General features: G+C 37.0%; 3 protein-coding genes, 1 long non-coding RNA gene and 1 other non-coding gene across 5 annotated transcripts in view; 4 read left to right on the forward strand and 1 right to left on the reverse strand.

The window, feature by feature from the left end:
• LOC110874561 overlaps nt 1-3580 on the forward strand; it is a 4816-nt gene extending 1236 nt beyond the window's left edge. The window contains exons 2-10 of the mRNA XM_022123137.2: nt 662-736; nt 817-1067; nt 1143-1341; nt 1420-1554; nt 2249-2338; nt 2420-2664; nt 2746-2850; nt 2940-3215; nt 3299-3580. Of these exons, the coding sequence (XP_021978829.2) occupies nt 667-736; nt 817-1067; nt 1143-1341; nt 1420-1554; nt 2249-2338; nt 2420-2664; nt 2746-2850; nt 2940-3215; nt 3299-3400 (1473 nt within the window). The 5' untranslated portion in view covers nt 662-666 and the 3' untranslated portion in view covers nt 3401-3580. The remainder of the gene's footprint in view (nt 1-661; nt 737-816; nt 1068-1142; nt 1342-1419; nt 1555-2248; nt 2339-2419; nt 2665-2745; nt 2851-2939; nt 3216-3298) is intronic.
• A 12626-nt stretch (nt 3581-16206) lies between these two features.
• LOC110878274 (ethylene-response factor C3) lies at nt 16207-17213 on the forward strand. The gene has a single exon (XM_022126552.2). The coding sequence runs from the start codon at nt 16264-16266 to the stop codon at nt 16948-16950; it is 687 nt and encodes a 228-aa protein (XP_021982244.1). The 5' UTR covers nt 16207-16263; the 3' UTR covers nt 16951-17213.
• A 10590-nt stretch (nt 17214-27803) lies between these two features.
• LOC110878273 (ethylene-response factor C3) lies at nt 27804-28668 on the reverse strand. The gene has a single exon (XM_022126551.2). The coding sequence runs from the start codon at nt 28585-28587 to the stop codon at nt 27919-27921; it is 669 nt and encodes a 222-aa protein (XP_021982243.1). The 5' UTR covers nt 28588-28668; the 3' UTR covers nt 27804-27918.
• Nucleotides 28669-36994: 8326 nt separating this feature from the next.
• Nucleotides 36995-40722, forward strand: LOC110878272. The gene is made up of 3 exons (XR_004889771.1): nt 36995-39305; nt 39377-39418; nt 39497-40722. It is a non-coding gene; the product is annotated as an uncharacterized LOC110878272 (long non-coding RNA).
• Nucleotides 40723-46578: 5856 nt separating this feature from the next.
• On the forward strand, nt 46579-46685 carry LOC118482940. Its single transcript, XR_004869278.1, has one exon. It is a non-coding gene; the product is annotated as a small nucleolar RNA R71 (small nucleolar RNA).
• Nucleotides 46686-64015: the final 17330 nt, after the last annotated feature.

Below are 64015 nucleotides of genomic sequence, written 5' to 3' on the forward strand. Positions count from 1 at the left end.
ATTTCTAATTAAACTCGAGCTTGACTCGAAGGTAATTTTTCAAGCTCGAATTCGGCTCGTGCTAGACTCGTTTAGTATTTATTAATTAATTTATATTAATTATAATTATAATTATTATTATACATATAATTTAGTTATTTTTTTCTATTTATATAAATTGTAATTATTATTATATAAATATATGTTTAATATAAAATATATAAATAGAAAGCTCGTTTAGGCTCGCGAGCCGGCTCGAGTTCGATAAGCAAAGCTCGGGCTCGGGCTCGTTTACTAAACGAGCTTTTTTTAGGCTCGGGCTCGGGCTCGTTTACTAAACGAGCTTTTTTTAGGCTCGGGTTCGAGCTCGAGCTCGTTTAAGCTCGGCTCGTTCGAGCTTTTTTTCAAGCCGAGCTCGAGTAGCTCGGCTCGTTTGCACCCCTACTCGGAATCACATTAGTGCAACCAATGTTACCGTCGCCTTAACTACTAGGGCCCAAAGTTGGGAGCCGAAGGCCTTGATATGCCACCACCAGTTGGAGATCAGACCCATATTCAGTTCCTTGATGTTGATACCTGATATGCGTAGCCCTCGTTTCTTCTTCGAACCCACTTTGTTTCTTGCATCTTATTATAATATTATATAGTAAATATTGTTATTGTATTGTATGTTTTTGAATAGATAGTATGGGGAGGCGCAAACAACTACATATCACTTCTACTGACATCAGTAAAATGCAAGATTATCCATCAAAAGGTACTAATGCAAATTATCCAAATTCTTTGATGTATTGTTTTTTTTCTTCTTCTCATTGGTTAGTTTTTGACTTTGACTAGGTAATGTGTACATGGAAGCTAGACTAGCGAGGATTCAGGAGAACCAAAAAAGACTACGAGAATTAGGAGTTAAAAACATTGTGGACTCTATGACAAGTTTGGTAGACATTAACAAAATGAAGAAAAAAACAGTGAAACGGAACATTCGTGCGGAGGATGTAGATTATATTCCAGACCCAGGTGAAGATCCAGGTGATGATTGTGAGGAAGATAACCAACAAGTTGGTAGAAGTATTGTAGTACCCAAAAAGGTAATATGATTATTCAAACTTTGTTTATTTTATTTTATATAGAGATGTGATCTAATGAAAATAAATCTGTTTTAGCGACATCATTCACAATATATTCCACCAATGTCCATGAGTAGAGCTGCTAATCTAACGAAACTACGTTGGGTGCTTGCTCCAAATGTCTCCCAAAAGGTTCCGTCTACTTCAAAGGCAACAAAACCGAATAAAGAAGGAGCAAAGAGACGGGTGATTCTTGTTGATGAGGATGATGACGAGGACGAGGAAATATTTCAAGGTATTATTTTGTTAATCTTAAAGTTTATTCAATTAAAGGTACCTTTTATATTGATTTACTCTTCTACGCTTTAAGAAGGTAATAAAGTGGATATGGAAGTAGATGGTGTTGATGAAGATGATGAGCATGGAGACATGGTAGATCACAACTATTCTGAAGATGAAAACAATGATCAAGAACAATTGCATGGCCCTGAAAAAGATAAAGCAACAGGTTGGTTCTGATTAAACTTACTATACATGTGTATCTATGTATTATATTTAGGATACTTTTATTTCTTATTTTTCACAGCCAAACATAACTTTTATTCCACACCACATCAAAAGAATTACAACAGTACCCATTAGCAAGATGCTAACAAGGCACCAACACCCAGCATGACCCATAAAACCACCCTTGACTCACCAGTACATTGATATTATACTACCCCATCCCATCTCCGTAGAGTAATGAGAAACGTAAGCTACTTTGTCTTTGACTGGTTGAAATAGGCACAAGAACCAGACCTTTAGCGCATCTCCCTAGGTCCAATTGTCATGCTAAAACAAGGCTGAATCGCCCTTTCCAATCACACTTGATGTATTTATTGAGATCCAAATTAACTTTCCCAAACTCCTTGTTAACTGTTGTGGTGTAGTCTAAACCCCGTCATTGCTGCTCGGAAATTCAGAGTCACATTAGTGCAGCCAATGTATGTTACCGTGGCCTTAACTACTAGGGCCCAAAGTTGGGAGCCGAAGGCCTTGATACGCCACCACCAGTTGGAGATAATACCCATATTTAGTTCCTTGATGTTAATACCTGATATGCGCAGCCCTCGTTTCTTCTTCGAACCTACTTTGTTTCTTGCATGTTATTATAATATTATATAGTAAATATTGTTATTGTATTGTATGTTTTTGAATAGACAATATGGGTAGGCGCAAACAACTACATATCACTTCTACCGACATCAGTAAAATGCAAGATTATCCATCAAATTCTCATGATGCACAAGGTACTAATGCAAATTATCCGTATTCTTTGATGTATTGTTTTTTTTTCTTCTTCTCATTGGTTAGTTTTTGACTTTGACTAGGTAATGTGTACATGGAAGCTAGACTAGCGAGGATTCAGGAGAACCAAAAAAGACTACGAGAATTAGGCGTTAAAAACATTGTCGACTCTATGACAATTTTGGTAGAGAGTAACAAAATGAAGAAAAAAACAGTGAAACGGAACACTCGTGCGGGGGATGTAGATTATATTCTAGATCCAGGTGAAGATCTAGGTGATGATTGTGAGGAAGATAACCAACAAGTTGGTAGACTTGCTTATGAAGTGGTATTATTCTAGTTATTTTGACATATTATTGTAAAATTTAGTTTTTCATTTCTTTTACTAATCATTAAGCATAAATTATAGGCAACGAAGAATGATGGTGTATACCCGACCCGAGGAGAAATGTATATAACAACTCGCACTCGTAAAGATGGAAGTTTTGTTGATGATAAAGCAGCTAACGTTGTGGTAATGTATTTTTATGCATTAAAATATTTTTACATATCATGTGTGTGTTCACTTTTTTTATAAGCTTACCTATATTATTATGTATTTAGGCTTCACTAAAAGCTATTGCAAGTGACTCTGCAAGCAAACCCATAGATTCGCATGATTTTACAAATGATGAATACTCAAAAGTTAAAGGCTTAGAGAAAAGAGGGTATGTTCGATTAGTTGGAAGAATGCCAGCCACAAAAAGTAAAGGTGATTCTTCAACTAATTCACATACTATTCATCAGCTTCAGAGTGTTGTGAACGTTATGATGAACATTATCCAAGAACGTATCCCCGATGCAAACTTGCCTATAGTTCTTAGCAATAAGAACATACAGGTACTTACATACATGCACTACTATGTGGTCTTTTACACATATATATCTTTGTATTAGCATTTATTCTCACTAAAATTTTTTAGGTCCCTCTCGTCGGTTCTTCGGCTCCTAGCAACTCTTTACCTAGTAACGAATTATCATCTTCAAGAAGTGACGATATTGATGACAGAGCTGAAAACATGTGAAGCCTTGGAGGAATAGAGATAACAAGATTAATGGATTTCTTGGCACTAAGTTTTTTTAGAGTATGATTCGTATCGAAAGAACGCTTTGACTTCTTTTATAGACATTCATTTGTTTTCTAACACTTATAGTATGTTTTGGATCGAACTTTTAGTTGAAGTTATGACATTATTATTTTGCTACATGTTTTCATTTTTATTTCTATATTATATCCTAAATAAATAACAGCTAAATTAATATGATAAATGATTGTAGTGGCATTTTATTTTTGTGGCAAAAATTATGTGTCACTAAAAGTAGTATAGATATATTACTAGGAATAGTTTTTACTGGCATAAAAATTGTGCCACAAAAAGTTTGTTATTTTTATATTGTGGCTAAAAGAAAAGTGTCACTAATAACTAAAAAAAATTATAGAGGCACACTAAAAAGTGCCACTAAAGCCTTTTAGTGGCACTGCTTCTAGTGACACTTTTTTTGTGTGCCACTCATTCCTTAAGGGGTCTTTGGTGGCATTTTTATGGATTTTTGTGGCACTTTTTGTGTGTCACTAAATGTCAGTTTTTTTGTAGTGCCAGTAAGAATACAAAGACTTAAAATCACTATAATATAAGTAACAATTGGAAAACATTTAGGGTTTTGCAAGCATTTGATAAAACTACGTTGTGAGAAAAAGAGAATGACTCACTATGTTGTGAGAAAAAAGAGGACGACTCACTCTGTAGATTTAGGGTTTCAGTAATAGCCTCCTAGTGCCGTTTAAAAAACAAGTAATAGCCTCCTAGTCTAAGTCCTGGGTTCCTAATTAGACATACAATTCAACATGTATTAATGTATTAAGCCAATTCAAACTTTAACGATAATCACGAGATCAAAACCACAACGTAGTTAACAAAGTATAGCCTTATACAGGCAGCACTTTGACATCCGTTGATTTGGTTTCAGATCGATGGGACAGGGTATCGTACCAGTTATTAGGGTTAGCACGCTGATTACGGAGCAGAGTTTTGGGGTTTAGGGGCTCCGGGTAGTAGAACAAAGTTTGGAAAGAGAAGCAATATCGATTTGTGATCGAAATGGTGCAACTGAACTTCTCCCAGACTGGCCTTTATATAGCCCAGGCAGGCTTCTCCCGCGTGTCGCGGAAGAAGACAGGGTGTCTTCCGCGTGTCGCCAGGAGGGTCGGCCTGGCCTAGACCTGCCACCTGTCCAGCATAAGTCTGACACGTGGCGCGACGTTCTGACACGTGTCCCTGGCCGCCTTTCTCGTCCAATCGCACGTTTTTCTTGATTTTCGTGCTGGTTCTTATCGCGTATGCTCGGGTCATGATCCTAAATAGTTTCGTTTTTAATTGCGAGTCTAACAAGAGTACTTTTGTGCAGGTTGGTTCATCAACCGTCAAGTTTTCTTAACCGCTAAGTTGGGTATACAAGTTTCGTCGCGCACACTTCTGGTTTTGATTACGGGTTGTTGTCGAGAATATTTTTCAGGGTTGTTACATGTATTTTTTTAATATCAACACAAATAAACTATTTATTTAAAAAAATACTTAATGATTGTCAGCTATAATGTAAATACAGAACTTGATTATTCAAAATACTCATTTAATAAAAACATTTCTTTTCAATTCGATTTTTTCATTTATAGTTATCGTGCTTCTCTCAATTGTTATTCCATACTAATAAAAGAAGTAAATTACGGCTTTGGCCCCTGTGGTTTAGCCAGTTTAACCATTTCAGCCAAAAAGAAATCTTTTAAAATATCAGACCCTGAGGTTGCATTTTATAACGGTTTTGGTCGCTGACAACAACTTTGTTACTTTTTTTTGCAGTTAAGTGTAAGGATAATTAGGTAATTATATACCTTAGGGGCTGTTTCTGATAATTACAAAGTTCTTTTAACATTTAAAAAGTTATTAATGCAATTACTCAAGTTTTTTTATTTCGTTATTTTAACGATTACTATTTAACAAAATATGTTTTATATATACAAATAAATATGTATTTTCATTAAACGTTTTTTTGATAAACGTCGTTTTTAAAATCATTTGTTTTTAAACTTTTTTTTAAACCGTCTATCGTTTTTAAAATTATTCATTTTTAAACCGCTTGTTTATTAAAATCATTCTTTTTAAAATTGTTTGTCTTTAAAAGTTTTTTTAAACGATTCATTTTATACCATTCTTTTTAAAATCACTTTTTTTTTTACTTTTTTAACAATTCGTTATTTTAAGTTGTTAATTTTTAAAAGCGTTTCTTGTTAAACCGTTCCTATTAGAACCGTTTTTTAAAACCATTCATTTCTGAAACTTTGTATTCAGTTTACTTATAGCCGTTAGGGAAAAAGAACTCAAGAAAATGAACGATTTCAAAAATCCAAGAAATTTAAAAAATCGATTTTAAACGAATGAGTGGTTTAAAAAAGAAGATTAAAAAAATGACGTTTATAAAAAAACAAAACCTTAAAAAATAAGTTAACAAGTGTAAGCAACTAGAAAATGCACGAATTTAATAAACGAAAAGTTAAAAAAAATAATGAATTTTATATAAACAAACGGTCCAAAGAAATGGAAGATTTGAAAAGGAGATAAACCATTCTAAAAAAATTTTAAAAATGAACGATCTTTTGCAAACTTTTTATTAGAATGTTTTTTTTTTTTCAAATCTTACATCTCTTTTGTTTTTTTATACACTTCGTTTTTTATAATTTAAAAAATGAACGTGTTAGAGCATGTGAGATCGTTGGTACTTGTACTGGATTAGTTTAGTTGTAGTTTGTATGCCTTTTGAATGTTTAGGGGGTTGTTTTGTAATTATCTAGAAGTAATATTCCTGACCTAGTGTAGTTAAGATTCCAGCAAATTTATAAATTTGCTGGTTAGTCAGGATGCTAGTATAAATACCCCAAGCATTGTAACACATTCAAGCTTTTGGCTCTTGGTGGAATCAAGTGTTGTTTACATTCTTATTGAGCTTTGATCTGATTTCCAAGGTTGTTTATTGTTATATCATTCTGTTTGGATTCAATACAACACTAGTTGTATTCCTCAATCCATTAGCTTCACCTTCATCTTCATTCTTGATATTTCTTGACTAGTCATAGTTCAAACACTTAATCAATAGGTGTTTTGGACTAAAACAACCAACCACTGTGATCCGGATACGTTTTGGGAACTACAGAACGCCTTAAAAAAGTGAGTAGTTTAAAATAAATGATTTTAAAAATAATGATATAAAATAAAGTGTTTAACAAAACTTTAAAAGACAACGATTTTAAAAAACAAATGGTTTAAAGAGGAACAATTTTAAAAACGATAGATGGTTTAAACAAAATGTAAAATACAAATTATTTTTTAAAACGATTTTTATAAAAATAAACGGTTAATGAAAATACATATTTATTTGTATATTTAAGACGTTTTTTGTTCAATAATAATCGTGAAAATAACGAAATAATAAAAAAAAAAACTTGAGTAATTACATTAATAATCTATTAAATATTAAAAGAGCTTTGTAGTTATCAAAAACAACCCCTAAGGTACATAATGACCTAATTACTCTTACACTTAACTGCAAAAAAGTAACAAAGTTAGTGTCAGGGGCCAAAACCGTTATAAAATGCGACCTCAGGGTCTGATATATAAAAAAATTCTTTTTAGACTGAAATGGTTAAACTGTCTAAACCACATGGGCCAAAACATTAATTTACTCCTAATAAAAGCCATTGCAATTATATAATTTGACAATATATTTAGTGACAATTTGCAAAAACAAAAGAAATGTAACCCACCAGGAGGCAACATAACGGTCCCCTCAGCCTAGCTGGTTAATCTTGTCCATGTAGGCTCGCGCCTCCGCTAAACGACAACACAACTCACCTAATTCTATCTTGTGCCTATAAAGTCCACTTTGATTAAGATTAAGAATAATAATAATTAGAGATAAAAAAATGGAACAAAAAGTATATTTAAAAAAAAACATCCGAAATTATTATATTGATGAGAGTTAGCTGTAAAGTTTATTTTTTCTATAAAGCGTAAAACACACCCAAAACTCAGAAATAACACAGTGAAGGTTATTAAAACACAATAATTGTGGTTTTAGTTTTGTGTTTTGAATGATAAGACTTTGATTATGAAATGATTAACATTAGTGTGCTTTATGTTGATTATCATGTCGTGTTTTATTCATAGTTATACAATTGTGTGTTTGAAGTTTTTATGGACTGTTAGACTTCTAATATAGTATTTTAGTACTAGTTACTCTGTTATTTGGGGGTTTTGGGTGTGTGTTATGGTTGAAATTGTGGTGTTTTATGACTTTGTATACTTTTTAGAAAAAATCAACTTTGTAGCCAAACCTCACCCTAGGGGGAGGTTCATTTGAGAAGAATCTTCTTACAAGAAGAAAAATAAATTAATCTAGGCCTTATATTTTTTTGATCAATGGTTGTGAATCAAGATATAATTTTTGTCTAGTTTTAACTAATGCTTTAATTAATAAGGGTATGATAGACATTTTGATGTAGAATACTAATAAATATACCCATGGCATTATAGCCTAGTGGTATCTTGGTGGTGGGATAAGGCTTATGACCATTAGGTCATGGGTTCGATTCTCACAAAGGGGGTTTTTCCTAGATTTATTGGGTTTCCTCCTGAATTGGTGTATAGGCATTATTGCCTAGTGGAGATGGATATGATCGGGTGGTTCTGCTGGTGGCACGATGATACTCCAGTGGTCCGTCAGTGATCCAAATTTGTCGTTCAAAAAAAAAAAGAATACTAATAAATATTATAAACTGTTACTCAAGTCTTATTAATGCCACCATAATTTCCTTCTCACCACCATTAATGTATTGGTCCTACACCAATTTTATTAGAAGTGACCAAATTATTTAAAAGTGTTGTGTCCTACACATATTTTATTATAAGTCGCAAAATTATTTAAAAGTGTTGGGGTCCTACACATTATGTAAATTACACAAAAACATTGGTTTTATGGTGTAGGAAAATTGTTTTTATGGTGTAGGAAACGTTGAATATGTAGGATCATATGCATGATTGTTTTTATTGTGTAAGATACAAAACTATTTTATAGGATGACTCATTTAATGATTAGGGTTCATTAATTTGAATAACAAAAATAAAGAGTAGACTCATTAAATGATTTATTCAAATTACCTTGGTACCCTTTATTATTTTTATTCTTAATTTATAATTTCTTCCCATTTGAACTTTCCACCCTCACCCTATATATATAATTGTACAAGTTGTTAGATACAGTAGATGATAAATTGACTTGTAGGTGACTTATAAACACAATCAAATCAAGCCATATGTAGTTCACATATGATGTATGAATGATATATATATATATATATATATATATATATATATATATATTTATTTAAAATACATTAAATATTGGATGTCATTCACATATTTTATCCGTTTATTTGTCTAATACCCCTATTATTATATTAAAAAAATAGAAATACATTATTATTTTTTATATTCCTACATTATTAAATTTGCATACAGTAGCGTTTTCTTTTGTTTTTATTTTCTTTAAATAGGTAAATAGAATCGATAAAAAAAAGGAGTTCTACTCAAAAGAGAGTATTTTTTTTGTATAGTTGTGACAAATCAAAGGAAGCAATTTTGGCTGAATAACAATCACTATCGTTATCGGTATTACCGGAACCGATACAAGAATATGACTATTTCCAAGTAAATTAAGGTTTTCGATCGATGTAAAGCACGTATCGATATTCATTTGGCCGAGTACCGTGCTGAAGCGAATTGATGGTGTGCGGACAACATCGGTACTGATTCATGTGGTTATTTATATCTCTTTCGGTTGCTATACCGAGTGCTGGTATCGTAACTGTATTGTAACTTATCGAACCGATATCGATCGAAAGTCCGCCACGAAGCACGGAATATCCCACTAGTTTATAAAAGAAGTAACGTAATAGGTAAAGTGCGATTTAAATGGTTAGATGTAATCGTTGCGCCGGATACTTTGTAACTTTTAACTTAAATGCGTGTTTAATTGTGGTGCAACTGTAAGTGGTGTATACTTTGGTGTATTTCGGCTTATAGCTTCTTGCTAGTCGATATTCATTTTTTTTTTCTAATGATGATTCGTCTTTCAAAAAAATATACATGTTAAATGAGTCATGAGCCAAACTCAAGCCTTTTTTTTTGAACGGCAAATTTGGATCACTGACGGACCACTGGAGTATCATCGTGCCACCAGTGGAACCACCCGATCATATCCATCTCCATTAGGCATAATGCCTATACACCAATTCAGGAGGAAACCCAATAAATATGGGAAAACCCCCTTGTGGGAAACGAACCCAAGACCTATTGGTCCCAAGGTCTTATCCCACCACCAAGATGCCACTAGGCTATAAAGCCATGGACGCCAAACTCAAGCCTTAATTTTCACTTTGTGTATATGAGCTTGGCTTAAAGTTAAGAGGGAGTTCGGTTTTCATAAGCTATTTGAAGGAAAGTAAATGTATTTCAATTCAATGATGAACCAACATGCTTATTAGTGATTGATACTTTAGTATCGATGTCAGTTAATCAGGGATTGATGTATCATTCGCAACTAAAACGTTAGGATTAATGTATCAGTCTCAAATAGATAATATATGAGTTTGATTTATTGGTTAATTACCGGTAATATTAAGGACTAACTTTTATACTACTTATGTCTAGTTTTGATAGCCAGTCGCTTATATATTTGCAGCTCATTTGAGACTAAATTTTAGCCACTCCAAATAAACATATCGGAATATGCAAAAAAATGTTTTAAAGAGTGATTTTAGACTATAAGAAACATAAAGGAGGCTAAAATAACGTGGTATGTCAAGCTATTTTTCAGTCCCTAAGACTATGAGTAATGGACATTATAGGAGAGTGAAGTGACTTAATAATGCCCCCAACACCATTTTCGTGAGTTTTATAAGCTCGTGAATAGGGAAGAGCATTTCTAGTATAATGCTCAATGAGGAAAAAAATGGAAAGTAATGATGAAATGAGGCATTAAGTGACGTTAACCATTACACAATTTTTTAAGTAGCGTTATAATTTTAATGTGGTTAAAAATATTCATTAGGAAACACTAACCATTACAGATGACCTAAGAAAACATATTAAAAGCTGGTGTGATACCAGAGAAGTATAGATTTATTTTCAGTCTCTTAAATGTAACCGTGAACCTAATGAAAAAAAATTAAAACCTAACTATTTACCAATACTTATTAATGGGGTGGTGGTTAATTGACAAAAACAAAACCTTTAAACACCTTAGAAGAAGGTCCTGTGTTCAAGTCCCATAGATGACAGAAATAAAAGAATTTTGCTATTAAAAAAAATTATTTACCAATACTTTAAATTATAAAATGCAGTAGAATTATTTAAATAGTAATATTTTGAATGGTAATACACTTAAATAGTAGAATTATTTAAATAGTAATATTTTGAATGGTAATACACTTAATTAATTTGCCTTTCAAAAAAAAAAATTAAATTATAATTTATTTAAATTATAGTCCAGGGGAGAAGAACTTGGCACAACATGGGGTTGATAAATAAATGCCGTCAAAATCTTGGTCTGACCGCCGCCATGCGTCATTTGACTCACGTGTTCTTTCCAATTTCTATTTCCATAGCCATGACTAATGACTATAACCATAACTCTTGTACATCATGCATCTCTATATATACATTTTTCTGGATCTATTAGTTATGTCTCTGGAAAATACTAACTTCTTTAACCTTCCACATCTACATTAAACAGAAAATTTATAATATGTTCAAACAAAACCATCTAATTTTATGATTCTAGAACTAGAATCTATTGCACTATTTGCTAATTTGACTAGCACATTGTTTATAAACAAACAACCATTTATCTTTCATCAACCATGAAGAAAACAAAATCTTCATTTTTTTCTTAATACCTGGATACATCGGCAAAAGGTCATTCATATTCGTGATTACAGACAACGTTGTTGACACGGCCCATTATCAGTTCTAGAGAAAACCGACCGCCTGAAGGCTCACTTTGATAAAGCCATGGCTGGCGCATAATATTTTGTCACGAACGAAACTCTAATCAGTATTTAACAACCCTAAACTACTTGTAAATAAACCCTTATCCAGACCTAAAAGTTTTCATTATTTGAATCGAACATGAAAAATCTGAAAGTCAATTTGATTAGAATTAAAATAACGAAGTTGTGATTCAAATATTTTTATGAGAAATTAAATAACAAAGTTGTGATTCAATTAGTTAAATCGGGTCCTTATCTATGAATCCAAATTCCCGACTCGACTTAGAGTTTATGACTTTCGATCAAGCCGACTCAATTATTTAAATTCGAATGATTTATTTTATTTTTTTATAAACAAATACATACATACATTATCACATTAACACCTCTATTCACATCATTCGTAAGCTGGAGTGTAGTCAAACTCAAGAGGGTAACTTTAAATTTTAATCACCAAAATTATTTATGATATCATATGCATTTAAGTTAAATTAAATTATAAATTACTGAATGATTATTTTAAGATCCTAGTATTCCGAGGATGGAATACTGTTAAATGCTATTTATATTCATGACTTAGCGTACTAAACGAAACTTTATCATGAAGTCCCCACTTACTATACCGATTAGTCGCCTGACCTGGCAAACAGGATATTAGTTGATAGCGCTATTATGTTTCGCTAACCTCACACCGTGCCTTAGAGGACGAGCGTGAACTACTATGCCTTGGCAAACCGTCAATGATGATAGACATTGAAAAAACGGGGCAAAACAATGCAACAATCGCAAGTGTTCGGTATTACGGAGTTTAGTAGCTTACAGATGGGGTAGCTCCCCATAACATGATTATAAATGAGTAATTTAACAACATAAGTTTTTGGAACTAAAACTGGATAACCGTGAACTCGCCAACTTTATGTTGACACCCTACTGCATACTTTGCAGTTAATTAGGAACAGCCCAGGAGCGCTTACAGCGGAGGAGTGTAGTGGTTGCGTTGAACCTATGTTTGGTTCTTAATAATATTTACGAACTTTTGAACAATTGCTTGAACTATTAAACTTTATGCTTCCGCTGTAAACTTTAATATTGCTTTTGGACTTTGAACATTAGTCATTAATCGTATTGTGGTGTTAAATTTACTTTATCTTAAATGATTGTTCAATATGATTGGTGGCATGATCCTAGTCGGTCAAAACTCACACGTCTCGCGGTAATACTCCGCATGTGAAAAATGAGGATGTGACAGATCATTAACACCTCTATTCACGTCATTCGTAAGCACTGGAGTGTAGTCAAACTCATGGAGTGTAGTAAAACTCAAGACGGTAACTTTAAATTTTAATCATCAAAATTATTTATGATATAATATGCACTTAAGTTAAAATTATAAATTACTGAATGATTATTTTAAGATGAAAACGATTCTTATAATCAACCAACAAAAATGATGATGAAGTCTTAACAGGGCTTTTCGTTGTTATTTCTTAAAAAAATATAAAATATAATATATTTTTTTGACAAGATTTGTTTTAGATCACGCCTATGTCATATTAATTATATTATATTATATTGAGGTTATATATTAATTGCACTCTAGTCTCTACATTTTGACTATTCGTTAGCATAAAAACAACACTTTAAATATTAGTCAAACACTCCACATTGTATCCTGAATTCCTAACCATAAGTTTGCCTAACCATAAGTTTGATTAGATGTTTTTTCCAAAGTAACTATTGACTCATTGACTAAATTAAAAGCATTACTCCGTGTGGGAGGATATAAGTCCTTGAAGGATGCCTCTTTACGTTAGCGTTACGTCAACATCCAAGGAGGATGTCCCTCTAAGGCAAGTGGGGGCGGTACGTGATAAACCGTCTATCACGCGTGGAAATACGAACAAGTCAAGTTTATAACGCGTGCAATATTCCACGCGTGGATTTTATCACGCCGTGGAAAATGGAAATTGTGAGGGAACATGGGGGTTTATTTTTTGGTGTTGTGAGTGATAGACAATGCCACTAAAAAAGTTTGTGAGTGATGGAAAAATGGTTGATGACATGGCGAAACTTGATTGGGTGCTTGTGAGTGATGGAATTCTATCACTAGTGACCACCCCCACCCCCTTAAGGATGAACCAAGAGAAATGAAGGATGAGCCTCCTCAACTTATTTATTTTTTTTTTTTATTTTGTCAAACTCAATATGCAATATATATATATAAAACTAAAACTAATTTAAACTCTAAAATAAATATTAATTCCTACATTACATTAAAAAAACAACCTAAACTTAAAAAAAATTAAAAAAACTACTAGTCTTCATCCGGCATGTCGTCATTGGGTTTATTTTGTGCATTGTTCCAAATGTATTCCACCAAATCCGCTTGAAGGTTTTGATGTGTACTCGTTACGTAGGGAAAATCTGTTTAAATCTTGTAGTTCTACACTAGCTGGAACAAAATTCTCGTTAGGCGCGTTTTCGTCGTACTCACAAATCATTCTACCTCTGTCTTCGATGATTATGTTATGCAGCAAGATACAAACATACATAACGTATCGCAACCTCTGTGGTGTAGAAGAACGTGCTGGATGTTCAATGATATGCCATTTTTTTGCAGAACCCCAAAACACTGTTCAATGTCTTTTCTCGTCCCCTCTTGAAACTTGGCAAATTTCTTTATTTTATCGTCCGTCGAGTGCGGAATGGATTTAACGATTGTAGAGTACGTTGGGTATATTCCATCGGCAAGGTAGTAACCGCGCTTGTATTCCACCCCCCCCCCCCAAACCGTAAAACTGGTGTCTGGACCAGCGCCTGCTATTACATCATTAAAGATCTCTGATTAGTAGATGATGTTAAGGTCGTTAAGTGAACCAGGCTAACCAAAAAAAGCATGCCAAATCCAGAGATTCTGTGACGCAACAACCTCTAGTATTATAGTTGGATGACCATGATCGCCCCGAGTATATTGACCCCGCACCCCTGGAAATGGTGTTGAGGGGCGGGGACGGTCCAGACGTCCCCCCACACCGAGTAGCCTTAGCATTACACAAGCGTTCATTCCAATATCATAAAGTGTATGTTACTTCACTGCTACGTAGTCATAAACTTTCATTTACAGTTTTTCATTTTTAGCATGTAATGGTTTTACAAGTTTTTACAATCCATCACCGATTAAAATGATATATATTTATAAAAGAAATAACAAAAAAGAAAAGAGTTAAATGCCATTTTAGTCCCGGTGGTTTGGGTCATTTTGCCAGTTTAGTCGAAATGTTTCAATTTTCGCCTGTGGGTCCAAAAAGATTTCACCGTTGCCATTTTAGTCCATTGGGTTAACTTCAATCATTTTTCTGTTAACGAGAAGGTCGAAGGTCAATTCAGTCATTTTATATGTAAACCTGTTAGCTAGAAGGGCAATTCTACCATATAAATTGCGAAGCTGAGTTATCTAGTTGCAAGAAAAAGAAAAGGTTAAATGGGATAGCTAAATCAGCCTAAACCTGAAGGAAGATGTGGGCCATTTACTAGAAAAAAAACGAGTATTAAATTTTATGTAACACTAAGACTTTTTACTCGTCACATGAATTTCTATTTCTATTTCTACACAATACAAATACCATAGAGGGGAATAGTGTTTGGCAGTCGTCTATCACTTACCCATTGGTCTAAGTCAAATTACGATTTTACCTCGTTTAAATTTATAGTTTTGCTATTGTTTTGTTTTTCCCTCTTAGCCAAATTACGATTTTGCCCTCGGTTCGAATTTACAGTTTTGCTATCGTTTTTGTTTTTTTTTTCCTGTAAATTACGATTTTTACTCCGAGTGTCCATGCCATCGTTTTAGTTTTTTTAGTTTTTTTTTTTTTTTTTTTTTTTTTGACAAAACTATGGTAGTGTTTTGTTTTGTTTTATAACTTTTTTACAAAACTATGGTAGTGTTTTGTTTTAATTAGTTGACTCGGTGTAATTTTTATTCGTGCTAGACGGCTACCTATCACACGCTCATTTGTCCTGAATAATTACAATTTTTCCCGCAGTTTAAAATTATAGTCTTTTCATCGTTTTAGTTTTTATTTAGCAAAAGTATGGTTGTGTTTGTTTTAATTGGTTGACTCGATTTAAGTTTTTTGAGATCGTATTATGAGTAAGTAGTATGTATAAGTAACCGAAATGCAGACGTACATGTTAGGGTGTAAGGGGCACTCCCCTAAGAGGGGAGTCCCCCTCTCTTACGCATAACCAATCCTCGTGTGCCACGTCAACTCCCCTCTTAAACTCCCCTCACACCCTAAATTGATGGCGGCACTCCCCTCTTAGGTGACTTGGTTTTTTATTAAAAAAAAAAAAGAAAATTTTTCATTGGTTGATTGAATGAGGCCCACCTTCTCTCTCCTCCCCTCTCTTCGGTGCCTCCTCACCGCTTTGGCTCCCCGCTGCACCAGCGGCACCTCACCGCTCGGTGAAATCGGTCCCCGCATGGGGTCACCGATTGTGCCCCGGACACCCTTATGAGAGAGATATATTCAGCTTAGTGTCTCACAACACGAACGAGACAAAAACTAGTTTCATACAATAATCAAGCTTTTGCCTTAAAGGTAAAAAGTGAAGTATATCACAACTTGAAATAAAAAAATCCATACAATAAACAAAACACATATTATTAAACAACCCACCAATCACTCCATTTCTAGTTAGAAATGTGTCTAGAACATCAAGATCTTCCTACAATATATAAAGGCACCAATACTCTCTTTTCTTTGATCCTTCACTCCACAATTCAAACAAATGGCAAACACTTCTTCCACTCAACAAAACCATCCCAATTTTGATCACTCACCAGAATCATCCTACTCGTGGGATGAAATCCTGTTTCAACATAATTCACTCCCATTCAATCTCAACGATTCCGAAGACATGCTTCTTTTCGATATGTTGGCAGCGAACCACGGCCCAACAATAGCTGATCAATCATCAGAATCCGATTCCTCAACCGTCAAAGAAGAAGAAGTAACCTCGGGTTCCAAATTGGAGAAACCCGAGAAGGAGAAGGCCTATAGGGGAGTAAGAAGGCGTCCGTGGGGGAAATTCGCAGCCGAGATAAGAGATTCTACTCGACATGGAATTCGGGTGTGGCTAGGAACGTTTGATAGCGCTGAGGCGGCTGCCATGGCTTATGATCAAGCCGCGTTTTCAATGAGAGGGACCGCGGCTGTTTTGAACTTTCCTGCGGATAGAGTGAAGGAGTCATTGCGCGAGATGAAATACGGGTTTGAAGAAGGGTGTTCGCCCGTTGTGGCGATGAAGAAACGCCACTCCATGAGGAAAAGACCGGTTGGCCGAAAAAATAAAAAAGTTGTTTGTTCTGCAGAAGAAAAGAATTTGGTGGTTTTTGAGGACTTGGGGGCCGATTATCTTGAACAATTGTTGACTTCTTCAGAAAGTAGTAGCAGTAGTACTATGATTTCTTGGTAATCTGTGCTGATTTGATATTTTCAAGGGTATGATGAAAATTTAGATAGTGGGGTACAGGGGCGGAGGTACTGTACAAGCAGGAGTAGCACGAGTTACTTCTTAACTCTGTTTTCGTAGAGTAAAAATATCCCTCAACTCTGTCTACGCAGTGTAATTTTATTTCGTTTTATACAAATGATACCCCGGATCTCAAAGCTTAATCCGTCATGAATACTGTACGATAGAAGTTTTTTGTCATCCCCATTTTTGGGTTAGATCCGTCACTGGTGGAGTATGTTTTGTCATCCCCATTTTTAGCTATATACTCTTACGGTTAAATACTACGATAGAAGTTTCATCTACAAAACTTAATCCCCGTACACGAAACCTTAAAATGTTGTATATTGGTTATGTTTTATGAACCTTTAAGCATGATCTAGACATACTTCATTATCATTATATTTCTTTGTAAATTCCAAGTTTAGTTCTCTTTGTTAGTTTTATGATCAAATTCTTGTGCCCGTTTAATGGACACATGTTTGATTCAAAGAGTAAAGAACTTAAGATGATGGAAGTATTGTTAGATTGTGTTTACATGTTTATTTCTAGCATATAATATGGTGGTGACGATATAACGTGGCATATCTAGTTGTGAAAAAACTCGTGTTCCATGATGTATAAACTAGCTTAATTTATTTTAAACGTGATAAAAGTGATAAAATCATGGTGGACCACTGTTCTCTTTTTAGGTGACAAATCGTTTAATGTTTACCAGTATCATCTAATATAACATCATATTTTTAGTTGGTACTCCTTAGGTCATAATCTTAAAATTGTCAAGAAGTATGTCTATTTTAACATTGTTTGGTGTTTAGGTTTGCAAATTGGTGTCCTTCCCTAAAAGGTAAAGGGTTCAAGTCTCGTGGTAGATAATAATGTAAAATTACAGTAGATTATTGTTCTTAAGAAAAGTTCATGATCGAACTTGGGTAGATGTATTGTGTGAGAGATAAAGATAAGTGATTATATACTCAAAACAATAAATATATATGTTTATGTGATTATTACAATTCTCTACTTAAGTTTAGTTTTCTATTACACAAACAAGCATGCGGGCACACACACATGTATAGGATGAAGTTTGGCTAAAAAATATTTTCTATAAAAAGCCTAAGAAGACATCTAGGGGTGTTCAAAAAAATCCGGATCCGAAACCGAATCCGAAATATCCGAAAATCTGTATCCGAAATATCCGAAATTTCGGATATCCTAAAATTCGGATATCCGAAAACCGGATAATCCGAATTTCGGATTCGGATTCGGATATGAATTTCAAAAATTTTGGATAATCTGATTATCCGATTATCCGATATCCGAAAACTAATTATTTTTTATAAATATATATAGTATATGAGCATTATATTTAGTTTGAAGTATTGTAAAAATTAGCAAAAAAAGTAGTAATTAATTGTATTCGTGTGAATTTATGATTGTTTTTAGTTTTCAATGTTGAAAATTTGGAAAATCGAATATAAATTTAATTTTAATCTATACACAAAACGGATTTTTTGATTTTTTTTAATAAATTCGGATATCCGTTTAGATATCCGAAATTTTCGGATATCCGCTTTTCAACTCCGAAAACCGGATAATCCGATCTTAAACACCCCTAACTATAACAATAAATACATATGTTTATGTGATTATTACAATTCCCTACTTAAATTTAGTTTTCTATTACACAAACAAGCATGCGAGCACATCCGATTTTGTTGATTTTCCCCCTCTTCCGATTTTCTTTTTCCTTTTTGTATTTTCTTTTTAGTTATTTTATTTTTTATTCTTTTCTGTTTGTTTTAATTTTAACTAGGTGACTTTCTCCGCGCTATGCGGCGGGAATTCGGTTGGTATCCAATACTATCCATTTGGTTCATTATGATAGAGAATTCGGTCGGTATCGATTCGATTCGTTACAGTATTGGCATGATACTGGCACTTGATTTAAACTTATGATATGTCCAAAAATTTGAATTTACATTGAAAACCATGAAAAATGAATACCGATGTCAGTTTTGATAATAATTATATTGGTATAGATTTTGGTATCAACTCGATTCGTCATGGTAATATTTTGAAAAATAAACTCTTTTTTTTAACAAAGTTTTTACGCGAGCAACGTGAAAAAGAAATATTAAACACAATTGGTATGGTCGTTGTTCGATCGGTATCACCGTATCGGTTTCGTGACACCAACCGCTATAACACCGACACTTGATATAGCCTACGATACAATATATAGACTCTATTTCGAAGTTCGAACATAACCCAATTTTTAATAAAATTTACATAGGAACATCGAGAAAAGCAGTCAAACATAGCTACTTATTTAGTTTTTAATTAAAGAGAATAAACACAAGTATAAAATCAAATTAATAAAACAATTAAACATATTAAATGTATATATCATATATAAAATGGTCTTGTTTATAACAATAACTAATATAATAATAAAATGATAATTATAATGTAGATAATAATTACATTAAAATATTTATTTGCAGTTACTATTCATCGAGACTTACAATTAATATAGATAATTTTAATTTTTATTTTTTTAAATATAGTTTTTATTTAATTTAAATTTAACTAAACTCTTTTTATAACTATTCAAATAACTAACCGACCACGTAATACTTTTTGGGTTTTGCTTCTAGTTTACTGTAAGATTATCCGTAGTGAGGCAGTAATTGAGTGTGAATTGCCTCAAATATGCCCCAAGACGCTTGAGCACCGCCCCGGGGGCGTTTTTCTTCAAAAAAAAATGGGCTGGGGCGTGCAAAATTAAACGTCGGATGAAGATTTTGTTGGCCAATCACATGTATCCTTCTTTTTGTTTGCCCAAAACCTTCTTTTTGATGGTTTTTTTAATTTATTTAATTCTTTACACCCATTTTAACATATTGCTCCACAATGCCTACATCCCCACTACATCCATTTTAGAAAAACTCCCTATAATGCCCCATTGCTGATTGGACCCTCACTTGACGGATAATACCAAAGGGTCTTCCTTTACCACTACACATGGTCTAAGGAGTTCAACGAAATAGACTGACTTCCTTCTTGCCGTAACACAAACTTATTATTTCAGTAGTTTTTGAAGATAATAAATTATATGTTTCTCAATTTCATATAGAAGTTAATAAGTTTGTTAACCTTTTTTTGTTTGGTTCAAAACTTGATTAGATTTAATGGCTAACAGGCTAAGGGTAAACAGGGCACCCTCTTATCGCAAGCGTGAAGGCTGTGATGGCCTGGTGGCGATGATGTTGGTCGTGATGGCCATCGCAGGTTGTGGAAAAATTATTCAAATGGTCATATGACTATTACAACTAAAAAAAAATATTCCCACTCCATAAACATCTAACCTTCTTCCATTTTTAACACACACTCACTTTACAGATTTCCTCTCAACTCTATAAAAATCTTCTATTTAGTTTTCTCATAGGGTTGCAATTAGACCTGCTATGTTATATGGAACTGAATGTTGGGCGATTAAGTAAGTACAGGCACGCAAGATGGAGGTAGCAGAGATAAGAATGCTAAGATGGATGTGTGGCCACACAAGGTTAGACCGGATAAGAAATGATGTTTTTAGGGAAATGTTAGAAGTAGCTAGTATATCAGATAAGATAAAGGAGGGAAGATTGAGATGGTTTGGGCATGTGAAGAGGAGGCAGACGATAGAACCAGTTAGAGTGATTGAAACCCTCGAGGTGGAGGGGAGGAGGAGTAGAGGCAGACCCAAAATTACTTGGGATGAGCGGATTAGGCAGGATTTGCAAAAATTGCACCTCTCTGAGAACATGGTCCATGATAGGAGCTCGTGGAGACGTAGGATTAAGGTTAAGGATTTCTAGGAGAGGGTACAATTGTGTTTTTAGGTGTAGTGTATGGGCGTACATAAGTAACTATGTGTATAGGATGTTTTGTACAGTTGTGTTTCTAGGTGTAGTGTATGGTCGTAGATATGTAACTATGTGTATAGGCTGTTTTGTGTTGTCATATTTGTTCTGTTCTACCATGCACTATTTCGTAACTCATACTACATTGGTAGCTTCATACACACACACACACCTCATGCTCTATTTATTTCTTTCCTGGGTGTTTTGGAGCCGAGGGTCTCTCTGGAAGCAGCATCTCTATCCCTAGGGGTAGAGGTAAGGTGTGCCTACATCCCACCCTCCCCAGACCCTACAAATAGCTTTGCTATTTGTGGGATTTTACTGGGTATGATTGATTGATTGATTGAGTTTTCTCATAAACTTTTGAAAAATACCAATGGAGTGTATGGAGGGTCCAAGTACGTTTCCACCCGACTCATCTTGTTCGTCCGACTCAACGGGTTCTACTCTTGAATATTTTGCGAACGTTTATGAAGCCGCGAAACTTGAAATAATAAATAGCTAGTTGTGTAATTTGTTACGATTACGTGAGTCTAAGATTTTTTTCTCATTTTTTATTTCACCCCTGTCACACCCCGATTTCCACGTGTCTCACCGGTGGGCCCGATGGGGGATTACCGTGACGTAGTTGGCAACAATATAGTCAAACCACACAATTATATGAATGCACAACGGAAGCATAAAGATAATTATATTTCAACCATTGTTTGTAATATCAATGTATTACGAATAGTCGAAAGGTATCCACAGGGGATCAAATAAAAATATAAGTATTGTTCAACAGACGTAGGCATCTTAAGCTTGCGAGACTCTTTATGATGCTAAGGAGAATATCCAGCCAATTACGCTTAGTACCTGCATTTAGTCTTTTTGGGAAAATACGTCAGTTTACACTGGTAAATACATTCAACCGACACTTTTGTAAAATGTTTATTAAAATTGATTTGAATGCACAAGGCACAAACTCTTTTATAACTTGGGAGAATTATTTAAATTTATAATCTTGTGAACGGATTACATGTTCCTTATGCGTTCAGTAGCCCGGATCTTGTCCGGGTTAAAGATCAATAGACACACCACATCAACTATTTATGCACTGACGAGTGTATGCCTACACTCCGCGCTTAGGTCGTGGCCATTTCGTAAAATGCTGCCAGGGATATCCGGGACATGGTCATTAACCCCCTAAAGGCTTTAAGTAACAAGACTGTTTAAACGAGCCGATCAAATTTATTCAATTACCCACTCAACGGTGGAGAATTTGATGCCCGATTAAGCGGTATGCTATATACCGTAACCCAAGCCCGTATAACGGAAAATAAGTTAAAAGTATTTACCTTTGCAAGTATAAATCCTTAATCGAATAAATTGCAAATAGCTTTTACTGGTCTCCTATTCTGGAACGAAGGTTTAAAATAACCTATTAGAATCCTAACGGGTCTTTAATTTAGCCGTAGCTTAGACCGGTCAGTTTCAAAGGATAATTACGGTTTAATCGCGTGAAGGGCGAAAACCAGGAATGGAATGTGATTTGGACCCAACAAGTTTGAAGACTTGTTTTATATGGGTATAATAACCACACTCTGGATTTTGAGGCCAAAACAATATGGTTTGACCCGTTTCGGCTAGTTTATGTAAACTAGTTACATAAGCCGAACCGTGCGCGCAAAAGGCGCAACGGGTAACCGTAAGAGTCCTACACAGGTTTCCTAAGTCAATATGCTTTAAAGAGGTTGTGGTATCAGTAGGATACCTTCCATAATGCCCGTAACGAGTTTAAATCCATTTTATGCCCCGTAGGGGTATTTCGGTCTTTTTAAAGATTATAAAAGAGGTTTCTGAGTTCTACAGGAAATCTGAGTTTCCCGAACAGTTTATTAAGTCCAAAATACTTTATTTATTATTTAGAATCAGTAGCAACTGGAATCGGGTCAAAAGACCTTGTAGAACTCAAGTTATGGCCGAAAAGGGTATATTCGGTATTTACCGAACCGTTGCCATAACCGCAGGTTATGAGCAGGTTAAAAATAATTAAAAATCTTTAAAAATCCCAAAATATTATTTTACATTAGTGTGTAAAAGTTTTGATGTTGAAATCTGGGTTTAGATAAGCGTTATGCTAATTGCGCTATTTAATTACTAAAGTTTCCGTAATTTGCGCTATTTAGCATAACTCCTATTCTGGACCTCGGATTGACGTGAAATTTTAGGGACATGCTTAGAAATCAGTAACTAAGGTTATGATCCTTTCACGTGTCCGAAATTCTCGTTTTAAATTAAAAAGGGCGTTACGGTCAACTTTTAAGCATTTAACGGAAATGTGTAAAAGACTCGGACAACCAACGAACCGGTCATAGAGGGTTATACCATCATGTAACCTGGTCCTAAGAGAGTCCTAAGGCATATCTAAATCATACTTTAACGGGTCAGAACTGAAGTCAAAGCAAAAGTCAAAGTTTTGCGACCTTCGGCTCCGAACCGGGTCAAAACAGTAAATGGTCGGATCAAACAAGCTTAGACTAGTTAATATACTTATTATCATGTTTTATGAGTGTTAAAACAGGCTACACACCATCTACATTACTGATTATGCAAGCAACCGCAAAATAGCATTTCTGTTGACTTTTTCTAAGCACGTTTGACTCGACATTCGGACTAGTTAGAGTGGGAATCAGAGGGTGCCCTTTTAGGGGTTTAAAGCCCACATGATTACCAACATATAACTATCTTTGATTCGACAAACCACTGGAACATTTGTGATTTATCGTAAAGTCAATCGTTAATTACGACGGATTGACTTTTAAGCTAAACTAAGCAAAAACTAAGCCACAAAAGGGTAGGCATACTTACAGAAGCTTGGTGCACGACTAGTGATGTTAGAAGAATGCTTGAGAGCTTCAGAAATGATCAAGAAGGCAGGTTTGAGGTGTGTTGAACAATGGAACACTACCATGCATTTTATAGTGAAAAATTTAGCTCAAGATCATTACAACTCAACCTACAATGGTTCATGGATGATCAGCAGGTGTCCCTGGGTGCTAGGGGACATGTAGAGGGCGCCCATGCTTCAATTAATGCATCAATGATCGTTTACAAGCTCAAACAGTGAATCTGTCCAAGTTTTCTGCATCTGGCACTCTCACGCGGCCCGCATAGAGGATCAGGTCACTTGGACGCGGGCCGCCTGAATCCTCATGTCAGTAAACGGATCTTCAGGTGGCGCGCGGCCCGCATTAGCTTGCTTGTTTCCTTCACGCGGCCCGCCTGGGGCTTGATTTCCAAGATTTTCAAATCTTTTGTAATCATTAACCTGACCTTTCGGTTTCGAAGGGGTAACTTTGCGATTTGGCCCTCGATTATTTACAATGAAGGGCCTCGTGACTTTTACCCGCGCCGTTAAGCCCTCGGTTAGTTTAATTACTATCCGAAAAGCCTTAACTTTTAGTGTTGACGCTTTTAACCCCTCGCATACGAATCGATCATAACTTTCTCGTTTTAAAACGGAACTTCACGAAATTTATATCGTATATTCTAGTGAGCGTATTTTACTATTACAAAGTCTCGGGTTCGTCAAAGGGTCACTCAGAGGTATAAATTAAACATGTTGACACATTTGACCCCTGTAGTTTGTAATCTCTCACTTTCTTCCGCATTTCGCTCCGTACGATCCATGATTTATTCGTTTGAAGGTACGAGCATCATTTAGGGTTACTATACAGTATATTTACCCCTCGTTGATATTTTTAACCCTCGAATTTGCATACTTTCAAGGTTTGTCAACTTTAGTCCTTTATTTAATGTTTAATACCACGTGTAAACTCATGACACGTGTCAACATATTATTGAACACAAAATTTCGAGGTGTTACAACCCCTTCGTATTCTATCTTTTCTTTTGTAAATATATTCACTCTCAAAATATCGTTTTTAATTCTTATGTTTTTTTTGTTATTTTTGTAAATAGTTAGTCTCTTTGTATGGGAAACAAAATGGACAAAATAATGAAAAAGATCATTACCATTTCATAGTCTTGTTTTGTTACCATGTGTGAATAAAATGAATTATTACTTTATTTTTGTTTGGCAGACAGGAAAAGACGAAAGAATAAAATCGGCGGTGGGTGGCGGTAGTGGGTGGCAACGGTGGTCGTAGTGGGTGGCGGGTGGTGTCGATAGCGGTGGATTGCAGCGGTGGTCGGTGACAGTGGCAAGTTCTGGCGATGGCGGTTAGGGATGGCAATGGGTCGGGTTTAGGTAATCCCAAACCCAAACCCGGTTAGATAAGCTTGTCCCAAACCCGTCCCAAAACCTGTCGGGTTTCTAGCGGGTAAATACCCATCGGGTATCGGGTATACCCGCGGGTTTCGGGTAAACCCGTTAATTTAAAAAGATTACTTGTTGGGTATACTCATCTCAAAACCCATTGGGTATTTATCGGGTAACTACTAACCGGTTACATTTTGTATTCTCATTATAAAAATATATATCAAATAACTACAATGTAAACGGAATAGAATACCTATATGTGTAAAAAATGGATGTATCATATATATACATAATTAATAATATAAGAGAAATTATATCGGGTATACAATCGGGTAAACGGGTACACTTTATCGGGTAATTGGGTCGGGTAAACGGGTATATCACTAAATCCCAAACCCGTCCCAAACCCGCGAAAAAAATAAAAACTATTCCCAAACCCGTCCCAAACCCGATTATCCGACCCCAAACCCGTCCCAAATGTGTCGGGTTTCGGGTTTACCCAGCGGGTTCGGGTTTGATTGCCATCCCTAATGGCGGTAGGTGTTGGTGGTAGGCGTTGACAGTGGTGTGTGGCAGGTGGAGGTCGTGGGGGTGTTAGTGGCGATGGCAACGGTGGTTGCGACGACAAGTGGCGGCAGTGACGGGGAGTGGCGATGGTCTGTGGTCGTGGTGGACTGGCGTGTGTCGACGGTGGTGCCGGTGGTGGGTTGTGGTGGTTTGTGAGTGGCGGCAACAACGTGGTGCGACGGGGGTGGTAGTGGTGGCGGGTGGCGATTGTGGTCAGTGGTGGTGATGATTGGTGAGAGATAAATAAAAAAAATTAAAGGATGGATAAACTAAATTTAAGATTTTAGAAGGAATGTAATGACTTAAACAATGAGTGATTCTATTATCTTCATCAACAAAACTCTTTTTTTACTTTATTACAACACTTCGTTACTTCCCCTTTTATTTCTAAATATTAAATACTACCTTGAAGTAATAATGCTATTAATGGTCATAGACTAACAGTAACACAATAGTAAAAAGTAATGAAGATATAGTAAGTGATATTACTTTTTGTAAAAAGTTTATTAACGATAACAATTCAGTGAATCATAATCGATTGTAATCATTTCACATAAATATTTGTATTTTATTTCTCTCTCTTAGTCACAACTTATAGCTAAACTTTAGGAAACATGATTTTGAGATTTAGAAACAGAGAATTATCCCACAAAAGGCCAAACCCACACGATTTATGTCAAATTACGATTTCTACTTTTCTTAAGTGATAAAATTGTCCCTACTCATTCTTTCCAACAAAACAAGGGACATTTTGGTAAAGGCCTAACCAACCCATATCTATCTTATTTCCAACAAAACAAGGGACATTTTGGTAAAGGCCTAACCAACCCATATCTATCTTATAGTTCTTGTAATTCACAAATCAAACAACTAGGCATGATTTTTCTGTGTACAATATATTATTATATGTAGTTAAGAATACTTAATTTATATCAAATAATATACATGGTAATACACAAGACGATTAGACTACGTGTTACCCATAAAGCGTGATTGATCCAAGTTAGCACGTCGTGGCACCACTTTTGAAGGATTTGGGTCATGTCGGAGGCGTGAAATACCGCACATGAGGGGGTGTGGAGAGCTGGGCGTGATCTTAGTAACGTCTAACGAGGCAGGGAGGGAAGGCATGAAAGGCACATGGTGGGTTTAGTCAATGTGGCTCCAGTGTGGTGATGGTCACATCCCGGGCGTGGTTTCATAACACTTAGGTGCTGTTTCTTTTTTATGAAAAGCTCAGCTCAGGCTCTTCTGTCCGCGCCGCGCAGACATTGTCACGCGCAGACTGTTTGTTTTTCCAAAGACGTTTCATTAAAAAAACATCTGCGCGAGCTCTTCTTGGTGCAGACTTGGCCCAACCACTTCTAAAATCTTCTAAGGTTTGTAGAGGGTTAAACACCACCATCTACCACCACCGTCCATCATCACCACCATCACAGTTCACCACCACCGTCCACCACCCACCACCATCCACCACCACCACCACCGTCCACCCTCCTCCACCACCTACCACCGTCCGCCGTCCACCACCCACTACCGTCTATCACCACCACCACCATCCACCACCCATTACCATCGTCTACCACCATCACCGTCCACCACCCACCACCACCGTCCGTACCCCCACCAGTTTATTTTAGAAGTCTGCATACGTTAAAAAAAAACAGTCTTCTTCTTGCAAACTGCAGAGGTTTGGTCCACCTCTTCTTCTACACATATCTGCAGATGTGGTCCGCAGACTGCAGAGATTTTACCTCTTGAAAAACAAACAACACCTTAGGCTTATATTACTCGATAATCACATCTTTTCTTCTCTCTCGTCTAATATATCTAGTCAGATTCTCAACTTAAAATTTATCATATATTGAGATGGACTTTATATAAAATAGACAAGCTTCTTGACTCTTTAATGGTTATGACCAAAGATATGACACAATATGAGCTGATATCGTTTGAAATATTAAACGATTTGTCATCTAAAAAGAGAACATCGGTCCACCACACTTTTATCACGTTTAATATAATTTGGCTAGCAACGAACATGTAAACGTTATCCAATGATATTTTTATACATATGGCCATGAAATGGGCACAATGATTTGATCATTCATAAGCCATAATCTATAAACAAGATTTTAACATCATAAACTAGAAATTTCTTTCTTTTTTGAAAACAAAATCTTGAATTTGCACAGGTTACCAAGAAATCATTGTACTACTTTCCGAAGAAGTCAACAATTGTTCAAGATAACCATCCCCCAAGTCCTCAAAAACCACTAAATTCTTTTCTTCTGCCGAACAAACAACTTTTTTATTTTTTCGGCTCACCGGTCTCTTCCTCCTGGAGTAGCGTTTCTTCATCGTCACAACGGGCGAACACCCTTCTTCGAACCCATATTTCATCTCTTGCAACGACTCCTTCACTCTATCCGCAGGAAAGTTCAAAACAGCCGCGGTCCCTCTCATTGAAAACGCGGCTTGATCATAAGCCATGGCAGCCGCCTCAGCGCTATCAAACGTTCCAAGCCACACCCGAATTCCATGTCGAGTAGAATCTCTTATCTCGGCTGCGAATTTCCCCCACGGACGCCTTCTTACTCCCCTATAGGCCTTCTCCTTCTCGGGTTTCTCCAATTTGGAACCCGAGGTTACTTCTTCTTCTTTGACGGTTGAGGAATCGGATTCTGATGATTGATCAACTATTGTTGGGCCATGGTTGGCTGCCAACATGTCGAAAAGAAGCATTTCTTCGGAATCATTGAGATTAAACGGGAGCGAATTGTCGTGGAACAGGAGTTCATCCCATGATTCGGGCGAGTAATCAAAGGTGGGGTGGTATTGTTGGATGAAAGAATTGTCCTCCATTGACGTGAATTGTGATGGATTGAAGGATCAAAGAAAAGAGTGTGGCCTTTATATACTAGGATGATCTTGATGTTCTAGACACATTTGTTACTAAAAATGGTGTGATTGGTGGATTATTTAATGTTGTGTGTTTTAATAAATGTGATGGTTTTTTATTTCAAGTTGTAATATATTTCACTTTTAACTTTTAGAAAAAAGCCTGATTATTGTATGTAATTGTATTGGTTTCACGTGACACTAGTAGAAAAGTTTCGTGTTACATAATACTTGTTTTCTTTAATGTGTAATGTAATTATCCGGCACTTCAAAGAGTTAAGACTGATTCACCTAAGAGTATCAATTGTATTGTATTGGGTTGATGAGTTGGTTTGTTTCAGGGTGAATTCTTTAACCTATATATATATATATATATATAGGGTGGAGTTATTGTAAAAAAGACAAAAAGTGTGAGAAAGGTAAGAAATAATCTCAACCATTAGATCTAAATTAATTGAAAAGGGTAAGATTGTAAATTAATTAACAAATTCAAATATGGTAATCCTTGATTTAAGGATTTGGAGAGAGAAAAACCTGGATTTTAGGAATTATAACCGTCCATAAATATAACACCATTCAGATCATGTTCATACATGGTGTTTTAAATATAACACAATTCAGAAAATATAACACCATTCAGCACAAAAATAACACCATTTAGTACAAAAATAACACCATTCAGCAGTAAATAAAAAAAAACACCATTCAGTACAAAGAATATAACACCATTCAGTACAAAAATAACACCATTCAGCAAACAAAATAACACCATTCAATAAACAAAATAACACCATTCAAAAAAAAATAACACCATTCAGAAAAATAAAATAAACACCATTACTGAAAAGAAAAAACTAACACCATTCAGTAAAAAATAACACCATTCATCAGTAAAATAAAAATAAAAAAACTATTCAGTACAAAGAATGTAACACCATTCAGTACAAAAAAACACCATTCAGCAAACAAAATAACACCATTCAGTAAACAAAATAACACCATTCAGAAAATAAAATAAAACACCTCTGCATCATCTTCTTCACTTCCGGCACCACCACCACTGCCACTTCCGGCACCACCGCTGCCGATCCAGCACCACCACAACCGCCGCCGCTCGAACCACCACCACCGCCGCTGCCGCTCGCATCCGTCATCCGAATCAATAAACATGCAGCCCCGCTTCCGACCCCGTCTTTGAGATTGATGTTTTCAATAAACATGCAGCCGCTCGCATCCGTCATCCAAAATCAACAACGATCGTCTTCAACAACCGCTTCCGACACCGGCTTCCGATTGATGTTTAATCTTCCGATTCGTGGTGGTCTTGGAGTTGATAATGGAGAGAGAAATTCTGAACGTATGATAGAGAGAGATCTGGAGAGAGAGAGAAAGAAATTGTAGGGATTTTGATTTAGAAAATGGGGATAAAAAGACACAATTGCCCCTAGATATTTCAATTCAGTCCAAATTAATAAAAATATTTTACAATTTGGTCCCTATTATCTCAACCATTAGATCAAAGATCTAATGGCTGAGATTCTTTCTTACCTTTCTCACACTTTAGGCCTTTTTTACAGGATCCTCTACATATATATATATATATATATATATATATATAGGCCAGTTAATGTACATTACGGCTTAACATACGACCAGTACGACAGGTAATTATACACGTTCATTTCAAAATCACGCACGTTACTAAAAAAAAACCCAAATCACGCATGTTGAAAAACATTAATCACGCATGTTGAAAATATTAACCACGCATGTTATACCTATAATCACGCACGTTGTCGTATGTGATGTACGTTAAGCCGTAATGTATTTTACACTTTTTCTATATATGTATGGTGGGGTTCGGCTACAAAGTCCATTTTTCCTAAAAAGTTTACAAATTAGTCAGAAAACATCACAATTTCAGCTATAAACACACTCAAAACCTACAAATAACAGAGTGAAGCTTACTAAAACACCATATTCAAACCCTAACAGTCCATAAAAACTTCAAACACACCATCTTAGAACTATGAATATAAAACACAACATGATAATCAACATAAAACACACTAATGTTAGTCATTCGATAATTAAAGTCTTATCATCCAAAACACAAAACAAAACCCACAAATATGGTGTTTTAGTAATCTTCACTCTATTATTTGTGGGTTTTGAGTATGTTTTATGGTTGACATAATGGTGTTTTATGACTTTTTTACACTTTGTAGGAAAAAAGACTTTGTAGCCAACTCCTACCCTATATATATAGGGGACACATTATGAGAAAACTAATTTAAATGAGAAAACAAAAAAATTACCTAAAAAGCCTAAAAACATACATTTTTTTTTCCAAATTTTCCCTAAAACTCGCTATTTTTAATTATAAAAAAATAATAAAAATTACTACACATGTGTTTAATTTAAACGGTATTAACTTTTTCGTACATTGATATATTTTTTCTAGCTTACGCCCTAAAAGCGAATATTTTATTCTCTTTAATTTTAGTATAGCATTGATATAGAAAAAAAATGATATGTTACAAGATTAATAGTGTCTATGATGAGCAATAACTTAATACTTAACCGAAACCGAACTAAAACAGACGAAATCAAACTGAAATCAACCAAAAACTGCATTAACTGTTAGATGATTAACCGAAAACCGACTTAACCAAAAAATTCAGTTTTTTATACCCTCATTTAATCAAAATTAACCGAATCGAACCATTCATATTTTCATATATTTCCAGCTTTTATACCTGTGTCATGTATTTCATATTTTATACATTCATTTCATGTATTTATACTCCTGTTTCAAGTATTTATCCTTTCATTTCATGTATTTAAACCTTAATTTATGTATTTCTAAGCAAAAGTTTTAGCACAAGTTTGGTTTTGCCTATTAACCTAAATTAAAAAATCGAAAAAAATCGTTAACCTAACCAAATAAACCGAACTTGTTAACCGAAAACCAATTGGTTGATAAAATAGACCTAATGGATATCTTTGATTTTGGTTTCGGTTGAGGGTAATAGTTGAACCAACCGAACCATACACACCCTGACAGTATCTGTGTTATCCGCTGCATCACGCGTTGACTCTTCTAGTGTGTGTGTGTGTATATATATATATATATATATATATATATGTAGGGACCGGTTCAAATGAAAACCACCCCAGTTGCGAGAACCGTAGGAACTACTCTCCACTAATCAGACATTGACACATATACACTATTATTTTAAAACCCAAAGGTTAATTTAGTAATTTACTCAAAATGTCAAATCTCTCTCTGTCTCTCTCTGTCTTTAAAGTCTTCAGACTTTTTATCACATCATACCCCCAAAATTGAAATCCCTAAGACTGCGGGGTATGGTGGGGCTTGGGTTGGGCATGGGTTGGGGCAATTGCTGACACGTGGATGTTAACCCAAACCCAAGTTTTAATGGGGTATGGTGGGGCTTGGGTTGGGCGTGGGTTGGGCCGGCGTGGCCTAGCCACATCATCATTTTTTTTAATATATATTTAAATTAATTAAAAACATAAAAAAACATATTTTTTTTAAATACATAAACAAACATAATAATTATTAAAATAAAAAACAATCATTCTTCGTCATCTTCGTCGGTTTCGAACCCAGGAATCGTTGAAACATGTTCCACCAAATCAGATCGAAGGTTGTGATGTATATCCCTTGACTTGATCCAAAATTCATTAACCGCTTTATCTTGGTCTGTTACGTTACCTGGTTGGGAATCATCGTCATCATAGTGGGTAACGACCGCTCTACCTTCGTCCTCCAAAATCATGTTGTGAAGAATGATACATGTGTACATCACGTTTCCAATCTGATTCTTGTCCAATAGTCGACAAGGCATTTGTAATATTCGCCACCTTTTCTTCAAAACACCGAATGCTCGCTCGACGTCTTTACGTGCAGCCATCTGTACCCTATTAAACTTTAATCTCTTTGGATCTGTCGTATCGTGTTTTGTGAATGATTTTACAAAAACCCCCCACTCTGGGTAAATCCCATCAACTAGGTAGTACCCATACAAGTACTCAACCCCGTTTACAAAGAAAGTTCCTTTGGGTCCTATACCATTTATTCGATCATTGAAAAGGGGCGAGTGGTTTATGATGGTGATATCATTATGTGAACCTGGCATACCGAAGAACGCATGCCATAACCAAAGATCTTGGGACGCAACCGCTTCAAGCATGATGGCTGGACTCCCGTGAAATCCACTCGTGTGAGCGCCTTGCCATTGGGTAGGACAAAGTTCCCAAGCCCATTTCATACAATCTAAACTACCTAGCATCCCGGGTAGCCCATGATAATCTGCGTGATGTTCCAATAATTGTTGCATGTCACTGAACGAGGGCTTTCTCAAATATCTTTTCCTATAGAGTTCTAGAATACACGAACAAAAGTTGTGAAGACTTTCTCTAGCTACACGTGCAGACATTTTTAAATAGTCATCCATAATGTCCGAACTATTGCCGTATGCTAACTGCCTAAGTGCGCCGTGACCTTTTGCCACGTAGTAAATCCTAATTGGCCGGTTACATCGGGTTTTTGTTGAGAATAAACATACTTCTCCTCAAGATCTCTAGATATCCTTAAAAATAAGTTTCTACTCATACGAAAACGACGCCTAAACATTTTTTCATCATACTTAGGTTCAGCTGAGAAGTAATCGCTTACCAACAAATCGTTAGCGGTAACCCGTTCACGAGCGATGTACCTTCTTCTGCGTTTAGGTTGTTGACTTTCTTCCTCCTCCTCTTCGTTTTCAACGATAACTTTCACCACCGTCGCGATCGTTTGTAGAAATATTTCCGCCCCATCGTCAGATGATGATGACGATTCAGTATAACTTGAAGAACTCATGGCGAGATTGTGTTTTATGTGTTTGATTTTGTGTGAGAAAAATGATAAATATTGTAAAGTATTTATAAAGGAAGAATTTTTTTTCTTTTTTAAAATAGCCCAACGGCTAACCTGGTTTGGCCATTCACAACCCGCCATGTCAGCTTGGCCAGACCGCCCCACGCCCGGCTTGAAACCCACGAAAAAGGGGCCACGCCCAAACCCATGCCCACCCGAGGTGGTGGCTTGGGCGTTTTCAGCCCACCCACGCCCAAACCCCCGCCCCATACCCCGCAGTCTAATCTCATCTCTCTCTCTCTCTCTCAAACTCATTCACCACCATCGTCTTCAAAATAATCAGATCTGAAACATGTTGCCAATCGGGTTGCCGACCCGGATGAACTCGCCGTCGCCATGCAGTTGATGAACTCGCCGCCGGAGTTGATGAACTCGCCGCCTCCTTTTCCATTAAAGTCTGAGATTGCCAAACAGATCTCGTTTCTCTCTCTCTCTCTTATCTCTCGAAAACCAGATCTCTCTCTCTCTCTTGCTCACTTACCGGTGGTGGTGGTTTTTGTGACTGGTTGTGATGGTGTGGGGCGGAGGTGGCGGGCGACGGTGTTGGTGGTTGTGGCGTTGGGGTTTGGCGGCGGCATTGGGGTTTGGTGGGGTAGAGGTGGGGGTGATGGTGGTTCCGGTGGCGCCGGTGGTTCTGGTGGTGCCGGTGGTGCGGAGACGTGGGGTTGGTTTTGCTGATTGATTTTTGGTATGAATCACAACTGTAATTTGTGTGTGATTCTTCTTCTTTCTGTGAGTCTTCCTCCCTTTGGACATTTTTTTTAATGGATAGATATGATTGATCTAATCTATTTTATTTTCTTATAACTTGTATATACATATGCAACGGATTTCTTGGTCGTGATTCTCTGAATCGATAGTTCTTGAGTTGATTTATTCTACTCTTCAAAGTGGGTCTAAATATTTGTTTCTTTCTGGAGTCCTTGTTGATAGTTGAAAAAAAAATTTATTGGCAGTGATAGTTCGAAACATGTTTTCCGACAATTGATGACGAGGGCGTGGCAAGTATGGTGGAGAGTAGCTTTTTGAACCTGCAACCCCACTTTACAGCCACGATTATTGGAAACTTTGAGCCAAACCCCGTTTTTTTCAAGATCCACACATGGTTTTGATTTTTGTTGTTGGTTTTTATATTTTTTTCAGTCGATAATGATAAGTTCAACTTATCTGAGACAGCTACTGAGTCGTGATTTTTGGGTGAGTTCGTTTGTTAAGATTCTCAAATTTCGTAAACCCGAAATAGGGGTCAGGGCGTAAAAAGATGGTTGGCGTAAAACAAAATTGTTTTCTGTAAAAAGTTATTGTAAAAAAAATTGTAATTTTTTTATTGGCGTAATTTTTTTTTTTTGTAAAAAAGTTTAAACCCGTAAAAAATTGTTTTTTGTAAAAAAATATAAAAAAATTGTTTTTTTTTTGTAAAACAATATGTTTTTTGTAAAAAAGTTTAAAACTGTAAAAAATTTTGGCGTAAAAAAAAATTTAAACCCGTAAAATAATGTTTTAAAACTGGGTCGTAAAAAAGTTTAAACCAGTAAAAAAATGTTTTAAAACCGGGTCGTAAAAAACGTTTTAAAACCGTAAAAAAATGTTTTAGAACCGGGTTATAAATAAAGTTTAAACCCGTAAAAAAAATGGAAAATTGGTTTTTAATAAACCAACGTTTGCCCCATTGGTAAATAATAATCCAACCTACAGAATTGGTATATAATAATCCTACCTATCAACATGTTGGTACTCAATGAACTTCCGTTAGTTTTTTTTTAACTGAAGTTAGTTTTTAAGTTTTATTTATTACACAAACAGTCCCTGTAGTTGTAATTTACTAGTTTTAACTATGAGTTAATAGCCAAAATGGTCCCTGAGGTTTGCTCTCTCTCCAAACACCCTTCTTTCTCTTCTCTCTCTCTCTCTCTCATCTCTGTCGAACACCACCACCACCACCGCACCGCCACCACCACCACCGCCACCACCGCACCGCCACCACCGCCATGGATGACTTGCTCTAAATGATCAAGTTTTATTTGTTAATTGTTCAATTTTCCTTCAAATAAAAGTAAAGTTATCTATAAAACTTCTAAGAACCCTTTGTCTATAAATGAAAAACCCGAGAGATCTCTAAATGATCATGTTTTATTTGTTAATTGTTCAATTTGATTTTGATATGAAACTTACGGACAATATTTTTTTTTCAGACCAATGATATGACAATAGTGCTGAAATTAATAAGCCATTAATATACGATATCATTTTTCAGACCATGGATGGGAATCTGTTGAAGCCTACTCTACGGAAGTCTTTCATGGCGGTGGTGGCGGTGCGGTGGTGGTGGTGGTGGCGGTGCGGTGGTGGTGGTGGTGGCGGTGCGGTGGTGGTGGTGGTGGTGGCGGTGCTGTGGCGGTGGTGGTGGTGGCGGTGCGGTGGTGGTGGTGTTCGAAAGAGATGAGAGAGAGAGAGAGAAGAGAAAGAAGGGTGTTTGGAGAGAGAGCAAACCTCAGGGACCACTTTGGCTATTAACTCATAGTTAAAACTAGTAAATTACAACTACAGGGACTGTTTGTGTAATAAATAAAACTTAAAAACTAACTTCAGTTAAAAAAAACTAACCGAAGTTCATTGAGTACCAACATGTTGATAGGTAGGATTATTATCTACCAATTCTGTAGGTTGGATTATTATTTACCAATGGGGCAAAAGTTGGTTTATTAAAAACCAATTTTCCTAAAAAAATTTGTTTTTTTTTTTTAAAAACCTGATTTGTATACCCGTAAAAAATTGTTTTTTGTAAAAAACTTTAAACCCGTAAAAGAATTTGTTTTTTTGTAAAAAAATCTAAAAAAACTGGTTTTTTTTGTAAAAAAAAAATGTGATTTGTATACCCTTTTAAAAAACTTAATTAAGACAAAAAGTAATAAAAACAATTAATACAATATGACAAAAAAGTAAATTCACTAAACTACCCTTATGACATTAAAATATTAAAAACATAATAAGACAAAAAGATTTTAAAATGTTTTTTTCTCTTTTAATATCAACCATCCATCACAAAAGATCAATGGTTGATAAGTGGTTCCTACGGTTCTCGCAACTGAAGGTGGTTTTCATTTTAATCCTTCCCTCTATATATATGAAAGGATTATCTTGAGAATAATAAATATTGCGAGAACTGTGAGAATAAATGAAAAAACCTGCGCAAACTTGCTCAAAAAAAAATCAAATTCAATTTTTTTACACTTATCATTATTATTCGAATAAAATATTAGAATTTCTATTAAACGTTTAAATTTACATGCATTCGTCAATAAAAAATATTTACATATGTGTAAGTTTGTCATTTACACTTGTGTAAATTTGTTATATGTAAAAAAATATTATAAGTGATTTTGAAAGAAGAAATATATTTTTTAAGTAAATTCTTTTTTATTTAAGATGGTGTTTGAATTAAAAAGAATAATTTTAATCGGTTCTTTTCATTATTCTCATCGCAATACACATATATTCATGTATGGTTGTTAAGGTTAACCTGATTTATAGAGGGTTGAGTTAACGGTGTGGGTGTAGATTTGTGGCGTTTAGGGCACTTTATGTTGCACACACCACATTGCACACGACGTTGTTATCGACATTGTTAAGTAGGCGGAAGGATTTTCACTTGCATGGAAGGGCAAGTGGGTGCAACGCGGCGTGCTTTTATTGGATGTGGTAATTAACCATTGCCCCCACAACTAGTAAAAAAATTAAAAATTTACTCCTCTTATATATATTACGCCACTTCTATTATTTTAAAACCATAATCTCTCAACCCACATATCAATTCTTCCATTACATGTCAAAACACCCTCTCAAAAACACTTCGAAATGCCGGTTATTCCATGGAGCGTATAAGAGGACATTGCGTTTTGCGAATCGTGGGTCGTGGCGGTGACCAACCACGAGGCTCGTCAACGGTGAGTACAACAACGATGGTGACTTCAAACACTAGGCGGCGTGGCAAAATTGAGGCGAGATTTGAGGCACTTGTCAACGGTGTGGACAATGATGATGGTGAGCTAAACAAAGACGACATCAACCAAGTCGCTTGCATAGCAGGTACGCTGGTGACTTCAAACACTACGCGGCATCGCAAATAATACGTTTTTTTGGTTAATATTTATGTTAACGTTTTATTTTAAATTATGTAATGTTTTTTTTTTTTTTTTTAAGTTATGTCTCGTTATTTTTTTAATTAGTATTAATTCGTTTTATTTAAATTTAAAACACCACGTCTTCACGCCCCAGGTCACATCGTCTGTTTTACCACCACACCACACTATGACGTGTGATCTACATGTCGTATAATGTCTCATCTTGAAGCCCCTACATACCGTTTGGTGTTAAAACTTGTTTAATTTTTTTTTTCGTATTCGGATTGTGTCGGGGATTGCTATGTGTCAGCTATTGCGTCTACGTTCAATTTCAGTGTATTAAATGCAGTAATATGCTGACATAAACTTTGTTTTGCAAGTTTTGTCACTATTAGCATGTTTTTTAGCGGCTGTGTAGGTATCTTGTGAGAATTTTATTGTGATTTAAACTGTGATAGAAATAATTATTTTTTAGTGTACAGTTAAACTAATTTAATTGTTTTTACTCTTAGATTAAAATAATCAACTTCCGTTGAAAATCTGTTCAAAATTTTAGAACAAATGTGCATGCACAAAATTATTAACTGAGTATTATGTTGTTTGTTTCTTAATTTTTTTAGGTTAATTTTGGTCAGAATATATTTCACCAAAAAACTTGCTAAGTTACATCAAAACAGAAGGTAAACGGGCAACAAGCTGTGCCGCTATCCATTTCTGAATTAATATTTTTTAAGTATAATAATAATAACTATTTTGAGAGAAAAAAAAACATCTAATCAAATTTATGGTTGTAGTTAGGTTGTAGTTAGAAATTTAGGATACAATGTGCTTGTTTCAATGATATTAAACTTCAAGTTGTTTTTTTTAACGAATTGTCAAAATGTAGAGACTAGGGTAAGATTAATATATAACCTAGTATGATAGACATGACATAGATGTGATCTAAACCAAATCTTAATGAAATATATAACATATACAAAGGGATTATTATATTTATATGATACTTTTAATACGGGTCGTATAGCCCTATATGACCCGTATAACACTCATTACAATTTCTCAGGTTAGTCATAGGCTGATACTCTCGTCACGTGTTAACCCTATACGCATTGTAGGGCTATACGATGCGTATTTGGTACGAGGTTAGATATTTGTCACTCAATAGTGACAGAAAGTGATGGATGTGAATATTACGTTAGCCCTATACGGATCGTATAGGGCAATACGACCCGTATTGGTATATGAAAAACAATTTCAATCTTCTACCTTTATAAACAACGAAGGAGACGGTGAAATATTCATTGTTTCTTCTTCGCTTCTTTCTTTGTTTTGAAAAACGATTCCACTATGTCTTGGCTTGATCTCAATTACGATTTTGGCGAGTCTCCCGGCAACAACACGAGCACGTTTATTGTGGAAAGCAGTGTGGTATAGTATTTGTTAACTTGTTTATGTGTTTTATTTATGAAATTCTTAACATGTAGTTGTTTTAGGAGGGGTCTGTTTTCCCTGATTCTTACGAGGGGAGAGTAAATGATGATCATGTGGAGGAGGTCGTGTCCGGCTTTTGTTCCCATGATAAGGAATCGTTGTTGTCAGATTTCAACGCGGTAAGTACTTATTTACTTATTTGTATTCGACGGTAAATTTATCTTTACCTTTTACCCGTTGGTTTTTTTAGTTTGTTGTGCCCCGGGAACCGTTGTTTCCAGATCTGAACGAGGTAAACATTTATTTATTTATTATTAAGAAGGCTTTAGACCCCCTGTTATCTTTTAACCGATGGTTTTTTTTTTTCAAGTTATTGTCCCTAGCGGTGACTATGGTTATGGGTGTCGGGATTATGAAGCCGGTTATGGTGCCTCGTACGGACAAGAAGACTATGGCAATAACTTTTTCGTTAGTGATGCCTCATGTGTACAACAAGACGTTGGTGAGCCTTCTTACATCGAAGAGTCATTGGGTGACGAGCAATCTGCTTACCCTGAACTTTTGTTCAAAACTGGTCAAATATGAATGATATATGTTTTGTTACTATAAATGTTGTATTTTTTTTGTTAAAAAATTATTATAAATGTTATATATATTTTTCGCTTAGGGTTTTATATCCGCAATGAGTTGGAACGTTGGGTAAAAACAAGGGATTTAGCCAACGGATACGTTATTGTTACTATACGGTCCAAGGATCATTGGATATGGCTCCAATGTTGTCGTAGCGACGGGCATGAGAATAATGCCACGGTTTAAGAAAACTGACGGGCACTTATGTGGTTTGTGTCGTTTTGTTATTGAAGTTGATTTTGTGGTGGATTGTTTTGAATGAGTTGCTTGAGGGCAAGCAACGGTTAAGTGTGGGGATGTGACGGGTGAACCGTAGGAGGATCTTTAAGTTGATTAAATAAGAAAGAAATTGATATATTTGATGTTTAAATTGGTGAATCCAGATGACTACGGCGAACTTGATGATTACAGGTTAAAGGAGCTAAGGAGGTGTAAAGAAAAAGCATGGAACAAACGGGAGCTTAAAACGGAAGGAATATGCAGCATAAATGAAGAAAATAATTTATTAGAATCGAAGAATTAAGAATATAACATGATAGAGGAAGAAATTACGAGAACGTGGGCGAAAACGACGAAGAAAACAGAGTTGAAACGAGAAAGTTACGAAGAAAACAAAATTGCTTAGCTGAAGCCTACCGTAGCTTACGGTAGCTACCGTAAGCTACGGTATACCCTGAAAAAAATTGATGCCGTAAGACAGTTTCTTGCCACCGTAGGCTTTTTGATGACCACCGTAAGCTACGGTAGCCACCGTAGCTTACGGTGGAGCCAGACGCAAAATGTGTAACTCCTTTTTATGGTTTGTGGGTTGTGACTCTTGGAGATCCTTATCATTATCTCTGTTTCAGAACTTGGTAGTGGCAAATTTAGGGTGACAAGACCATATTTTTGGGTGTTTCAATCATTACTTTTCCATCTCTGATCCATATGAACATCGGAATTGAAGTGGTGATCAACCGAACTATGTGTGGCTAAGTTCTTGTGTGTTTTCCCTCGGGCTGTAAGGTTTCGAACTAAATGTTTGTGACTGTTTATGTTATTACTGGGATAGTAGTTTAATCTTTTTGATTATGTTACTATGGTGTTTATGAGTTTGATTTGTAATTGTTTGTATTATTGAGTTTCATTTTCTGATCCATCAGTTCTTGGTGCCATAGGCAATCGAGATTTATTGGGAGGAATTCGGGGTTGGCTATACTAAACTGGTTATCGGGTGACTACCTTGCGTTTTTGTAATCCAAGTACTTAGTCCCCTTTTATCACAATCAAACACATATTCACGAACTATGTCTATGTAGTCCTTCCTAGATTAAACTTTCACATTAACATTCGTAGAAACTTGAAACCGGGGGAGAACATATTCTCTCATTTCTGAATTCGAAACTTGTTAAGTGATTTTAGTTAAACAAACCAATCAATCAAAACTTGAGATTACTTTTTCTGCATTTTAGCTTTAATTCTAGTAATTTGCAAACTGCTTAGATAATACATTTTCCACAAACTCCCTGTGTCCGATACTCATTTACCACTAGCTATTTAGTGTATTTAGATTATTTTTGAGCGAGTCTTCGACATCACGTCAAAAACCGGCAACAAAAAATGCGAATGCCCTTTTGTGGTGATAGGTTGTCTCGACCAAAGTCATCAAGCTTAGCGGATAGATTATCTGCACAAGCATTATACCCAGAAACATAACCACGACTGATGCGTGTGTAGTGTAATATAATTTAGATGTATATTTAAGCCCCTTTTTACACTTTTAGCCAAGTTTTAAATTTATAAAACACGATATTCACTAACACTAAACACACATATGGGCAAGTGCACCCATCGTGGACGTAGTATAGTGTTGGTAAGATACCGAGGTCGTCCAAGGACACAAGAGCTTTTAATACCGGTTTATCCTCAACGTCTAATCAAATCAAAAAGTTAGAAAAATGTTTTAAACTAAGAAAAATAAAAACTAACTAAATGCTGAAAAATAAAAATAAAATAAAAACAGATAGACAAGATGAATCACTTGGATCCGACACGTGTATTAGTATAACCTTTGATTATTTTCGCACTTTTGCACTTGTTTAAGAGATTATCTTAGTTATTGTAGTAGGCCCCTCTTTTGAAGGCGACGTTACCCTCAACCCAGTAGTTTGAGTCAGCAAGGATACAATCCTAAAGGGTCGGATTATTGAAAGATAATGAATTAAGTTATTAATGCAAATTGTGGTAGGCCCCGCTTTTGGCGGTGACGTTACCCTCGGCTAAGTAGTCTGAGTCAGCAGGGATACAGTCCTAAATAGCCGGGTTATAGTATTAATAGTAGTTAACTTATGAGGGGGTCAAAGAGTTTGGATCCCCGCCATCCAATACCTATGGGCATTGAAGGAGATCCTACTAAATTTGACCCAGGTCCCAAGCAGGACCTCTAAACGCTGAACAAGGGCAAGACCCTTACCAAACCGTTCCCTTAACCCCCGACCAGGTAGCCAACATACCTCTATATAGACCGTGGAGATATGAATGGTGAAAATCTTTTATTTTATATAGACAGTAAAATAACGCCAAGACACCACGGACAAACGATAAGGAAAGATCACCTTCAACATAAGCAACTAGTTATTAAAGTCATTAATACAAAACCAAATAAAAAGTGCAAAAGATTAAAAATAAAAAGTATTATACTAAACACTTGTCTTCACCAAGTGATGTAAGAGACTTAGGCAAACATGGCCTTGATTGTCAAGAACTCTTACGATCAATCTTGGATCCCGAGACGACTCACACACTCTACGATGGACAATGGATGATGGTGGTGGATGATGGTGTTATGGTGGTGGTGGGTGGTGGATGAGGTGTGAGAGAGGTGGTGTGCCAAGGGATGAGAGAGAATGAAGCCAAGCTCCTCTATTTATAGGCTGAACAGAAGGCTGGACACGGCCCCGTGTCCGCTGGACACGGCCCCGTGCCCGCCTGACACTCTCTCTCCTCATTAATTGTAATTGCGAATTACAATTAATGCGCCTGCTGTACTTTCACCACGCCCCCGTGCTCGCTGGACACGGCCCCGTGGTGGGCAATGGAAGCTTCTACTGGTTTGTCTTTTCTGCTGCTTCCTGGGCACGCCCCCGTGTTCGCTGGACACGGGGCGTGTTCAGACTCTGTTTCTTCTCCTTTGCCTTGGGAGATGCCGTTGAGGGTCCGGGCAGTCCACTTTTGTTCCTTTTCTTGTATTTATGGTAGAATTAGCTGTCTTTTTGCTTCTTTTGTGATTTTGAGCTCATTTCATCCTGAAAATACAAAAGGAAGACAAAAACACTCTTTTTCCAACATTAGTACTTAAAAAGGGTTAGTTTTATGCCTTAATTGATGTGATTTATATGTTGCATTTTACACACATCAAATACCCCCACACTTGAACTTTTGCTTGTCCTCAAGCAAAACTCTTTAAATGTGGCTTACACTCCCAAATGGAATAGGTAGAAGAGAAGTTTTTTAGCTTGTCCTAGAGTGTCGAGAATCCAAGGTTTTCATAGGTTTTATTTTTATTTATTTACAATCCTATTCGTTATGATTTATTTTGAACTTTTCATAAGATGAATTACTTATTTGGGCATAGCATGCCTTATTAAAATTCCATTTATATACAAGTTCACATACCTCACGGGAGATCACTCAACACTCGGCCGAAGGTGTATATTTTAGTGAATCACTCGAGAGCGGCACGGAACTTACGTCTTCCATAGGCTTGCCAAGCAATCAATCCTCCTCCTTTTTAACTTTTTACCTTTGTAAATATCAAGAGGACTTTTGGGTGAAGGCTTGGGTTTAAAGGTGGGTGGTTGGTTAGTGGTTAGTAAAAAGGGCGAAAATCGTAACAAGCGTCGGTTTTCGTGAAGTACCTTATTTTTAGTGACTTTTTATTTTGAAGTATTTCTCCAAACAAGCTTTTATAGCTTTTGTTTGTTTTTGACTTCATCATCATATATATATATATATATATATATATATATATATTTGGTAGTCACATAAAAAGGTGAGTTTACGAAAAAGCGAACTTGTTACTAAAATAAAAAAAATAAAAAGGTTTTTGGTGGGTAAAAAGGGTTTTGGGGTAATGAAATGAAAAGGTTTAGGCTCAAAGGGGCTATCTAGGGGGATTTTGGGTAGGTAAAAAAAATGAAAAATAATGGTTTTGAAAGAAAAATGGTTAGTCCTAATGCCTCCATCATTTACTTACTTGGGTTTAAGTTGGTAAGGACCGGGAATGTATCGTCGTGGCAAGTTCTAGATTTGTAAGGACCGAGCGGCTATTCACACAAGAAACGAAAAATGAGCATTTAATCTAAATATGTGTATTTTTATGCTCAATAAAGGCTCAAAACTCACTTTTGTGGGAATGGGTTTTTAATGTGACCAAGCATATACGAATTTTAAACTAGACTTGTTATACCGTTTCATAATTTTCTTATGTTGGTTCCTTTTTTATCACGACGCTATCGGTTGTAAACTTGTAAAAATATAACCTTTTTAGAACTTGTTATTCCCAACTTAAACTAAGACAAGTAAATAAAAAAAAATGAAAAAGTTTTTGAAAAAATTTGGGGTGTTTAGCGGTTCCAATAGAGTTTTGTGTAAGGCTTGTGTTTAGGATTTTGCAAAATTTCAAGGTTTTAGCATCCCCCCCACACTTAAATTACACATTGTCCTCAATGTGTCCAAAAATAGGGTTTTTGGTTGATTAGAATGTATAAAAGTGGGTTAAAAAGCAAAGATTTATGTTACTGGCATCCTGGACACGGCCCCGTGTTCACCGGGCACGGCCCCGTGGTCAAGTGCCAGTAACAAAAATTACAGAATTGAAACAGAAGCCTGGACACGGGGGCGTGTCCGCTGAACACGGCCCGTGTCCAGTTACCTGAACTGGGTGATTTCCTTGCAGGGGCTCAGCACGGGGCCGTGTTGGTTGGGCACGGCCCGTGTTGAGCCTTCTGTGATGGAGATTTTTGTCGGGTTGCTCTGTTCTTCGTGCATGGTTCCATTTTTCTCGTTCCCTTTTTCATCCATTACCACCATGAGTGTGTTTTATTCTGCAAAAACTAAAAGATTAAACTAAACTAAACTAAGGATAGATCCGCGGAATGCCTCCGTGGTGCGCCACGTTTATAAGGGTCCTTGGCTAGACCCGATTCCCGGTTATATGTCTTCTGAGTGGAGTGCCTTGCTTCCCAAGTTACACCGTCGGAGAGCGGCATCCAAGCTCGAATCAATAACCTTCATGTAATTGACTGGGTCGTCGTCCTCTATTTTCTTCCCAACTCCGAACTTCACCTCATCGTCCCCATACCTCAAAGTCAGTGTCCCGTCATTCATGTCTACCACTGCTTGTGCTGTGGCAAGGAAGGGTCTCCCTAGGATAAGGGGGACCTCGGTGTCTTCCTCCATGTCGAGTATGACAAAGTCAACTGGATAAACGAATCTGCTTACCCTACCAAGACATTCTCGATGACACCTTGTGGGAACTTGACTGATCGATCAGCGAGTTGTATGCTTATTTTTGTAGGGCTCGTGGTTCCCAAGCCAAGCCTTTTGAACATCGATGAGGGCATGAGGTTAATGCTAGCCCCTAAGTCGGCCAAGGCATTGCGAACGGGTGATTCCCCTATTGAGCATGGGATCGTGAAACTTCCGGGATCGATTTTCTTTTGGGGTAGTTTATTGAGTACGAGGGCAGAGCATTCTTCGCCTAAATTAACTAATTGCAAATTTTCAATTTTCTTTTTATGTGTAAGGAAGTCCCTCATAAATTTAGAGTATTTGGGCATTTGGGTTAGGACTTCGATAAAAGGAATATTGACATGCAATTGTTTTAACAGACTTTCGAATTTTGCGAATTGCTCATTGGTCTTTTGACGAATTAACCTACCGGGGTACAGAACTCGAGGAGCCTTGGTAGGCTCTGGTGATGGGGGAGAGTTCTTTTCCTGCAGATGTGTTGGCATTGTTTCTTCCGTTGGTGGAGGTACTTCTGCAGGCCCCACGGTGCGGTTTCGTAGTGTGATGAGGTGAACTTGCGCCTTTGGGTTTGTTTCGGTATTGCTAGGTAATGCGCCTTGCGGTCTCTCGGAAAAATTTTGTGCTAGTTGATTTATTTGTTTTTCTATGTTTTGAATGCTAGCTTGTTGATTCCTAAAATTAGATTCTAATTGTAGAAATCTTTCCGAGTTTTTCTTATCAGTGTCAGAGACGAGGCGAGATATAGTATCTTCGAGCCTTTCTCGTCCACCTTGTTGTTGAGTGAAATTTTGTGACTCATTTCTTGATTGCTGAAAGTTTGTTCGTTGGGTTTGTTGGTTACTACTATTGCCGGTTTCCCTCCAACCAAGGTTTGGGTGGTTTCGCCATCCTTGGTTGTAAGTTCCCGTTGGAGGACCCGACGGCCTAGGTCTATTATCAATGTAGTTTACCATTTCTTGTTTATCGTCCGTTTCTTTCATGCAACTCCAATTTTCATGTGACCCACCACACCCTTCACAAGCCATAACCGAGACTGTTTTTGTCATTTCTAATTTTTTTATTTTTGAAGAAAGGGCCTCGATTTGGGCTTGTAAAGAGGTGCTTTCGTCGACCTTATGGGCGCCCGGGGTGATAGACTTATTTCCCCGGGGAGTGTGCCATTGAAAATTGGTTTGAGCAATTTCCTCAATCTGATTATATATTTCGTGTGGGCGTCGATTACCTAAAAGTCCCCCGGAGCTAGAATCAAGTGTCTGCCTAGTGTGTGGCAACAATCCATTGTAGAAAGTGGATACTTGTTGCCATATTGCGAGGCCGTGATGGGGACACTTGCGTAATAGCTCCTTGAACCTTTCCCATGTTTCATATAAGGATTCCCCGTCCTCTTGTGAGTATGTATTAATTTCAGCCATTAATTTAGCAGTTTTAGAAGGAGGGAAATACTTATATAGAAACTTTTGGGCTAGTTCATCCCAGGTGTTTACCGATCCAGCTGGGAGGGTGTTGAGCCAAGCTTTCGCTCGGTCTTTTAGTGAGAATAGAAACATACGGAGGCGGATGGCGTCGTTTGATGCTCCATTGATCCGAAAGGTATCACATATTTCTAAGAAATTAGTTATATGTAGATGAGGATCCTCGTCCGCAAGCCCGTGGAAGGTTGCGGAGTTTTGGAGCATTTGTATCAAATGCGGTCGAAGTTCGAAGTTATTGGCTTCGACATTCGGAGCATTGATAGCGGCGCCTAGATTACCTACGGTGGGCCGTAGATAATCCATAAGGGTACGTTGGTCCGCCATTGGGGGTGGATCACCCGAAACCTTCTCTTGGTTTTTTGCTTTTAACCTTTTTCTAAGAAAGCGTTCGGGTTCTTCTAGCGGTTCCTTTATGTCTTTATTGGAACTGGAGCTCATACACTACGTGAGGACGGCGTCGGGTTCCGAGTCCTGCAATAAAAACAGAAAAGAACGTTGGTCAGAAGGTTCACCACGGCCCCGTGTTGAGCGAACACGGCCCCGTGGTCGGAATTACAGTGATTGTTTTTCAGATCCCAGTTACTGGAAGTTGGACACGGCCCCGTGTTGCACCGGCACGGCCCCGTGGTCAGCCTTCTGTAACTTGAAAAACAAAAACTGCCAGTAATGTTGCTGAGCACGGCCCGTGTCCGACCAGGCACGGCCCCGTGCTGAGCTCTGCAGAAGCTGAAAATCTAAAAAAAAATCCTAAAAAAATTAAAGAAAAATAAAAATATGATTAGGCCGTTGATTCCTAACTTTCTTAAAATCCTTGTGTCCCCGACAACGGCGCCAAAAACTTGATGCGTGTGTAGTGTAATATAATTTAGATGTATATTTAAGCCCCTTTTTACACTTTTAGCCAAGTTTTAAATTTATAAAACACGATATTCACTAACACTAAACACACATATGGGCAAGTGCACCCATCGTGGACGTAGTATAGTGTTGGTAAGATACCGAGGTCGTCCAAGGACACAAGAGCTTTTAATACCGGTTTATCCTCAACGTCTAATCAAATCAAAAAGTTAGAAAAATGTTTTAAACTAAGAAAAATAAAAACTAACTAAATGCTGAAAAATAAAAATAAAATAAAAACAGATAGACAAGATGAATCACTTGGATCCGACACATGTATTAGTATAACCTTTGATTATTTTCGCACTTTTGCACTTGTTTAAGAGATTATCTTAGTTATTGTAGTAGGCCCCTCTTTTGAAGGCGACGTTACCCTCAACCCAGTAGTTTGAGTCAGCAAGGATACAATCCTAAAGGGTCGGATTATTGAAAGATAATGAATTAAGTTATTAATGCAAATTGTGGTAGGCCCCGCTTTTGGCGGTGACGTTACCCTCGGCTAAGTAGTCTGAGTCAGCAGGGATACAGTCCTAAATAGCCGGGTTATAGTATTAATAGTAGTTAACTTATGAGGGGGTCAAAGAGTTTGGATCCCCGCCATCCAATACCTATGGGCATTGAAGGAGATCCTACTAAATTTGACCCAGGTCCCAAGCAGGACCTCTAAACGCTGAACAAGGGCAAGACCCTTACCAAACCGTTCCCTTAACCCCCGACCAGGTAGCCAACATACCTCCATATAGACCGTGGAGATATGAATGGTGAAAATCTTTTATTTTATATAGACAGTAAAATAACGCCAAGACACCACGGACAAACGATAAGGAAAGATCACCTTCAACATAAGCAACTAGTTATTAAAGTCATTAATACAAAACCAAATAAAAAGTGCAAAAGATTAAAAATAAAAAGTATTATACTAAACACTTGTCTTCACCAAGTGATGTAAGAGACTTAGGCAAACATGGCCTTGATTGTCAAGAACTCTTACGATCAATCTTGGATCCCGAGACGACTCACACACTCTACGATGGACAATGGATGATGGTGGTGGATGATGGTGTTATGGTGGTGGTGGGTGGTGGATGAGGTGTGAGAGAGGTGGTGTGCCAAGGGATGAGAGAGAATGAAGCCAAGCTCCTCTATTTATAGGCTGAACAGAAGGCTGGACACGGCCCCGTGTCCGCTGGACACGGCCCCGTGCCCGCCTGACACTCTCTCTCCTCATTAATTGTAATTGCGAATTACAATTAATGCGCCTGCTGTACTTTCACCACGCCCCCGTGCTCGCTGGACACGGCCCCGTGGTGGGCAATGGAAGCTTCTACTGGTTTGTCTTTTCTGCTGCTTCCTGGGCACGCCCCCGTGTTCGCTGGACACGGGGCGTGTTCAGACTCTGTTTCTTCTCCTTTGCCTTGGGAGATGCCGTTGAGGGTCCGGGCAGTCCACTTTTGTTCCTTTTCTTGTATTTATGGTAGAATTAGCTGTCTTTTTGCTTCTTTTGTGATTTTGAGCTCATTTCATCCTGAAAATACAAAAGGAAGACAAAAACACTCTTTTTCCAACATTAGTACTTAAAAAGGGTTAGTTTTATGCCTTAATTGATGTGATTTATATGTTGCATTTTACACACATCAACGACCCTGCTGAACATCTTGAGGGTTACGCGTATGCCAAAAGACTTCTTCCTAATGAGTTTAGACTGGTATAGGTGCTGACAAATCAAGACATACAGCCACATACAATCTGGAAAGCCGCAACCAAATAGAATCCTGAATACAAATGTGTTCCGAAGGACAAACACAACGCTCGCCAAAAGATTAGGGCCTCAAAGTTCGATTAAAAAACGACTCCTATGGAGATACTGGAACAAATCCTCCAGGAGAAAAAGATGACCTATTACATACAGGCGGAACCTTCCACCAATGTCGTTGAGAATATATTTTTCTGTCACGACAATTCCTTTGAAATATGGAAGGCATTCCCACATGTGCTTATGATCAACGCGACCTACAAATCTTACATGTACAATCTTCCATTTTTGCAAGTTGTGGGTATGACATCGACAAACCAAACCTTTTGTGTTGCGCATGCATTTCTTTCAAACGAGCAGGAAGCTACGTACCTGTGGAACTTGGAGAGGATCAGGTCTATGTTACACGAGTGTATGGAACCGCGTGTAATTCTTACGGATAGAGACCAAGCATTGATAAACACGTGTAAAAAAATATTTCCTTCTGCACATAGATATCTTTGTAGGTTCCACATCTTACATAATATCGTCAAACACTACAAGAATTTCTTTACTCAACCAGATTGGGAGGACTTTATTCTTCAATGGAAAATAGTGTGCGATTCTCCTAACGAGGAGTTATACCATTATAACCTCACCAACCTTCATAGACACCTTCTCAATCAACAATGTAAATGTACGTTTCCTTTTAAGTTTATACAATCATTTAAATAGATACATAATTTGAGTATGTTTATATTTTTTAAGATGTTTTTGATTACCTGTGGGATAACAGGTAAACACATCCCGATATAAATTTGTATCTGCATGAACCAATCAAACGGTAACCTTTGACCAAAATAGGACAAATAGAGCTAAAGGCGCACATGCTGCATTAAAAAACAACTTACTACACCTAAATGCAATCTGGAAACCCTGGTGAAAAAGGTGGACACCTTGGTATTAAAACAATACACAAAAATAAAGAAATGTTTGGAAGAAAGTAGCACCAAGGGAATCAACCACCACCTTGAGATTCCTTTGTTTCGCTACCGACTTTGTAAAGTTTCCATCCATGCTCTAAACCTACTAGAAAACGAGCTAACACGGAGCCTATGCACGCTTCGGTCATTTGGATCAACATGTGGCTGCCATCTGTACTAGGGTTGCGGGTTGTTATGTGCCTCTCGTTTGGAGAGATTGCAAAATAGAGGTACTTATTAGCTTATTTCAAGATTTATTACATTAATTTAATATGCCCGTGCAATGTTTTTTTTTTTGTTAACAGAAGGCATTATTGAGCTCTATGATATAGACATTTTCTGGAGAAAACTTGAGCTGAATCCATCAACAATTGATGATGAAGTCGTTTGTGACAACCTGTAAGACCCTATTCACGATTTGACCTAAAACGACGCAGCGGAAAATGAACTGTAAAATTTCTTTCTTACAACTACTCTAACATACTTAAATACCGTTTAGGTCAACCCTTCTAACATAAATACAGTATTCATCATTTATTTAATGTAACCATGTTAAAAAATGATTACAAACAACATGACCGCTTTCCCGTACAATCCATGATCTTCAACTTGATCCTCGTTCACTTGTCCATCATGAATATCTGACTAACCTGCGGTCACCATAATAACCAACACGTTAGTACATGGTAACATCATATATAATTTAATACATATATTTAAAAGGCTATATCACATTCTAACTACGTAAGGTATTCCATTGAAACATCCTCTCAATTTTATTTCCTCGAGTCCGACATCAATTCCTCGAGGGTTCGGCGTTCCCATACCTTCACTCCATTTATTTCATTCTTAATAGTAACATGGTTAGGAGTACGTAATCTCAAACATATAGAAAACCCACATCTTCACGTATATGTATACCAGTGATCTACAATCATTAGATTAAAACACGTGTATACACTTTCATATATCTAAGTACATTCATACGTATCTCATTCATTTGCACGTACATACAAGTTCACACGACTTACACACGCTACAGTTCCATATCTACATACATACATACATACATACATACATACATACATACATACATACATACATACATACATACATACATACATACATACATACATACATACATACATACATACATACAAGTCACATTCACTTATTTGTAAGTTGAGCCTTATCTACAAACATATCAACACAAATCAATGCAATTACAAATAAACAAAACCGACTAACTTCCAACAAACATGATGAACATTCAACAACATAATGAACATTCCATTAACACGATGAACATTCAGCAACATAATGAACATTCCATTAACACGATGAACATTCAGCAACATAATGAACATTCCATTAACACGATGAACATTCAGCAACATAATGCACATTCCATTAACACGATGAACATTCAGCAACATAATGAACATTCCATTAACACGATGAACATTCAGCAACATAATGAACATTCCATTAACACGATGAACATTCAGCAACATAATGAACATTCCATTAACACGATAAACATTCCATTAACACGATGAACATTCAGCAACATAATGAACATTCCATTAACACGATAAACATTTAGCAACATAATGAACATTTCATTAACACGATGAACATTCAGCAACATAATGAACATTCCATTAACACGATGAACATTCAGCAACATAACGAACATTCCATTAACACGATGTAACATAATGAACATTCCATTAACACGATAAACATTCAGCAACATAATGAACATTCCATTAACACGATGAATATTCAACAATATAATGAACATTCCATTAACACGATGAAACTATCATCTTAATTTACATTAAGGATAGACGAAGTTCATATGAACTTACCTTGGTACTTACCCTTACCCGTAAATTCTTACTTGGTTCCCTATATACAACATACCAAACTTCATTTATAAATAAGAAGTGATTTCGGAAATCACTTACCTTAAGTGTCCGTATTCACATCCGTTTCCTCACCTCCTTTTGACCCGTTAGCCTTCCATGCTTCCATCCATCTTGACATGATCCCTATACTTTCATGTCATCGCATTCACATTCTTGTTAGCATACATGATTGTACATATTAACGATCATATCAAATTCATGTTTCAAATTTGACTTTCATTAGTAAATTCTAACAAGCATAAGGCATATTTCCACAAGTCAATCTTTTCCGGGCTCTCGTTAAAGAAGGTGTATGCCGAATCGCTCAGGTCTATGTATGCACCGAACGGAGTCGATGGAGAGTCCTTCACCTCCATCGACCTTCACGGCACAATCGGCACAGGGACGACTATCGTCCAAGTCTTCGCTAGGTATGAAGGTATTTTCGGGAGCAACGAGGTTGTCGGAATGCGGTTCCAACATTTCTTCTTGGTCATCGTCTTGGGGCGGATCGATAAAATCCTTCCTAAGTTCTTTTGACCAATTTAGAATTAACTCTTCTAGTTGAAATAACTCGTCAAGGAGCATTTCCCCTAGAATATCTGGCTGGGCGCATTCGAGGGAGAGATAGTGCTTATTTTTACTTTCGCCCCTCTTAAGGTTATAAGGAATTGGTGGGTCTATGTAGTGGGGCCTATAATTTAGAAAGTAACATTTTAATTCTTCATGTTCGCCTCCACATAATTGACACCACGTACCATAAGAGTGCCGAAAGTAAAAAGAATTTCTATCACTCATGTTTATGTCAGAAGTTACCAACCGCCGGGATCAAACGGTTCTGTTTTCAGTAAGTGAATCTTGGGCACGGGGGCGTGTTGAGTGAGCACCGCCCCGTGTTCAGCTTACTGTCTGACTTAAAATAGGATTGCCAGTTCCAATGATTGAGCACGGGGGCGTGTTCAGCGGCACGGCCCGTGCTGAGCTCTGCAGAAGCTGAAAAACTAAGAAAATCTAAAAAATTAAAAAGAAAAATAAAAATATGATTAGGCCGTTGATTCCTAACTTTCTTAAAATCCTTGTGTCCCCGGCAACGGCGCCAAAAACTTGATGTGTGCGAAGTGTAATATATTTTTGATGTATATTTAAGCCCTTTTTACACTTTTAGCCAAGTTTTAAATTTATAAAACACGATATTTACTAACACTAAACACACATATGGGCAACTGCACCCATCGTGGACGTAGTATAGTGTTGGTAAGATACCGAGGTCGTCCAAGGACACAAGAGCTTTTAGTACCGGTTTATCCTCAACGTCTAATCAAATCAAAAAGTTAGAAAAGGTTTTTAAACTAAGAAAATAAAAACTAACTGAATGCTGAAAAAATAAAATAAAATAAAACAGATAGACAAGATGAATCACTTGGATCCGACTCGTGTATTAGTATAACCTTTGATTATTTTCGCACTTTTGCACTTTTTTAAGAGATTATCTTAGTTATTGTAGTAGGCCCCTCTTTTGAAGGCGGCGTTATCCTCAACCCAGTAGTTTGAGTCAGCAAGGATACAATCCTAAAGGGTTGGATTATTGGAAGATAATGAATTAAGTTATTAATGCAAATTATGGTAGGCCCCGCTTTTGGCGGTGACGTTACCATCGGCTAAGTAGTCTGAGTCAGCAGGGATACAGTCCTAAATAGCCGGGTTATAGTATTAATAGTAGTTAACTTATGAGGGGGTCAAAGAGTTTGGATCCCCGCCATCCAATACCTATGGGCATTGAAGGAGATCCTACTAAATTTGACCCAGGTCCCTTGCAGGACCTCTAAACGCTGAACAAGGGCAAGACCCTTACCAAACCGTTCCCTTAACCCCCGACCAGTAGCCAACATACCTCCATATAGACCGTGGAGATATGAATGGTGAAAATCTTTTATTTTATATAGACAGTAAAATAATGCCAAGACACCACGGACAAACGATAAGGAAAGATCACCTTCAACATAAGTAACTAGTTATTAAAGTCATTAATACAAAACCAAATAAAAAGTGCAAAAGATTAAAAATAAAAAGTATTATACTAAACACTTGTCTTCACCAAGTGATGTAAGAGAGTTAGGCAAACATGGCCTTGATTGTCAAGAACTCTTACGATCAATCTTGGATCCCGAGACGACTCACACACTCTATGATGGACAATGGATGATGGTGGTGGATGATGGTGTTATGGTGGTGGTGGGTGGTGGATGAAGTGTGAGAGAGGTGGTGTGCCAAGGGATGAGTTGAAATGAAACCAAGCACTCCTATTTATAGGCTGAACAGAAGGCTGGGCACGGCCCCATGTCCGCTGGACACGCCCCTGTGCTCGTCTGACACTCTCTCTCTTCATTAATTGTAATTCGCAATTACAATTAATGCGCCTGCTGTACTTTCGCCACGCCCCCGTGCTCACTGGACACGGCCCCGTGGTGGGCAATGGAAGCTTCTATAGGTTTGTCTTTTCTGCTGCTTCTTGGGCACGGCCCCGTGCTGGCTGAGCACGGGGCGTGTTCAGTCTTCTGACTTCTCTTTTCTGCTTGGGAGGATGCCGTTGAGGGGTCGGGCAATCCACTTTTGTTCCTTTTCTTGTATTTATGTTAGATTTAGCTGCCTTTTTGCTTCTTTTGTGAATTTGAGCTCATTTAATCCTGAAAATACAAAAGGAAGACAAAAACACTCTTTTTCCAACATTAGTACTTAAAAAGGGTTAGTTTTATGCCTCATTTGATGTAATTTATATGTTGCATTTTACACACATCAAATACCCCCACACTTGAACTTTTGCTTGTCCTCAAGCAAAACTCTTTAATATATGGCTTACACTCCCAAATGGAATGGGTAGAAGAGAAGGTTTTTGGCTTGTCATAGAGTGTCGGGAATCCAAGATCTTTTTGGTTTTATTTTTATTTATTTACAATCCTATTCGTTATGATTTATTTAGAACGTTTCATAGGAGAAATTACTTACTAAGGCATAGCATGCCTTTTTAAAATTTCATTTATATACAAGTTCACATACCTCACGGGGAATCACTCAACACTCGGCCGAAGGTGTATTTTTAGTGAATCACTCGAGAGCGGCATGGAACTTATTCCTTCCATAAGCTTGCCAAGCAATCAATCCTCCTCCTTTTTAACTATATACATTTGTAAATATCAAGAGGGCTTTTTGGGGTGAAGGGTTAGGCTTGGGCTAAAGGTGGGTGGTTGGGTTAGTGGTTAGTAAAAGGGCGAAAAGCGTAAGAAGCGTCGGTTTTCGTAAAACATTTTGTTTTAGTGACTTTTTATTTCGAAGTATTTCTCCAAACAAGCTTTTGTTTTAATAGCTTTGTTTGTTTATTTCTAACCATCATATTTTTTTTTGTCACACGAAAAACCGAGCTTGTTACTAAAATAAAGGGTGAAAATAAAAGGGGTTTTTTGGTGGGTGAAAAGGTTTTTAGGGTAAAGAAATGAAAGGTTTAGGCTCAAAGGGGTTAACTAGGGGGATTTTGGGTAGGTAAAAAAATTGAAAAATAATGGTGTAGAAAGAAAAATGGTTAGTCCTAATGCCTCCATCATTTACTTACTTGGGTTTAAGTTGGTAAGGACCGGGAATGAATCGTCGTGGCAAGTTCTAGAGTCGTAAGAACCAAGCGACTATTCACACAAGAAACTAAAAATGAGCATTTAGTCTTAAAGATGTAAATTTGTATGCTCAATAAAGGCTCAAAACTCACTTTTGTGGGAATGGGTTTTTATGTGATCAAGTATATATAATCAAATTTTAACTAAGCTTGTCATGCCGTTTCATAATTTTCTTATGTTGGTTCTTGTTATCACGACGCTATCGGTTGTAAATTTGTAAAAATATAACCTTATTAATCTTAGGATTCCAAACTTAAACTTTAGACAAGTAAAAAAAATGAAATTTTTTTTGAAAAAATTTGGGGTGTTTAGCGGTTCCAATAGAGTTTTGTGTAAGGCTTGTTATTAGGACTTGCAAAATTTCAAGGTTTTAGCTTCCCCCCCACACTTAAATTACACATTGTCCTCAATGTGTCCCAAAAATAAATTTTTAGGTTGACTGGATGTGTAATGTGGTGTTAAAAAGCAAAGATTTATGTTACTGGCAGTCTGGACACGGCCCCGTGGGGACCGAACACGGCCCCGTGTTCAGGAGCCAGTAACAAAAATTAAAGAAATGAGACAGAAGCCTGGACACGGGGGCGTGTCTGGTGAACACGGCCCGTGTCCAGTTACCTGAACTGGGCATTTTTCTGCAGGGGGTTCAGCAGGGGGCCGTGTTGGTTGGACACGGCCCGTGTTGAACCTTCTGTAATGGAGAAATTTATGTCGGGTTGCCTTGTTCTTGTGCATGGGGCCATTTTTCTCGTTCCCTTTTCATCCTTTACCACCATGAGTGTGTTTTATTTATTATGAACCATCAAACTTTAAAAACCATCATTTCATTGCAACCATAGAGAGACCTTACATTAAACTAAACATAAAAACAAGGAAATACTAAACCATGGAGTTCTAGCCTATACTTTATTCTAATTAGCAAAATTTCCAAGAAGCTACTAATCTTGGTTAGACAAGGCCTTTTTAAAACTCCATCTTCCGGGTGTGGCTTTCCTCATATGTCGGCGAGCCACGCCTCCACCTCCCTTGGAAGGAGAAAAGTAGGCTCATTGGCATCAGTTTGAGGAGTTTCGATTTCCACCGGGATCTCTTGTTGGTGCTCCACGGGAGGTTCCGCCGGAAAGTCTTCCCAGCCGGTAGGGTTGTTAATCTCGAGTGCCAGGTTCCAATCCTGTTGTGGAAGGACTGGTTCCATCGGGGGTGCTACAAGAATATTTAACCTCTGATGCAAGAGGTTAATTTCTTGGAAGCTGCTTTCAAGTCCCACCGTAAGATCGTTAATACGGTTGATTAGGACCTCCTCTACTGACGTCATTTCGTCGAGAGCCTCCCTTAATGCTATCACATAGTGCACAAGCGTAGCTTCAACGGAGGGCCTCCTTCCTCTTCGGCTGTTTGATGAATGTACGGAAGATGTTTCGCTGCTTTCACTTGACATTCTACGAAAAATAGACTAAAAAATAGTTTATTTGATGAAACAGTGTCTGGACATGGCCCCGTGCTCATTGAGCACGGCCCCGTGTTCATCTTTCTGCAGAATTTTGAAGCAAGGAAACTTGAAATTTTAAGTTATTTTCTGGACTCGTGGTGTCTTTTTAAACATTAATAACTTAAAACAATGTTACATAACATATTTTTACCAAGATTCCTTTAACAAAACTCATTAATCCCTACCACAAAGTTTGAAGAATTCAAACTTTTGTTGGTAGTTCTTGGAGAAAGATGGAGAAGAAGGAAATGGCTAGAAGAGGAAAGGACAAGATGGGTTGATGGAACCTTCTTTTAGACTTACCTAGGATAGTTGAGAGAAGATTCCTTCAAATCTCTGTCCCAAGTTGGTCCAAATGTGCAGAATTCTTGGCTGCATTTATAGAAAATGACAGCATCCTGGACACGGCCCCGTGTTCGTTGGACACGGCCCCGTGTGCAGGTGGAGCTCTGACACAGTTTGTCCGTATTCTGACATACTGATCAGAAGGGAATCTTTTGGTGGACACGGAGGCGTGTTGGCTGGACACGGCCCCGTGTCGAGGGACTATTTTATGAAGTTGTCTAGTTTTTTTAAGGAACTTACCAGTATCGGGGGGCTCTTGATTGGTTGGAACAACCCCAAAGTGCCTAAGATACCTTAATTGTCCTAGACTAAGGCAAGAACGCAAGAGGTTGTCGGTGAGGGTAATTCCTATTTTCGTTCTAGGTGGACAAGTCCAACCCTTTTCCGGGCTCTCGTTAAAGAAGGTGTATGCCGAATTGCTCAGGTCTATGTATGCACCGAACGGAGTCGATGGAGAGTCCTTCACCTCCATCGACCTTCACGGCACAATCGGCACAGGGACGACTATCGTCCAAGTCTTCGCTAGGTATGAAGGTATTTTCGGGAGCAACGAGGTTGTCGGAATGCGGTTCCAACATTTCTTCATGGTCATCGTCTTGGGGCGGATCGATAAAATCCTTCCTAAGTTCTTTTGACCAATTTAGAATTAACTCTTCTAGTTGAAATAACTCGTCAAGGAGCATTTCCCCTAGAATATCTGGCTGGGCGCATTCGAGGGAGAGATAGTGCTTATTTTTACTTTCGCCCCTCTTAAGGTTATAAGGAATTGGTGGGTCTATGTAGTGGGGCCTATAATTTAGAAAGTAACATTTTAATTCTTCATGTTCGCCTCCACATAATTGACACCACGTACCATAAGAGTGCCGAAAGTAAAAAGAATTACTATCACTCATGTTTATGTCAGAAGTTACCAACCGCCGGGATCAAACGGTTCTGTTTTCAGTAAGTGAATCTTGGGCACGGGGGCGTGTTGAGTGAGCACCGCCCCGTGTTCAGCTTACTGTCTGACTTAAAATAGGATTGCCAGTTCCAATGATTGAGCACGGGGGCGTGTTCAGCGGCACGGCCCGTGCTGAGCTCTGCAGAAGCTGAAAAACTAAGAAAATCTAAAAAATTAAAAAGAAAAATAAAAATATGATTAGGCCGTTGATTCCTAACTTTCTTAAAATCCTTGTGTCCCCGGCAACGGCGCCAAAAACTTGATGTGTGCGAAGTGTAATATATTTTTGATGTATATTTAAGCCCTTTTTACACTTTTAGCCAAGTTTTAAATTTATAAAACACGATATTTACTAACACTAAACACACATATGGGCAAGTGCACCCATCGTGGACGTAGTATAGTGTTGGTAAGATACCGAGGTCGTCCAAGGACACAAGAGCTTTTAGTACCGGTTTATCCTCAACGTCTAATCAAATCAAAAAGTTAGAAAAGGTTTTTAAACTAAGAAAATAAAAACTAACTGAATGCTGAAAAAATAAAATAAAATAAAACAGATAGACAAGATGAATCACTTGGATCCGACTCGTGTATTAGTATAACCTTTGATTATTTTCGCACTTTTGCACTTTTTTAAGAGATTATCTTAGTTATTGTAGTAGGCCCCTCTTTTGAAGGCGGCGTTACCCTCAACCCAGTAGTTTGAGTCAGCAAGGATGCAATCCTAAAGGGTTGGATTATTGGAAGATAATGAATTAAGTTATTAATGCAAATTATGGTAGGCCCCGCTTTTGGCGGTGACGTTACCCTCGGCTAAGTAGTCTGAGTCAGCAGGGATACAGTCCTAAATAGCCGGGTTATAGTATTAATAGTAGTTAACTTATGAGGGGGTCAAAGAGTTTGGATCCCCGCCATCCAATACCTATGGGCATTGAAGGAGATCCTACTAAATTTGACCCAGGTCCCTTGCAGGACCTCTAAACGCTGAACAAGGGCAAGACCCTTACCAAACCGTTCCCTTAACCCCCGCCCAGGTAGCCAACATACCTCCATATAGACCGTGGAGATATGAATGGTGAAAATCTTTTATTTTATATAGACAGTAAAATAATGCCAAGACACCACGGACAAACGATAAGGAAAGATCACCTTCAACATAAGTAACTAGTTATTAAAGTCATTAATACAAAACCAAATAAAAAGTGCAAAAGATTAAAAATAAAAAGTATTATACTAAACACTTGTCTTCACCAAGTGATGTAAGAGACTTAGGCAAACATGGCCTTGATTGTCAAGAACTCTTACGATCAATCTTGGATCCCGAGACGACTCACACACTCTATGATGGACAATGGATGATGGTGGTGGTGGGTGGTGGATGAAGTGTGAGAGAGGTGGTGTGCCAAGGGATGAGTTGAAATGAAACCAAGCACTCCTATTTATAGGCTGAACAGAAGGCTGGGCACGGCCCCGTGTCCGCTGGACACGCCCCCGTGCCCGTCTGACACTCTCTCTCTTCATTAATTGTAATTCGCAATACAATTAATGCGCCTGCTGTACTTTCGCCACGCCCCCGTGCTCACTGGACACGGCCCCGTGGTGGGCAATGGAAGCTTCTATAGGTTTGTCTTTTCTGCTGCTTCTTGGGCACAACCCCGTGCTGGCTGAGCACGGGGCGTGTTCAGTCTTCTGACTTCTCTTTTCTGCTTGGGAGGATGCCGTTGAGGGGTCGGGCAATCCACTTTTGTTCCTTTTCTTGTATTTATGTTAGATTTAGCTGTCTTTTTGCTTCTTTTGTGAATTTGAGCTCATTTCATCCTGAAAATACAAAAGGAAGACAAAAACACTCTTTTTCCAACATTAGTACTTAAAAAGGGTTAGTTTTATGCCTCATTTGATGTAATTTATATGTTGCATTTTACACACATCAGCACAAACTAAACGTATTTAATTCCGTTCATTCTATTAACATAATTCTACAACTAACACCATGACCTATGCTTAACAACCCAACATCATTCTAACTTCATCCCGTGCTAATGATCTCATATGCTTCACATTTAGTGTACTTTTACTTATCAATTTTGATTATGCAATTATTCAAACATGTTGTAAACATCATACCACTCCAACATAGAGTACAATATTCTAATACATACTTCTGCCAAATAACATGGCCAACCAAATCCTACATGAATTCCATCTAAAAATACATTTCTCATGTTTATTTATTATCAAATACATTATATCCCCATGTTATACGATTTCATCCATTACTTGTATACCATTTCATCTATAATCTCACCTAGGCATTTCATCAAACACTTGGCGTGCGTACTAATATCTAAGCATAATGTACAAGTATTTTCATTCTATTTCTTCCTAATTCTTTACTTTCAATTGTTATCAATACAAAATACCAAACTAATTTCATTCCAAGTTCAACCTAACTAGCAAGATGGTCACATACAACATAACATATCAAGAATCGAACGAAGATTGGACATGGGTGAAATACCCATGTCGTCATTTCCATCATCTATGGTGGGTTTCATCTCCAAACACCTAATTGATCAAAATCATGCATAACACATACTCCATACGAGGATTATAACACTTATTGGTGTTCAATTTTTGCATCAATTCTTGGATTAACCATAACCCATAACATCAAACATCACCAAAACATAAAATTAAACTTACTTAATGTGAAGAACACATGGATGATCAAGAATCTTGGTACATGCAATAGAATATGCTGAATTCCCCTTTCTAATTTGATGATTCTTGTGAATTAGGGTTTCACCCTTTTTCTTCTGCTTAGTTCGATCCCAAGACAAACACACATAGTGTGTGTGTTTTAGATTTTCTTTTTATTCTTTTAATTAATTCAAGTTCCCACTTTGGCAACCTTAGTCCCTCATGTTCTTTCTTATTTATTTGACCCCCATAGTTTTCCACTCTTACTTAATAGCCAACTTTATCTAACCAAGTTAGATTACTTGGTTATTAGTAAAATATGCCACTTAGCCAATAAATCCTACTTAATTATTCCAACCTAATAAAATGTCCAAATAAAATATTTGGACCCGAGTTTTAGGGCGTTACAAGTCTACCCCCCTTAAACAAGGTTTCGTCCTCGAAACCTGGTTCATTCCCACTAGACAATATCTACCATCGACATTTATTCTATTTACTTTCGTAATTACATAGAAGTCAAGATATGTTCATACATATATTATATAACATTTAATTCTTATTTCGTTATTGCAACAAAACTACTATTTCATATTCATATATACGTGCTTAACTCCAGAGTTAAACATCCTTCTACGTTTTCCACTGTTACATGGTACTACATACACCCTTAGGTTAAATTCCGATTCATTTCATTTATGTCCTCTTAACTTGTCCATTGTTTGTTTTATGTATTACTCTCTCTATATTCACATATACGCATTGCTTATTGACATTAGTCTGGACCTAAATTTCATTCCTTTGTTGACCTTTAAAGGTCAAACCTTCAATACCCTGTTATACTTGTGCTACGTACCATTAGTTCATATGAACGTGCTATTCAATCTATAACTTTCTATCATACATTCGTAATTAAGCAATTTACTAACCGCATAGTTTGGCACAATGCATTGAGCCGCTAAAACGGTTCGGCTCATATCTTCACAAATCCATAACTGGACCGATTCCGTTCATCCGTGCTGATAACTTACCGTTCTTGAGCGTCCTTTCACCAATTCTACTAGCTTCATTACTTCAAGCGTTCTACTATTCTTATTTACAAGGTAATGGTTAGCACATTTTACTTAAATATTTATGCTTTTCAATGGTTATTTCACCTACAACTCTTTCACATCTTCCCTGCAGACATATTATACATATCACACATTCCATTCTTACATACACATCTTCATTTATTTAATCATGTTATGAACTTTTGCAGTTTGACTTTTCAAAGTCAACTGTCACCTCATACTTATCGTGTGTGCATTGAAGTACACCTTGATTCTTCCTTCCAAATCAAGCATACTTACAATACATTACCTTAGCTTTTCTTGTGAAAGTTTTTCATCCTTTGTAAATTACATAATCATTCATCCAAATTCTAGCCCATCATTCATTTTGACTCTCATGGGTCGATTATTATCATGCCACACACATAACTTATTCAAAGCTTATTTCTTTCAACTAAGTTTCTTGCTACTACAATAGCTTTCATCGATTTTACTTACTTAATGAATCAAATACTTCATGCTATTTTGCTATTACTTGCTAGATAAGTATCATCTTACTTCGTTTGACTTTTTGGAAGTCCAATTGTAAATACATTCTTGCCTATGTCTATCTATTACCCAGTTCTGACACATCCCTCTCTAGCCGAGCCATAAGCTCCTATTGAAAGCATAACCTTTTATACATACCTGGCACGAGTTAAAACCTTTGACTCGTTATTCATACCTCGCGATGGTTATTTCTTTCCAATTTTTGGCAATGCACGCCCATACATTATGCTTACCTATAAGTATAAAACTTAACAATTAAAAACATTAAATATCGGGTTTAAAACGGCGATCGCCATCTGACCCGTATGACCCATTTTCCCATTCAACCATTCTTGCATACAATACATGAGCATAATTATACTTATAGGTATATATATAAGTTCAAAACATAACTCGGAAAATATCGGCTTCTTAAAGAATATTTACTCGTTCGATCTGTAATTACTTACAATTTTGAACTTTTCATTCTTGTCATTCATTCTTACTTATTTGATTCGTACCTATTTACGAATTTCAAACTTTTTCATTCTATCATTCATTCCCTTCTAGGTTTCGAATCCGTCTCGCAGTTTCTAATATATCATTCATATCTTTCATTCCTTTCATGTTTCGAATCCGTCTCGCAGATTCTAAAATATCATTCATATCTTTCATTCCTTTCGTGTTTCGAATCCGTCTCGCGGGTTCAAAAATGTCATTCATACTTCTCATGTGCATTTGGTACTTTCACATCCCTGAATGTCTTACATTTCCCTTCACCCTCACGTCCACTTACTACCTAGTTCTAACGGACATACCTGTAACAATTATCACGGTCTCACGAACGTCATAGGTTTCTTGTGTACTGGCCAGGTACACAATCCTCATACTAGTTTCGTGTCTTCGTGTAATCGTCACCTTATGTCCGAAGAATTAGGTTTCAGTACGTGTAACATTTTCAAAACTTCATTACCATTCTATTATTATATTTCATTTAAAATTTTCCTTCACCTGATAGATTTTAGCATTACATGCACCCAC

The sequence above is a fragment of the Helianthus annuus genome, chromosome 1 (assembly GCF_002127325.2).
Source record: "Helianthus annuus cultivar XRQ/B chromosome 1, HanXRQr2.0-SUNRISE, whole genome shotgun sequence".
In the NCBI taxonomy this organism is placed as follows: Eukaryota; Viridiplantae; Streptophyta; class Magnoliopsida; order Asterales; family Asteraceae; genus Helianthus; species Helianthus annuus.

Coding starts and splice junctions, on each gene's coding strand:
- LOC110878274 (XM_022126552.2), top strand. CDS start 16,264: ATGGCAAACACTTCTTCCACTCAACAAAACCATCCCAATTTTGATCAC.
- LOC110878273 (XM_022126551.2), bottom strand. CDS start 28,587: ATGGAGGACAATTCTTTCATCCAACAATACCACCCCACCTTTGATTAC.